Source organism: Protopterus annectens, chromosome 5.part0, assembly GCF_019279795.1.
Source record: "Protopterus annectens isolate FY-2018-M chromosome 5.part0, PAN1.0, whole genome shotgun sequence".
NCBI classification, from domain to species: Eukaryota; Metazoa; Chordata; order Ceratodontiformes; family Protopteridae; genus Protopterus; species Protopterus annectens.
This window is the reverse complement of record NC_056735.1, coordinates 533,725,222-533,797,310: the sequence shown is the minus strand read 5'-3', so window position 1 is coordinate 533,797,310 and position 72,089 is coordinate 533,725,222.

Genomic DNA, 72,089 nt, shown 5'->3' with positions numbered 1-72,089 from the left:
AATATATATATATATATATATATATATATATATATATATATATATATATATATATATATATATATATATATATAAATATATATATATATATATATATATATATATATATATATGTATATATGCCACCTAATCACATAAGAATATTGCCCCAAAGTCTAGCAGCTCTTAATTTTAAAACGGGTACCAGGGATATATTTTTATCACAGACTTTGTGCTAAAAGAATTATTAGAAGAAGGAATGATAGACCTGGATACATTCAAATATTTATGGATTGATAAACCCCTGATACTGTCCATATTAAGTATCCTGAAAGTACACAAATCCTCTTTTCAGGCCCATAGTAGCTGCAAATGGTTCCAAGACTTACCCTATAGCTAAGTTTATAGACTTCAAACTATAAAAATCTGGATGGAGTAAAATAGTATACTGAAAGACTCCTGGGGCTTTTTAAGCAGTATTGGACTGAATCTGTACAAGAAAAAGTTGATTTGTTTAATGATAAGCATTGTAGACCTCTTTACAGTGATACCTCACTCCACAGTCCTTTCATGGTTTGAAGAAGCCTTAGTGGGAAAGAAAGGGTTTTCTAATGATGATTTTAAGGTTTGTTTGGAATTAATGGAACTTGTGCTGTATAATATATTTTTATATTTTGAAGGGGAGACTTTTAAACAGGAAAGCGGAGTAGCAATGGGGGTCTGTTGTGCCCCAACCTATGCAAATATAATGTTGTCCATTTAGGAAGAGAAGTTTTTATTTAACTTAATATATGCTAAATGTTGGAATTAATACAAGAGATACCTAGATGACATTTGCATTTTCTGGATAGGATATGAAGACATGATGTACAAATGTAACCAGGCTACAAACTTCCTTAAATTTACCTATAATATTAACAGGGATAGGATGGACTATTTAGATGTAGCTATACACAAGATGGATGAAGTTCAGAGTTTTAAATCCAAGAAAAAGGGCTGTGACACTTTTTATGTTGGAAAAACTACATGTAAACTTAAAAAGAGAGTATATGAACACCTATATGATGTACAGAAGAAATATACAAAGAATGCATTATATAAACACACTTTAGAATGTAATCAGGCTGGTTTTAGTTTTTTGTCCTTGAAGAAATACTTCAAGACCCAGAAGGAGGACCATGGGAAACCAGAACAGAGTTCAAGTAGGTCTACTGGCAGTTTGTGTTAGAAGCCAACTGACCACCGAGCTTAAATGAAAATATATCCCTGGTTGTTGTTTGTCTTTAGGCTTTTTCCCAGTAAGGGGTCGCCACAGTGGAACTGTGGTCCGCTAATGATTGGCAGTAGATTTTTACAAAACGCCGAGGTGCCAGCTCGACGCCCAACCTTCAACGAAGGCAAGCCCATTTACGCACGCATGTCTTTCGAATGCTACCCAACCGCAGGGAGGTCATGCAGACTCCACACAGAAGGCACTCCCAAGCCAAGCCGAGAATCGAACAGGAGAACCTCTTGCTGTGAGGTAACAATGCTACCACTGTACCACCGCTGGTACCTGTTTTAAAATTAAGAGCTGCTAGGCTCTATGACAATATGTTTATGTGGTTAGATGGCATATATACACCCCCTTACAGTTTATGTACTTGGATATGTATTGTATCAACCCCTTGAGACACACAGATTACACATAATTCTTCAGAAAACTTGTTCAGCACTTTTGCAGACTTTACATAATTCATTTATACTTCAGACCACTAGATGGCACCATCATACATGTAAATAATAGGTTTTAGAACATATTACCGTTTAATGAGATTGATATGTATTTTTACAGGCTTTTCAAAACATTTATTTATTTATTTTATTATTTTTTGTTTTTTTAAGATTTTATGATGTTAATCAGTGATGTTTTATAATTCACTTATTTGTATTTTTTTGTATGACTACTTGCATCCTTTATGTCCACAGTGGGTACTTGAGTAGCTTCAGAATGAATTTTAAGATTAAGTAATTAATCCAAAAACAGTGATGGACCCAAGGAAGGCATGACTTTCTACGTTAAAAACTTAGCTTATTGTAGGTCATAAGCCCTTTTGCAGCTACTGCTGCTTCATCAGATAACAAACACATTAAACCAAACAGGCTTTTAAACAGAGAAACAAAACAGTGTAGAATCACATGACCACAACATTTATAGAAAAATAGCTAAAATATATGCTATTTAAACAGCACATAAAACATGTACATATAAATGTAACACAAAAACTATATAAAAACTGTATAAAACTTCATATAAGCAGAACATATATACTGATTTAGCTAACAAGAAAACAAACATATATAATATTTCAGATGCAAAGACAAATACTCTCATCTGGCTAGTGGTCTTGATTTGTGCACTTTAAATTTTCTGGTCATGTGATTCTACACTGTTTTATTTCTCTGTTTAAAAGCCAGTTTGGTTTAGTATGTTTGTTATCTCATGAAGCAGCAGTAGGCACAAAAGCACTTATGACCTACAATAAAGTACGTTTTTAACCTGGAGAGTCGTGCCTTCCTTTGGTCCATCACTGTTTTTGGATTATTTGCCTTTATTTTTGTTGGACTCTGCTGTTCTGGGAAATTGGTGGTAGTTTTTCTCTAAGATTAAGTAATTGTTTTATTGGATTAATTATTTTGGTGATGGGATTAGGGTATTTAAGAACAGAATTTGTAATGGCATTATATCTGATTAAGTCCTGTCCTGGTGTTTAGAGGATGAAAATGTAGTAGTTTTGTTAAGTGTTAATAAAGGATTGTTTTTATAACTTTATATCTTTGGAAGTGGTGTCTCCTTTCATCTGGTGCCTCCAAGTGCCTTTTGTTTACAGCTTTAGTGTTTGCTGCGTGTTGCAGTCCATTAGCACTTTTTCCTTTTATTTCTTTTTGAGTTTTGGTTGAGCTATTTAATGAATCTCTAAAAGTATAGACTGGTCCATCCTAAAAATATATCCCCTTAATGATGCAGGTGAACATTTCAACAGCACCCTCCTAAGCATTCTTAACTCCCTACCCCCTCAGCGAACAAAAATAATAAAAACAACCATGCCAACCATGCCCCAGGCTCACCAAATTATGTAAAATTCAAATGAAAAACAGGAACAAAGCATGGACTACCTGGCTAATGAATAAAAATGACATAAATCTCCAGTTATACAGACATCTCTGCAATCAAATAAAAAGACAAATATTGCATGAAAAAAATCATACTATTCCTACATTCAAGATAACCACAAAAACAACCCTAAGAAATTATGGTCCTCTGTAACATCACTACTCAACCCAGGAAATAAATATAACTCCAATCCATACCCCAAAAGACCACCTCTTCAAACATCCACCACATTCAACACATACTTTATAGAGTCCATATTCAACCTAAAAGTAAACCCAACTCATCCACCCCAACTCAGTATTTATACTAATACTCGCAATACTAACCTCTGCACACCCCACACATTACACGCTCACAGCCAACCCTTCACTCATAAATAAAAAGAAAACCATCCCCAGCTTAATTTTCAGCCCATCCCATTATCTCAAATAAAAAAAACTAAAAATGAAACCTTGCATGACCTCAGCGGACAACCTCCTACCAGAATACCCAAAGCTTGCCACAGGGGCAATAGCATTCTCTGTTAGCATCTTGATTAATAGATCCATAGCTCAATCACATGTCCCTAACCTATGGAAAAGATCACACATTATCCCTTTACATGAGGGAGGCAACTACACTGACATCACAAACTTTCATCCTACTGCAATCTTGTTCCCCCACTAAGATTCTAAAAAAATGTGTGCACCTACAACTTCTCCAACAGCTTACACACAACAAATTACTTTCCCACACTCAACAGGGCTTTAAACCTAAATACAATACTCAATAGCCTTATTATCTTTCATGGACTCTGTCAACAAAGCCAGTGACACTGGCAAACTAGTATCTGCAGCATTTCTAGATTTGTCAAAAGCATTTGACATGGTATCTCACCTCAAACTCCTTAAAACACTTTTGACAATTGCTCTGTCCTCCTCCTTACTTCAGTGGTTTTCTAGCTACCAGCTAACAGGGCTCTATCTTCCCATATCACATCACCCCCACAGGTGTACCTCAAGGATCCATCCTTGGGCAATTACTATTTAATGTCTTCAACAGTAACTTATATACATCCTCCTGTGAAGGCACTCTAATCCAATATGCAGATGACTCCACTATCATCTGCATATCAGACACATTAACTCACCTACAACACAAAACACAATAAGCTTTCTCTTCCATAGAAACATGACTCTCCAGTGCTGAACTCCTACTGAAGAAAAAAAAAGATCCTTCTCTTCATCAGCAAACCCCATAACTTCAACAAGACAAACTTCAAGATCTTTTCAGCCAACAATTCTGAAATTGAATTGGTTCACAATTGATAATCTCAAGTTTGGCCTACATATACAAAACAGTATTAAAAAAAAACAACAAAAATTAGGCCTGATATCCAGGAATCAAAACTTCCTCACAGCAGCTACAAAAAATACCCTGGCCAAAACCTATCTCTTGCCCTCAACGTTATATAGGGCCTCAATTTTAACTAACTTATAGACCTCCCTAAGGAAAAAAAAATGGAAAGCTGCTCTAACAAAATTTCTAAATTTGCCATAAATGCAACCCCTCTGACTCATCACTGTAAAGCCCTACATTCCCTAAGATAGTTTGAACTCCCCCTCCATCTCCAATACATGCAACTTACTACGGTATACAAAATTATCCATAACCCATTAGTTTGTCCTGCTCTTAGCCCATTAATCAACTTTTATATCCCAAATAAGCATCTCAGATCTGAAGGCAAACATCTACTCACAACTTATAAACCTAACAAAACCCCAGGCCAAAGTCTTTATTCCTGCTCAGATCTGAAGGCAAACATCTACTCACAACTTATAAACTTAACAAAACCCCATGCCTAAGCCTTTACTCCTGCTCTGAGGCAAAATGATGGAACTCCCTTCCTCTCACAATCAAAACTGCTACTAACCTGCACTCCTTCAAAACCTCTATAAAAGAATACTTCAACAAAGCTTGAATTTGCTGCTGTATGATCCAAGGCTGAGGTACTGTTATACCTTTTCTACCTCTACTCTCTCTTTCTGTCTCCATTACTAATGTACCCTACCCTCCCTTTGTCTACACATACTCTCCTGAGGTTACACTCATAGCTTTTTCACATCTATTCCTACTATCCCCTCTATCACACCCTAACCTTTTCTACTTGTACTATCCTACGCCTTCAGCAATATAATCTGTTACCATATTTTATGATCTCTAGAATATTAATAATCATTATGATAATCATCTATTATGTAAATAATGGTGCATCTTCCTATTATCAGGCATTCCATATAATTTATGCTTGAACACTATGACTTTATTATGTTTGTTGAATTTTTATTCTGACAAACTAATGTGTAGTTTTTCACATTGTGTGATTTAATGTTATGATATTATTATGTCTGTTAAGTTCTCATTCTGTCAAGCTAATGTGTTTTTTCATATTTGTGTTTGAACGTCATGACTTTATTATGTCTGCTAATTTTTCATTCTGTTAAATATACGTATCTTGAGCTTTTCTCCCTGGGGCCTCTGCTGAAAATGGATACCTCATGACCCAGTCTGTATGCCAAATAAATAAATAAAAAAATTTGAAAAATATGACAGAAATGAAACGCAAATGTCTATCACACAGCACATTCCCATGACGATCACAGCTGATCTTAATATGAAATTTATTAATCAACATAGCATCCACTGGTGAGTTGCTCAAATACAAATATGAGACTGGAGGTGTAGGAGCACACATCAAGCTTCTTATTTAAAACACAGTTCAGTTTTAAATTCTGCAAACATTAGCAAGTAGCAGAATTATAATCAACACAATTGCTGATAGTGAATGGCTCATTTATCTATAGTTATGGACATGAACAATAACAGAACATGTCAGGGAGAATGTATGCATCACCAATGTGAGCAGTACAAACAAGGCTATGCAATGTATGCACAACACAGCTTACCAGTGGGAATCAGGACATCATCTGAACATCTGAATACTGGCCAGCATGAAGCATAGCAAGCGTATGCAAATCAAGCACATGTGACATATCCTGACATTTGAATAGAAGCATGTCTGACACTGTCTCATGTTACATTAACATAACTGAACTTTGAAAAAGCAGATAGCTAGTAAATGTCAGCATAACAATATTACGGTGACCTGTTGTCTGCCTCAAGAAACTGTTCATCTGACTTTATGGAAGTAGGTCATTGTTTCCTTTCTTTTTCCCACGCATGTGTTTCCTGAACAGGTATGTCTGTGTGGGAATGTAAATGTGAGGTTCAGCTGGAATGTATTCCTCCACTCATCACCTGATATCCCAAAGGAAATGCTCATACCACACTCCACCCAACCATCATTGGGAACAGCTCTGCAATGCACTTCCACAGCAAAATATACTGCATCAATGGGCCCCAATAATATCCAGGAATGCTTACTACATAGCAAGAAACATGAGCTCTCTGGTCCACTTGAATCACGTTTCATCTGTAGCCTACAGTCAAGTTTTGTGTGCAAATAATGGATGATGGCTACTGTCCTTCCCCTGCACAAAGGTTTTCAAAACATCGATCAGGGAAAATACAGGCCCAATAGACTGACCAGCCTTGTATGTAACCCCAAGTAAATATGCATCATGAATATGGTAAATTATGATATAGATAACATGCAAAAGCTGGCCCTATAACAGTTCATCTTTGCTAAAGGTAAGTCATGCCAATTAAATGTGATGGACTTCATTGAGAGTGACCAAAAAGCAATGGAAATGGTCAACACTGTGGACACAGTTTACCTCGACCTGCCCAGACAATTTGATATAATACCAAACTCAGGCATTATACACAAGGTCAGTAAGTTAAGTATAAACCATTTTATCCCCTATTGGATAGCCAAATGGCTCACTTATAGGACCCAGGAGGTCAAAATAGGTAAGGCTACATCCACCAAGAGCTTAGTCACTAGCAGAGTCCCCCATGGTTCACTTCTGGGACCACTGCTTTTTGCCATCTATTTCTCTTAAGTGGAAGCAAATGGTGAAGATTTATGGCTGACTGGCTTTGCAGATGTTTACAAGCTGGAGATTATCGTAGACTCCCATACGGAATAAATATTCTTCAGGAAGGCCTATCTATGACTAACAAATGGCAAAGCCACACTCTTAAAATCAATTGCAAGAATGGCATAATTATACCCTTTGGAAAATCAACCCTCATGGATAATTAACATGTTGATAATATAACTCCAACAATCAACTCAGTGTTCAGGGGTCTGTGTACGCATGTAGACAGTAGCCTTACCTTTCATCACCATATGGTCACAATGGTGAGGAAATCCTTTTGTGTTGCACAACTTCTAAGTAAGGATATGGCAGCTAGGTCCAAAGAGGTCATTATGACACTGTAATCTGTCCTTATCACAACAATCAGAGAGTACAATGCTCCCTTCAGTATCTACCTGACCAGGCATATGCAGAAACTACAACTATCTCAGAATTTAAATAAACAAAGAATACAAAATATAACAGACCTGCCTTTCACAGATGGTCTTAAAGATATCTCCTTCCACTCAATCTGATATACATTTTTGAGGGGTGATGTTATGACTGGATTGCAAGGCATCCACAAACACTCCATTTACGAATCTCCTGCATATTCATAACTCAAACAGTACCAGAAATAAAAGGCCTAAAGACCAGAATTCTGTCTTTGAATTAAACAGAGCATGCTGGAAAGACAGGTCTGTGTTCCACAGACTGCACCTCCTATGAACAGGCTTCAAATCCATGTACAGCTGATTTTGTATACTACACAATTTAAGTACAACCTAGACCAATGCACTGTGATTTGTAAACTTACATCAAAACTGTCACACATGTTCATTATGAACAGAGGTACCTTATAAATGCCAGCCCCTTGATGTTGTAAACAGGACATCATTATTCCTTCAAGAAAACTTGTTTAGGCTTAAAAAGGGCAACTGTGGTCATCAGCCTAGTAAAAATTAATGAATGCAGACATCTATAAATTCTAGCACCTCTGTGTAGTAATTCATATGAACAGCCATCAAATGTTATTGTTAAAATGAAGAGAAGGTCAGATGGCAATATTGTAGAAACTAGCCACGCCATATGACAATCATCTGAACCAGGCATTTTAATTGGCTGAACACACATCAATATAAGGAGTACAAGAGTAACAGCTATTTTATATGTTCAATCACCACAGCCTGTAATATACGAGAATCTAATATATGTTGTAGTAACTGTATTGCATGTTACAATTGTATGTATTACCTATGAAAAATTAATACCAATCAGTAGCCTGAAAAATACAAATATCCTGATGATGCTTGCTGTTGCAAGTTGTTGCAAAGAAATGCATATCTGTACAAGTGTCAGCAAACCTAGGTTACAAGTGCATTGGAACATTCTGTAAACAGACAACCTACGCACAACATGTCAATCATTAAAAAAACACACATACAAATGCCTCAAACCATACATTATAAACAGCAATGAAAGCACTAATTCTTGAATGCAAAACATCTGCTCAAAAAATATGTGACAGATTAACACAACTGTTATTTAGGTTGTGGAGTACATTTTAAAAACTGTGTGCTGAAAAATCCCTTAATGATACACAATATTTCAACATTTTTGAATTTAAATCACAGATTTGAGTACAGCTATACTATGATTATTTCACTTACCTTACTGATGGTTATTCATGCATTCTAAGAAATATATGTGATATGTGAAAAATAAAAAAAATAAATAAATAAATAAAAAACATAATAAAATAGTGGTCTTAAAACTTCCATTGATGAGCTCAGTCACAATAATTTCCAAAAATCATGAAATCCAGGTAGTGTTCCAAAGCAACAAGCATTTATTTGTCACAGACAAGCGATCCTCAGTAACAAAAAATCAGAAATATTTTAACAATGTTAAACATATCAGCTTTTATATACTTAGACGTAGGTGTGGAAAATATACATATTGTTTAATTTAAGCCAGCCTGTTCATGGCAAACAATATAAACAGGGCCATAAAACTACATTTTAGAACAGCAAGTACCCACCCCCCACACATTACTACTGATTAGATCAAACTAAATCCTAGATAAGGAAAAACTACATATCTATTTGGACCCCACATTCCAAGATCAGGTATTAAGAAAAGCATAACATATACATAAAAAGATATACATAAAAAGACTTTTAACTAAAATTGTCTTCAACTAACTAATGCATCAAAGCATTCATCAGGTCTGCGACAAGAACTAAATCAAGAAAAACACATAACTATCTAACCATAAACATAATCACACTAGAACACTATAAATATAAAAATACATCTGTCTAATAAGCAAAAAATAATGCCCAACAGGGTGTGTGTTAAGAGCCTCTACACCCCTGGAAGGGCATTAATTATACATTAACATACACCCTGGAGGGTATTATTGTGCTTAGAGAATGGGCCCTCTATAAAATTGTTGTGTTTTATTTACTTATGTATTTTTTGAGTTCAATTTTATTTTTTTTAATATATTTTTGATGCAAAATAGTTCCTCTGCCTAATGTTTCATACTTGCTGTAGTATATGTTAATGGTGTTGGAGAAAGCATTTTACATCCAAAATATATTAAAAAAAAAAATAAAACAGTGCTTACAAAAATACATAAGTAAGTAAAACACAATGTTTACAGACAGCCCATTCTCTATCTTTCACACACACACACACACACACACACACACACACACACACACACACACACGCAAACACACTCAATCCAGCCCTCTCTCTTACTCTCATCCACGCATACAGTTTCTCACATGCACTTTATTTTATTTTTTTTTTTAGTTTTTTTATTTACACTTGCTAAACAGTAAAAGCACTGCTTAGCAAGTGTAAAATAACAGCTCGCTCACTCTCACTTTCACTGATATGCACACATACACTCCCACACACATACACACATATTTTTTTTTGTCTTCTTTTTTGACATTTTACACTTGCTAAAGAGCAGAAGTGCTGCTTAGTGAGTGTAAAATAATGGCAGCCATTTTGTTTTCTGAGTCCGAGCTCCATGGCAGCCTGATATGCTGCCTTGAAGCAGCAGACTCGTTTTTCATGGGGCATTACTTGTACATTAATACCCTGCTGGAGAGCGCTCATTCTCCAATCAGGGTACTTATGCATAGTAAGCCCATTCTCTAACATCTAGTAAATAGAGAAGTTTCATGTGATTTGGATTTCATTAAATCTTTTTTCTTTTATTTCGTGTTGCTGGTCTTCAGTTTGTGGTTCTATGATATTTTTCATGTTTATAGCCCCAAAAAACATGTTTATACAATGAAAACTAGTATAAATTTCATAGACTGCCTGAATAATTTCATTACAGCATTGATTGACTTTTTCCCATCCATTGTAAGACACATTCATGAAGCTTGCGCCAGGCGCAGGCATAGCGTAGGTGGTATAATGCCAAATATGGCTGCTGAGCGATTTAGGTACGATCCAATTCCATGTGCAATACCAGCATACGCCATATCTGTGCAGCCCTCGGCACAGGTATGCTAATTACCCCATGCGCAGTACTGCACCATGCAAATGAAGGTACATAGCGATTCATGAAGTGGTGCAGGCATAGCGTAAGCCCACAGAAATGTAAACCAAAAAAAAACGGTTTACATTTTTCCAAACAGAACATCGGAGCTATGAAAGCAGACCAGACTCATGTATTGCAAAGTTAACATATGCCAATGGCTAAATATACAGCCAATGGCATAAGAAACGATGCACAACACCTAAAAAACAACATTTAATGTCATGTTCACAGTAATGCAAAGTACAACCACAGGGCATGTGTGCGCAAACGGGAACACAAGGAAAATATACACAAATGTCATAAAATCGCAATGTAATACAAATCATGACTTCACCATAATACTCAGTGGTATGCATGGCACACCACAACCAAGCTGCAAGGGTTGCTAAGTGTCTGTGACAGTGTTCGGCATGGTAACTATGAATTAGTAGTCAATGCAATGCAAATGAGGCAAGTAACAGTGAATTGCAAATGTCCCGCCGGACTAAGGATGTACCATACGGCGCAGTGCTACAACACCAAGGAGTGGTTTGGAGGTATACATGACATCAGCAGAGGGGTGTGCCACCATAGCTGTAAGCACATTGGAGCAATGCAAATCCGGCCTGCCCATTGCTAAGCAAAGCCGCAGGATAGGGATGGGGATGTAGGTATAGCATCATTTAGTTGAGAGCACATATGGTGTCCAAAAACGCATGTGTACACGGATGAAAACATGCCCGAAACCCGGTAAGCGGACGCATGCGCCGTGCACCATAGCTCAAACAGGAAGGTTAGGGGAAGAAACTAGGGAAATACCGCAGTAGGGTAATTGGATACAACTGAGCAATTAACACCTATTAACTCACAGTGGGCAATCAACGGCAGCTAACAAGTCTGCTCGCAGCAACCTAAAGGACAGGATAGGGGAGGTGTTGGATTGCAAAGAAAAGAGAACTATCATAGCAGAGCAAAGCAAACCTGCAGTAGATCGGCCATAGAACACATGTCATAAGATAATCCAGGTTTTGGAAAGTACAAATGAAAGCAGGCTGCTGGATGCATGCCAGAAAATGGGAGGGGAAACATTAAGAAATGTTAAAGGAAGGGCAAGAGGTAATCCACAGCAGCCAAATGTAATTCAACACCAAAGGCACCACAATAGCAGTACCTGTGGTAAAACACATAAGATACCCTGTAGCTCCAATGCTACATACACACCCTATGACATCATCAGTGTTCACAGCACAATAGTATAAAGTGTGAAGGCACCTCACACACACCTGTGTATTCCCAAACACTGCACCATCGGTGTAAACAGATGGGGAACTTTTACAATGTACATGTTGGGAGCTGCCATAGCTGTGATTCATCACCATGTGTTAGAGACTGAAGGTGTTGTGGAGGATGATGCTGATGACCACCACAGGCTCCGGAGGAGGAGAAGAGTGTTCAGGCCAAGGGTAACCTACCAGGGGCTACATGATCTGGAGACAGTAGAGCGTTACAGGGTGGACAGGGATATCTTACAGCAAATAGTTGAGCTGTGCCGGCCATGCCTGAGATCCAAAAACAAGAGAGGGGAACCCATCCCAGTGGACACAAAGGTATGTGTAAGCTTGTGAATACTAGCCACATGTACCTTTCAAAGGCCAACTAGAGATATAATGGGGATCTCACAGGCATCAGCATCCAGGGTACTATGCCAGTTCCTGGATGCTATGTTACCACATGCCAGTGAGCATATATACTTCCCCTGAACTCAGGAGGAGTTGGCCAACAACATGCATCTCTTCCACCAGGTGGCACACTACCCAGAGGTACTGGGTGCTATAGACTGCACGCACATACATATCAAGTCACCACCCGGTGAGCATGGTAGGTGCTACATAAACCACAAGGGATACCACTCCATCAACTGCCAGGTCGTGTGCAATGCCCAGGGCATTATTATGGATGTGTGTGCCGGCAGCCCTGGAAGCTACCATGACTCCCACATCTGGCATGCCTCACAGCTGTATCAGGTATTTGTCAGGGAGGACATCCCACATGGCCACCTTGTGGGGGATGCCGGCTATGCACTGGAGCCATGGATGATGACTCCCATCAGAAATGCACACACACCCATGCAAGAACGCCATAATGAGGCACACACACAAACCAGAATCATAATAGAGTGTGTGTTTGGGATGCTGAAATCATGGTTCTGTTGCTTGAACATATCTGGTGGATCCTTGCAGTACTCTCCAGGCACGTGTGCCCACATCTTTATAGTATGTGCCATGCTACATAATATGATCCTGTGGAAACAGCTGCAGCAGGGACATAATGATGAAGGCCCTCATAGCCCACCGCAATTGCCAAGGCAATCACAGGCACAGAGGGATTCAGACCACGAACACCCTGTGCCAGCCCCAGTAGGCAGACGGGGGCGTGCCCAATATGCCTATGCCTTGGCAAACAGGGAGGTATAGCACATACACTGACAGTGTAGGCCCCTACGGACTGACACACCTCTCCACCTGCACACACAGTAAACTGGATGGCACACACACACAACCACCTGTAAATTGTAATGTATAGGTGGCCTACTGTGTGAATCCTACATAGGCATCCCTCAACCATTGCACACACAACAGCTATTGGAACAAGGAATGTCAACACCTGAACAGTACACGCACTTAACAGCATATGTTGATACTGTATGTATAGGTTCCTAGGTACATCGGTAGGTACATGCCCAATTGTCAGAGGCCATTCATAAACCAAGGCAAACAGTGTCTGCTGTCGCCACCACATCGATTAACCAACTGTCCCTCAGTGGAGCAGAGCCAATTGCAGGATCCATGTGTGTAATCACTGTTCCCCACACACTCTGCATGGCTTACCTGGTGTGTTAATGAGGGGCTCCATATAATGTAATCAGGGATGTAGTGGCAAAGCATGGGGAGTACCCATGACAGGTATCTGTCACCCCAGCATGCTCCACCTATGGTTGTGTGAAGATGTAGCACATTATAGTGTGTGGCTCACTGAGACATACATTACCAATGCTGGAGCACATCCATTAAACATCACTTGGACATACCATTAATAGGTCTCATCCATATGTAAACTAACTGAGTTACACATTTGATTGCAGTATGGAGTAACAGCCATAGTACAGTCCACATACAAAACACCGTAACACGTGTACAAATCCCAGATGCCCAAGTGGTAAATGCACTGACTGTCGTGCATGTTCCTGGTCCCACGTCCTGCAAGGGACGTTATGTAACCCCGAAGGCACGAATAATGGATGTTGGATGCAGGTCATCAGATCAGGTTTAGCACATGTCAGTGGGATTATGTGTTGGCAAGTGCTGGTGAGCGTCGTTTAAACATGAATATACGGATATGCGTGAAACAGGGCTAAGCTTTTCTGAATATTGTTCAGATCACGGTCAACGATGTCCAGAACAGGTGAAACTAGCATTATTCACCCCTGTACTAATAGTGCCTGCTCTGAAGGGTAAAACAACCACTGACAGGAGTAGAACATGCAATCATGTACACGATCACCTAACACTAAGCTACCCGAGATGTACCAATGGCAGGTGGGTATCGTGACAGGTTAAAACACAAATGTGCAGAGTCCAGGAAACAGTATACACCGACATGTACACAATGAAAGGTGTGCTCTCTCTCTCTCTCTCTCTTTCTATATATATATATATATATATATATATATATATATATAAAATAGAGATAGAAAGGGTGATAGAGAGATATAAGTTGATATATACGTATTCACCTATATCTGCAAATATATAGATAGGTCAATGACATGTACACAACCATAGAGGTACAAATAAATAGGATACTGCCAAGTATCGAATGTGTCACATGCTGACACGTGTAATCATGAGGCTGAAAGACTGAAAGACCACAGTACCGGAACACTAGAACCAAGACTAATATTATCACGATGTTAAGGGACATTTAGTTATCGCTGCCAGTGCTGCGGTCCAGGTAGGTACTGTGTTCAACTGCGTTTGTGATTGCTGTAGTCTGTGTATGTGTGTGTGTTGAGGGTGCCATGTGCATTTCTGTGGGACTGTAATGTGTGTGTGTGTGTTTGCATCGTGTGTCTGTTAGTGCTAACTCAGAGGTAGATCATTACAGTAGGTGTGGTCATAGCTGGCCGTAGGCATACGGTTAACACCTGTCCCACTTTAAGAGGGACAGCCCCTCCCTGGGCAGTTGTGTCCTGACAAAAAATATTAAAAAGGGCAAATGTCTGAGATTGTAGGGCATAATTATGTCCCATATATTATGTAATAGTTGCATTAAATAGTTATGCCTGTATCTAAAATACGTAAATGTTACATGAAACATGATAAGTAGCTAAAGTGCTTCAAGAATAAGTATGTATTCAGGATAAAAGTATGTTCTATCCTGTGTACTGACCGTGGGTATGTGTCGGCCTGTAAACACCGATGTGTGCCCTGCAAATGTCCCACTATGGCCATTTGAAAAGGTGGTAACCCATGCCAAAGAGGTTCAGTCACCAACACAACTGCAGTGAGTGCAAATATCTGTGACAGAAATATACGAGACAGCTGTCATTTAGTAACATTCCCTTACATATCAATGTATTTCCGGAGGTATTGAAGTATTAACCTCACCTGCGTGCTATATAGAAACCAATTAACAATGGCTCAATGTATAAGCCCGTAACAAACATAGTTTCTCAGTCTACTAAATGATAGGTCTTCAATTAGGGAAGAAGCCCACACACGTATATGGAATATGTAGAAATGCAGTCCCCACAAACCTGTATATGCTATGTACACCTACCTACATCTTCCCCACACCCGAAACAGTTGCAATACAGACTGTAATAACATCACAAACATCCACTCACTCAATTACATCTGCAGAACCGTTAACATACCTTATGAGAGACACATTTGTAATGGCGCCATGTGAAATCGTAGCTGTTGTATAATGGAACAGACGGCGATGTTACAGGTTTTGTTTGCAGTAGTCCCTTATCAGATGGTTGAGATGACAGGTACACTCACATGTAGAACCACATACTCTAGCCGTCACACACAATCCACGAGGGATATGAATTCAAAATATCCATGTCTCTCCAAATAGCAGTTGCAATTCCTCACAACAAAACACATACAGGCTGTCTCCCCGAAGGTAGGGCAAAAGGGCAACGCCCAAGTGGAGAATTCAATTATACCCCACTGTTGCCGCGTAATTGGTGAAAGGAGTAGAGGCACAGCTGATGTGCATGTAATAATTTACTCAGGAACACCAATTGGCAGCAGGATACCACATGTTACAGGTATCGACGTATATAAGGATGCCTTGCCATACATTCAAACCGTAAGCTCATACCATAGAACCGTTTAAACAGTAAAGGTGTAAGAGAGATATTTATGAAGACTCAGAAACAAGGTATGCAGAACACTCAGTATGTCAGTATATGTAGAGACTGTTTTGTAGTAGTTAAAGTGTATGCAATGCATAAAGTGGGAAAAGGTATTATGTAGTGATGTCTTGTTGAGCATAGTAACACTTGTAGAAATTATGTGTCCTGCTGTGGGCCACAAGGTAAACATCTCATACACCACAAGGGATGCTACATGAGGGCTTTAAACATAACAATTCCACACCACCCGCCATCAGTGGTAGGGTTTGTCCAACAAGTGCGTGCCATAGCAGGGGATAGTATATGTTGATATACTGTCACAGTAGGCATGTGTAAGGGCATATAATGATAATAACATGCCTAAGTTGTTCCTGCTGTGCAAGTATGCTTTGCATTATGGGATAATGTTTAAAATATGTGTAATGTACAGTATTGTAGGTAGATATGTCAGATATTTTACACAGCATAACTGTTATATCATGCAAACAAAGGGTATCATCTATTGGCATGTACAATACACAATAACAGGATACATATGGCTTGTAGTCACGGGACACTGTAACAGCATCATAGCTAACTGAAATGGAAGAGCTACTCAATTATCCATGCACAAAGGACATGTAATAGCTTCACAGGTTCATAGTGAGGTACTATGCTGTCTGGCCAAGTCCATATGTAAGCCCAACGACAGTGTTTTCACTGGCGGCACCTCCCTAGGGTAGTGTCCTGTCTGTGAACAGCAGAGCCATGTGTTACCTGCACCTGTGTACAGTACAGCCACTGCAGTGATCCCTGGCATACATGTGTGTCTCCCATCCACCCATCGAGGTATCTCATGAAGAGTGCTAGTGAGTGTCCCTGCTTGATGTACATAGGAATCATGTTCCAAAGCATGGTGAGTGTCTGGTTTAGGAATGTATCCCTCAAGCACGTCCCACTCATCGTTGCATTTGTGCACATATCCATGAGCATGTTGCTCTCAGTGGCCTTTGCTTATGTTGCTTATGTGGAGTATATCCATAAATATTGTTGTGGACATGGGCCCTGTATGTTCAGCAGAGGTGACCCCTGAGTATGCAGTATGCAAATGTGTACAGTCGTGATGTCCGTAGTTGTGCCGCATACGTCATCCTTCAGAGGTCAATAATCCTCATGGTGTGTTAATGTTGTGGTATGTAAAGCCGTTGCTGTTCCATAAGGTACATCCAAAAGGGGTGTTGTACCCTTGAACGTGTGTCATACATCAGGAGTATAGAGGTACAATGGGTGCCTTTGTTCCAGCTACAAACCCATTACAGATAAGGGTGACCACGTAGAAGGATATCCATGCCACATTGGCAATATGGTTATCAAAGGAGTGGGTGCTATATATGTGTGTACTAAGATCCCATATAATGTCACATGTATGTAGGGGACTACCACCTATGTGATAGTCAGTGGGTGATTGGTGTAATCCAAAGGGGATGTCTATGCACCTTGTGTTATGCAGCTTGAGGCCATGTTATTGACATCAGGTATCCATCACAGTGACACCCATATGGAGGGTGTCTGTATCAGCTGGTGGATCAAGCATTGCTCCTTGTTTGCAGTAGTCTGGAAACCTATTCAGGGAAAGTCCCTCTGTGCTAGCCTATACCTCAGGGAAGCATACACCAAACATGAGGGGCCCTATGACCGAGGACTGTGGTATGCCAAGTGTAACTGAATTACAGTAGGTACCATGGTATGCTACCCTCATTGTGTGGGTCCTGTCCGTGAGCCACTTTGCATAACATCCCGAGACATAGGGGTCAATGTGCAAGTGGATGTGTATGTTGTCAATACCAGAATGGAGAATGGTGCTGAAAGCCAATGAGAGGACAATGTAGGCTGTGTGGACCCCCTTACCATCATCAACTACCCTGGTAACTGTATCAAAGGAGTCCACCAGGTGTAGGAGCCATGGTCTGGCCCTAACAAATCCAATCCTGGTGGCATCAAAGGTCTGGAGGCCACCAATGTCTCTGTGAATGACTTCCATAATGATGTGCCCCATAGTCTTGCAGAACAGTCCAGTCAGGCATATAGGGCAATAGTCCCTGTGGTTCATTGTGGTGCCACCTGTGTGGAGTGTGATAACTGTTGATGTGCACCATTCAGGGGCCACAATGTCTGATACAAGGCTATTACTGAATCTGGTGGCCATGTGGGGAGCCATGTCATTCTGAGGTTTGTGTAAATCACAGCTTGGGATGTTGGATGGTCACATGGAGTCTGTGTTCCAGGCCTTAGAGAGTGAAAGTTGGAACTGCGTAGTTGTGACCGCAGGGACTCTGCATTGTTCCTGTATGGATTTTGGCCCTGTAGGGAGTGAGAGGATGTAAAGTTAGCATTGAACCTATCTGCCAGGATGTTGCCAATAGCAGTCGGTCTGTAATGTTCCTGCCTAACCATCATATGTCAGAGCAGATGTGGGTATTGCCATTGAGTACTGACATACCTCCATAATGCTTTGTGGTAGTCCTTGGAATGTGTCGCAGTAATGTTTACGTAGCTAGCTTTTGAGGATGTGATAAGGGATCCCGGATTCCTACTGAGGCTGACCAGTGAGCTACCCCACCCATGGGATTGTACTCCACTTTGCAACAGCCACCACCTTCTGTTGTACATTATGTGCATGGAACTGGACCCCCAGAGTGGTGTCCATTATCTAGTGGGTACCATCATGGCTCTGTTTGGGATAGCATGATCCATGCAGTCGTGTAAGTGCTAATGAAGTGCACTGGTGTATGTTTCAGCATTTGTAAGTGCATTGTCCATCTGCATGGGTGTCATGACGTTTACTACCGCTGTCATAAGACGTCTGAAGTAGGCATTGTAGAAATATTGTACTGTGTATTCCGTGAAGGGTGTGGTGCCGGGATGTGGATAACAAGGGTGATTAGCATATGTTCGGAAACTACCAACGAGAGGATAACCCCAGGTGTGGAACACCAGTCACATGTTGGTAATGTCCATGTCTAGGATATTGTTGGTCTTGGTGGTGGTGTGTATGGGTTGATCCAGCTGAGTGGAGGTTATGAATCCCAGAAAGCATTGGCCTAATGTGTCAGTACATGAGTAGGTATCCCAGTTAAGTGTGGGGTAGTGACACTCTCACATCAGTAGTACCTGTCTGAACCCTACTGTCCAGTACACCAAGAAATGAGGGCCGGCAACCGTGGGGTATGTTGTTGATTCCGTAGCACGTTACAATGTGTATAGCAGTTCTGGCCACAGTCAGTTGCACGTGGATCACCTCTGATGCATTGTGCTAAGGAACCAGCCTGAGGTGTATACATCCTTGTGAAATATGGACACACCTCCGCCATGGGTGTTCCGGTCCTGGTTACATGACTGAAAGGTGTGGTCTGCGTGTAACCTGTCAGTGCAGGTGTGCTCTCCGGAGCCTAGAGGCAGGTCCCAGTCACTGCAGAGATATCGAAGTGGTCCATTATAAGGAGTGCCTCGCCTGAGTGCGTTAGAGATGAAGATGTCAAGCATTGAGTAACAGTACCCCAGGTTTTGCTTGCCTGTTCCTGTTCTGGTGGTGAATGTTATTGGAAACTGTCCAAGACAGGCAGTATAGGAGCAGCAAGAGCCTTACATGTTATCTGTACTCCCAGGGCTGACAGGTGCAGGTCATCTGTGCCAAAGCATTGTGTTTTGTTGACCATGTCATTCAAAGCAGACAGATACTGGATGCCTGTGGAATGACAGCAGAAGCATAGGCAACTGTTGAAGTGAAACATTCAGTCGTTGTACAGTGGTATCAGTCTGGATGAATGCAGAATGCTTCTCAGGGCTTGGGCGATACCTTCTGGGCTACAAGAACGGAGAGCTATTGCATGTCCCTGTACATGTAGTCCAGGAAGTTACATCTCAGGGCAGTCACACTAACATGGAGAATGACAGTCAAATCGTACCTGGTGAGGTGTGGCATGGGTGCATAGGTTATGTTGCGGATCCTGTTACCCGACAGCCAGATGTAAGTGACTATCGCCTTGTGTAGCCTGCTGAGTGGGACATCAGTGTGACCGCCTACAGAGTCACCTATGACCGGCGTGTTGGGTATGTTATGACACCCTATTGGCTGTAGTTGATGTGCACACATGAGTCTGTGGGCTATAAGTAATTGGTGTTGTGTTTGGTGATGGGAGCTGCCTCTGTTGCCTACACAGAGTATGGAGAGGTTCTGCAAATGTTGTAGTCATACTATGTGTGGCCTGTGGTGGTGGAGATCTAGTGAGACTATGCGATGAGTGGGGTGTGTTGCAAATGTTAAACGTCCCCACATGAATGTCAGGTTCAGTCTGGGTTGGTGAGAGCATTACCCCCAGCATGGCTACATGTGTGCATCTCCCACAGGCTCTAGTGTCATATGTTGGGAGGTGAGCATTGACTGTGTACATGAGACAATTGCTCTACTGCCTCATGTTTGCCATATTCATCATAAAGACAGGCAATAACACTGGTAAGTGACACTTGGACATGCCTGTATATTCAACCATGTCTCACAAGATATGTGAGTTACGTGTGTACAACAGCTGTTGTACTGTAAGCAAGCTGGAAATGTAAGGACAGACAGTTTACCTGTAAGAAATTAGTTGGAATGTGTGCTATAGTAATTAGTAGCTCATGAAGTGCTTACATGTTCTGAACAAGTGCTGAGTATGAATATGCAATACAGATAGGGTGTTGGATAATATAAACCCACTGCAACCCACAAGCAGAGACGCCAGTCATAATTGGAGGCACTGCACTATTACCCTCCTGTGCATGGTCTGCAAGTCTATGAACCTTTATCAATGTAGATGTTAGCAGTAGAGATGTAGATGACAGTACGGATGATTTCACACTGCATAGCATACCTGTGACAGGTCATAGGACATCACCCATACTGTGTTCCAGCTACACTGCGTATACTAGATGTACCTTCGTATGTCACAGGAGTGGTCTATCAGTGGCCTGTTGACAGAAGCAACACTACAAAAGGTGTCTGAGTGACATGTGCATATCACACCAGTGGCAGCTACAGTAAAACAGGGTTAATGTTTTGTACTCCCCCCTCATTGTAGCCCATACCACACAGACAAATGGGAGGCATCTGCGTATGTAAGGATGTGAATGACCATGACCTAGGAGCAATAGCTGTCTCAGTGTTGTGGACAACATACAGAATGGGCTTTGTGGATGAGGTGCGTGACATATGTGCACAATCTGACAGCTGATAATAGCATTGTCACTGCTAGGTGAATAACCCTGTACCCATTAACTACCACCTAGGCAGCGTTCAACATTATGGACACTGTGTGTAAGGGATGGTGCTGTGCAGTTCACTTCCCTGAGCTGGTGATGTCTCCAGGCCTATTAGGTAGTCATACGAGGCACCCATGTCATGACAGGGTGCCATCCATGAGCATGGAGATCATTGGACAGGCATACTCAGCAGTTGGGTGACCAATATCAGATCACATATCACCTTTCAGGGGTATTGGCAATGTGTGGATGGGCGATACCAGCCTTCACAGTCCTCACCTCCAATATGCAGCATGCTGGCTACCTTGCATAAAGACATGTGCTGCACTGTGATGTTGGACATGCTACACGTACATATCCTGATCTGAAAGACATATGTCATGGACAGCCACTGTCCTACTACAATGATCGTCACATGCTGGACAGATCCCTGTGCCATACATGTTACATACTCCTGCCATACCATGCAACCCTGTCCATCAAAGCTGCACATGTCATCTCTGTCAAACATGGTGCGATGACCGCATGGTAGATGTATCATTAACTGTCTGGATCAGTAATGTGGCACTGATGGACCTGAGGGTGGCAAAATGGCTGTTGGATACAGCTAGAAAACCTTGCCCGTACATGCTATGGTTGATAACCATCCCTGTGAATAACGTCCGGCTAGCCATTGTCCCATGTGTATCACATGTGCAACACAGGCGATACGTGGCAGGATGTTGAACTGCTGTACAGTGCCCTGTAGATGTATATGGCAAAACACATGCATCTAAAGGTTTCCATGTGCATGCGTGCATTGTCACTGCTCATGTCCGTTAAGGCAGTGTATGTGTTGATATGTGACATATACACAGCATCAAGGTCAACAGCATTACTGTGGACACATCCAGGCATGTGCTGATAGGTAAGAACACCAGTACAGACAAACAGACATGCCCACATCAAGACAGCATTCACATCGAATATGAGCAATGTAATGAGGTGACACACATATATGGTGATGATATCCAATGCACAACGTGTGTTACACGTGTGTGACACAAACATGTCAGTCGTGTCAGTGTCATGATGATTTGCAAAGATAACTGTTCATATGTACTAGCTTTAATACAAATGTATGTGCAGCTGCATCTCTGTACATCTCTGTGATACTGTGACCTGTCTCCATCATTATGCCTTCCAGATAATGCCTCATTCATGCCTGCCAGTGTATAGCCGCCTGGAGGATAATGCCCTCATCCCGTACCTTTATGATAACTATGAGGTGTTGTTCAGCCATGTGCCACAGCATGCCCAGCAGCGTGACAACTTGTGGCAGGAACTACGCAGGAGGGTTAATGATGTGGGTGGCCATAACCGTACCTACCAGCAGGTGCGCAAACACTGCACGGACCTGATACGTCATGCAAAACAGCGTGCCAATGCAATCGCCAGGTAACAAGGTGGAACAGGTGGTGGGCCACCAACCCAGCCCCCACTCACTCACACACACCGAGGAGCTACTGGCCAGCCTGGGGACACCCTCAGAACAGCATCCAAAAACACTAGCTGCCAATGTGGACGTGGGTGTCTCCCAACCACTGAGCTTGGAGTTGCCTGGTAAGTCACTACTGCACATATGACTATTATATCCCATTTAGTTGCATGTGTCACTGTACAATATGTAATGTAACATCATATGCAAGGTATGTTTACACACATGCCGCATACTATAGTTTGCTACCCTGTGTATGCACACGTGCATACTATATGCTATTGTACAGGCAAATGTGTTAACATGAACAGTGCACCCTGTAGCTGTCATACAGTCATGGATAATGTTCAAACTGCTGTGTCACCCCTATACAGGTACTTCTGGCGTGCCGCACAGACATCAGTCCATTGCAGGTGAGACAGTTATCAGTATCAGGCATGTTAATGCATATATCTATTCGCCATGTAGCCAGTTAACACATGTACACATAATGTATGGCCCAGTCACGATATACAGGTCGCATCTGTCATCAAGCACACTGGCTACCCATGTGCAATATATACAGACTAAATGAAACACTGACATGAAACCACAGTATCTGTCATTGCTAGATGTGTGGACAGCTGTGCATACAACGGTGGAGGTGTTGTTCAATGTAAGCATATGTACTATACATTGGAACAACACATGTGTGGTACGCAAACAGTACCACACAGTGAGCTGGGATGTGGGCAGCCCACAGGATTCACCATTGTGTAATACGCCCCTGCAATGAGTGCACACATTGTGATGTGCCATCTGACAAATCCCAGATATGTAGTGTTCTGGCTGCAATATTGTCTCACTATCCCATAATACATACCCCACATACTAAACATACAACCCTTTGTCTGCATAACCTTATGGACAGTGACGTATCTGACATCTATGGGTGTATGTCATATGGGACAACACAGACATGTGAGATAGACAGCCATCACAAACATTTGGCCAACACATGTTCACACATGGCCAGGGAGGATGGCCAGAGATATGTAGCCACACAGTAGATGTGATGTGTATACACCCTGTTGCACATTGTCCACACATGGTCCAACTATAGCCTTTGTTGAACGGTTATATAGTTGATGTGGAACACGGGAAATCCTAAAAGCCTGTGCACAGCTTGTAGAGGTGTCACTTATTTCAACCATATAAGATGTGTTGAACATCATGACTGTGTCTTAGCATGACAGTAGTCACCTGTATAGCTTCCACAGACATAGACACCACATCAGGCCACAGATACCGTACATTTTCCTTGCTGCTGTTGGACATCACTGTCAGCCGTGCACCTCGTGTGTGTGGTACATAAATGTCATGTGGGACATGATGTATTGACAAGTCTGCCATGTGTGGACACGGTTGCCAGGCAGCTAAGACATGTTAGTAGTTGTGCAGGGGTGTCATCCGTAGGTCTTCCAGTGACTTGTCACATGACACAGCATGGTTTAGTGTGTATACAGCTCAGTGACGTGGGTCACAATCCACAGTGGTTATGTCATGTGTTTGCACTCAGTCATGGCTATGCTCTGTGTGTGTATTACACACTGTATAGCAATATAGGTGCCTCATGATGCCATGCAATGGCACAGTGTCTGTACTTCACACTGTATATCAATGTAGATGCCTCATACTACCCTTCAATGCTCATGCACATCTGCTAAAAGTGCTTTCTATCTGTAAGGCATACAGACAATATTGCAACGTGATACCCATTACACCGCTGTACATGTGTCAGGACACCATTGTGTCAGACATGTATGCATGTCAATGCACACGTCAGCAGATTAAATGTCATACTACATGTCAATGTCAAGGTCACATCAGCCATGTGTACTGTTAACCTATGCTGGTCCACATGATGTATCACAGTGATGCATGCTTACTACCATGATTGTGTGAACTGCATGGCTTTTGATATGACACCTGCTTGCTGTTGTGTGCAACCCAGGGAGGTATGCTAACTACCACTATTAATGTCTGAGCTGCATGCCGTCTGCTGTATCACATACATGCTGCATGCTGTCTGTAAAATCATATACATGGTGAGTCAGTGAGTCAGTGAGTTAGTGAGTCAGTGAGTCAGTGTGTCAGTGAGTCTGTGAGTCTGTGTGTCTGTGTGTCTGTGTGTAGTTTGTGTGTCTGCGTGCCTGTGTGTCTATTGTAATGTAGAGTCTTTCTTTGCATTCACAGGTGATGTAGGTGCGTTACCCTCCTGCAGTCCTTCTGATGTTAGTATCCCCACAGATACTAGCAGTGATGAACATATGCATGAGGTACAGGCAGGTTTGTCAGGGGGTGAATCTGTGCCAGTGGTTGCCATCCCAGCTATGTCCCCCTCTTCCCCGCACAGAGTACTCATGCCAACACATACCCCATCACCAGTGGCCATAGAGGAAGGACAGTCAGCATGTGTTAGCTTGGAACAGGAATGTGTGGTGGCTACAGAAGGTGTGTCTCCACACCATGGTGTCAGTGTAATGACTGCAGATGTGCCACACAGGCATGTGGCCAGTGCTGCTCTTAGGAGGACCTCTGGCAGACATGCACCTGCAGGACAGAGCATAGCAGCTGATGTCACCAGACGCATGTTCCAGACTGTAATGGCGGCACAGGCAAGTGCTGAATGACACAACATAGAAGGGCAGAGGCTTCAGAGGGCTGCTATCCATTCTTTAAACAACAACATCCAGGCATTGGCAAATGCTCAACAGCAGATCGCTGATGTTCTGGACAGGCAATTGGGTGGCATGGTTGGAATCCTTGACCGTGGCATGGCAATCCGCGAGCGTGAGCTATCTGTGCTGGAACATCTGGTAGGAGTAAGGTGTAGGCCACGTGGACGTAGGCTAGCTACACCACCTGGTGCAGGTCAACGTGAACGAGCCACCTCACATGCCCACTCCCACAGTGCCGGTAGCAGTAGCAGTGCAGCTGGTGCTGCGCTGTCCACATCAGGACACAGCAGGCCACATGGACATGGCCCTGGACATTCCCAGCGGGGACATGGTTCCAGTAGACATGTGTCATTGGACAGTAGCCAATCTGTACCTCTGCCTGGTAGTGCCCGTGCAACCCCTGGCAGACACAGGTCACTTGGCCGTGGCTGGACACAGTGAGCTGTACATCCTGGTCTGTACAATCTGGAGCTGTCAATAATACCATTGTGTAGGCTGGACACATGGCAGAACTGTGTGCACACATACACGCACACAGCAGAAACATCTGAAAGGCACCGCAACACCCACATGCATAACAACCACACATATCCAATCAAATCACCGGCCCTAACCCACACACATGATGTCATCCACTGGTGCAGCCTATGCACCTGGCAAACATTATCACCCTGTGCATATGATAATGCCTGTGCTGCATCCCTGTCATCCACACCATCGGTGCAGGGACATGCTCATATGGTCTGATGCACAGTGTGAACAGAATAGTGAGAAGTGTATATTACATTTGTTGTGTACTGTTGACATGCACCAGACATACCATGTAGTACAGGTTTAGAATGCATTGTTATATGTTCACAGTATGTGTCTTGGTAACAACAGTAACAGCATGTTGGTAATGATGCCCTGCTTCCCTCCTTAAGGTCTAATTGCATGTGCCATTACGTTACAGTGTTTGCAGCTAGAGTGCATTGTTGTATGTTCACAGTCTGTGTCTTGGTAACAACAGTAACAGCATGTTGGTAATGATGCCCTGCTTCCCTCCTTAAGGTCTACTTGCATGTGCCAATAAGTAGCAGTGTTTGCAGTTTTCCATGTGTAAATGTGGAGTAAGACGAAAACAGCCAAACAAACTACTGAAAATGAATACGACGGAAGACGATGATATAATGATAATTGCGCGTGTTGCGGTGTGCCGGCGACGTTCATCGCTTTTAGCCTATCGCTTACGGATTATTTATCATATCCAAATTTATTAGCTTCCTTCGTGTTCGCGGTTTTGGTTTTCATTGTACATGTGGAGTACTCACAGGCATGTATGGCAATACCAGCATGCTACACGTAGCCTCAATTTCACTGTTAGAAAGGCTACCATTCACAGATGTCCACACATCTACTGATCCAGAAGCATGTGAGCTGTTTAATAGGCTACAGTGGCTAGAGACATGACATCCATACCGGGTCACATCACAGGTATGGTGACATAGTGCGGGGGGTTTACACAGCGGTCTGGCTGATGTCAACATTAGAGGCCAGTTGATAGCATGAGGCCTCACTGTGTAGCAGTAATACATTGTCACATTACAGGATGAGAACATGCACAGACATACACAGAAACACACAGTAACATGACCACACTCACAAGGTCAACAACACTATAATGCACACTTGATAGTGTTGAGATGAGGACCCCTGCCTATGTGATAATCACCTTCACAGTACTGTGCACCCACATGACGTGACAGAGAGAATGAACATGTGCAGGTAGCCAGTAAGGCTGAGACCGATGGCATCAACTGGGTAGTAGACTGCATCACCATGAGGGGTTAGGGATGCTGTCTGTTCTGTATGGTAGCATACACCCTCACTCCATGCACCAGACAGCCATACATACACACACACACACACACACACACACACACACACACACACACACACACACACACACACACACACACACACACACACACTGTGGAGTCCACAAATGTCATTCACATACAGATAGCTGACATGTGTGTGATACACACACCACCCCTGCCTACGTCTTTCTTTCTACACTGCAGTATGTACAGATCTCTACAAAAGTGTACAGGGGTGTGTAACAATTGGGATGTATTCCCCACCATACATGGCATATATGGTCACACAAGCAAACACACATGGCAGTACTGTGAATCATACACCTGCTATATGATGATACGTCTGACAGACATGCAGCTGCATTGGCCACATTATGTGTACCAATGCTACCTTCGGCAATTGTGCTGCTATATGCACACAGGAGGACGTACGTGTTACAGGTGTCAAGTAATGTACAGTCAGTAACACCCTGACCGCTGTGTAGGTTGTATACTTCACCTTCAAGTAACAGTAACATAGCTTACTGTTTGCACATGTAATGTTAGGATGGCTTGTGACACACCTGTTTGCTGTCTTCAGCAAACATCCATCTGCAAAGGTGGACCACCACTTTATGTACACACATCCATCCATACCTGATGTACATCCTACCGTACTGTCAGTATTTCACCATATACAGGTGTCAATGATGGGGCTGCATTGCAACTGCATGTTGTAGTTAGACACAGATGAACTACATACATCAGCTACTGCACATGCATGGTAGCTGCATGCACACCACTACATGTACTTGTGTGTTGGTCCTACATTCCTGTCATGTAGCCATGTTTGTATGCATTGCAATTGGTGGACATGTGTGATGACATACATGACACATGGACTGTTGTATGATATGTTGGTTGTCATGGGTAACTAGTACAGAGGGAATGTTACCTCAGTCAACATTGCTACCTTATGTACTGTTAGCATTCAACAGCCATGGACCTACCTTCCATGTGAATGTGTGTGATTGCTGTAGCCACTTGTCTGCACAGAGGACAGCAAAAGCTATGCTATGTACTTATGCGTTTTGTGTGTGTGGGCCATGTACATATCCACTGTGATTACATGTATGTCATATCCAAACATGAGTGTTTTCTGGTGTACAGTGACAGTCATCTGTTACTGCTGTGTAAGACCCAGGGCCCCTGTTATGTGTAGAGCCGACCTGGTTATGAACTGTGGTATCATTGCGTTGCATACCACATGGTGGAATCCTGTCAGTACATGTGTAGTCTGCACAGTTGCTGTAGACTCATGTACAGTCCACTGGTCATGAGTAACATGGTGGTGTAGTAATGTATGGATGTGTGTTGCTGGTCCAAGGACATGGTGATGTCTGAGGGCTACATAGTAGACTGCGGCATTTACTACTGTGATCTGCACCTGAGACATCTGTGATGGCTCTTGAGTGTGTACTGGTCAGTACATGTGAGTGGCCTTCATGTACGTGGGGACAGTAACACCTGGAGCAGTTCATCACGGTCTTATGGCCCACATGTCTGTATCTGAGGTATACGGTGGTAGTGCTATTGTGTACAACTGTGCCATATGCCAGGTGTTCCTCATTGCAGAGATGTCTGTATTCCCCATTGTTGGATCTGGATTGTCAGCTGTGATCACGAACGCTACACAGCTAGCACTGACGACTGGTGTCAGATGTGTGGAGTGCAGCGTACGTGCTAGCAATGTTCACTATCAACACACTGTGCCCTTCTGTGTTTAGAATCTGTGTGCATACAACACAGCCCTTCGCTACTACTAAGTGTGTGAGCATGCCCAGTACGCCGTTGTGTAGATAGACACACAGTACATTCCAAACTGTGAAAAGCAAGCAAACTGTGCCTTTCCATGTTTAGAATCTGTGTGCATACAAGACAGCCCTTCACTACTACTGTGTGAGCATGCCCAGTACACCGTTGTGTAGATGGACACATAGTACATTCCAAACGGACGTATGCTACTAAGTGTGTGAGCATGCCAAGTGACACCTTGTGTCGGTCACGTGCCTCTGTGTATGGGCATGACCATTGAAATCCTGTATAGTGATAGTGGTCATCCAGGCAACAGATGTCCATACCCCAAGTCAGGATGTATTTCTACATTGAACACACTGGGACTGTCTTGAAGGGTGTAATGTCTGTGGTGCATCTCGTATCCATGTAGTGTTGTAATAGTGCTCCGTAGATAGGCAATTGTCCCACTCACACCACTGTCATGTGTTTGTCTATGTCTACCTTGGGACAGTAATATGCTTTTAGACTGCTCACTCTCCATACATTCCCTATTGGCATCTTTGCCTTTGCTGATGATGTCATCTACCTAGAAGTATGCCTCTGGGAGTCCTGTGTTCCAGTAATCTCGGTAGCGAGTTCTGTAACTGCGTAATGCTGTCGTGTGAAAAGGTAGTTAGGTGTATGTTCGACTCCTGGCCCTGCCAAATGTGTGTGCGTGTGTGTGTTTCCAGCTGCCTGGGGACAGAGTAATGCTTTTAGATGGCTCACTCTCCATACATTCCCTATCGGCGTCTTTGTCTTTGCTGATGATGTCATCCACCTAGAGGTATGCCTCTGGGAGTACTGTGCTCCAGTAGTCTCGGTAGCACGTTCTATAACTGCGTAATGCTGTAGTGTGATAAGGTAGTTAGGTGTATGTTCGACTCCTGGCCCTGCCAAATGTGTGTGTGTGTTTCCAGCTGTCTGGGGACGGAGTGATGCTTTTAGATGGTTCACTCTCCATACATTCCCTATCGGCATCTTTGCCTTTGCTGATGATGTCATCCACCTAGAAATATGCCTCAGGGAGTGCTGTGTTCCAGTAATCTGGTAGCGATTCTGTAATGAGGCCTCACTGTGTAGCAGTAATACATTGTCACATTACAGGATGAGAACACGCACAGACATACACAGAAACACACAGTAACATGACCACACTCACGGGGTCAACAACACTATAACGCACACTTGATAGTGTTGAGATGAGGACCCCTGCCTATGTGATAATCACCTTCACAGTACTGTGCACCCACATGACGTGACACAGAGAATGAACATGTGCAGGTAGCCAGTAAGGCTGAGACCGATGGCATCAACTGGGTAGTAGACTGCATCACCATGAGGGGTTAGGGATCCTGTCTGTTCTGTATGGTAGCATACACCCTCACTCCATGCACCAGACAGCCATACATACACACACACACACACACACACACACACACACACACACACACACACACACACACACACACACACACACACACACTGTGGAGTCCACAAATGTCATTCACATACAGATAGCTGGCATGTGTGTGATACACACACCACCCCTGCCTACGTCTTTCTTTCTACACTGCAGTATGTACAGATCTCTACAAAAGTGTACAGGGGTGTGTAACAATTGGGATGTATTCCCCACCATACATGGCATATATGGTCACACAAGCAAACACACATGGCAGTACTGTGAATCATACACCTGCTATATGATGATACGTCTGACAGACATGCAGCTGCATTGGCCACATTATGTGTACCAATGCTACCTTCGGCAATTGTGCTGCTATATGCACACAGGAGGACGTACGTGTTACAGGTGTCAAGTAATGTACAGTCAGTAACACCCTGACCGCTGTGTAGGTTGTATGTCTTCACCTTCAAGTAACAGTAACATAGCTTACTGTTTGCACATGTAATGTTAGGATGGCTTGTGACACACCTGTTTGCTGTCTTCAGCAAACATCCATCTGCAAAGGTGGACCACCACTTTATGTACACACATCCATCCATACCTGATGTACATCCTACCGTACTGTCAGTATTTCACCATATACAGGTGTCAATGATGGGGCTGCATTGCAACTGCATGTTGTAGTTAGACACAGATGAACTACATACATCAGCTACTGCACATGCATGGTAGCTGCATGCACACCACTACATGTACATGTGTGTTGGTCCTACATTCCTGTCATGTAGCCATGTTTGTATGCATTGCAATTGGTGGACATGTGTGATGACATACATGACACATGGACTGTTGTATGATATGTTGGTTGTCATGGGTAACTAGTACAGAGGGAATGTTACCTCAGTCAACATTGCTACCTTATGTACTGCTAGCATTCAACAGCCATGGACCTACCTTCCATGTGCATGCGTGTGATTGCTGTAGCCACTTGTCTTCACAGAGGACAGCAAAAGCTATGCTATGTACTTATGCGTTTTGTGTGTGTGGGCCATGTACATATCCACTGCGATTACATGTATGTCATATCCAAACAAGAGTGTTTTCTGGTGTACAGTGACAGTCATCTGTTACTGCTGTGTAAGGCCCAGGGCCCCTGTTATGTGTAGAGCCAACCTGGTTATGAACTGTGGTATCATTGCATTGCATACCACATGATGGAACTCTGTCAGTACATGTGTAGTCTGCACAGTTGCTGTAGACCTATGTACAGTCCACTGGTCATGAGTAACATGGTGGTGTAGTAATGTATGGATGTGTGTTGCTGGTCCAAGGACATGGTGATGTCTGAGGGCTACATAGTAGACTGCGGCATTTACTACTGTGATCTGCACCTGAGACATCTGTGATGGCTCTTGAGTATGTACTGGTCAGTGGCCTTCATGTACGTGGGGACAGTAACACCTGGAGCAGTTCATCACGGTCTTATGGCCCACATGTCTGTATCTGAGGTATACGGTGGTAGTGCTATTGTGTACAACTGTGCCATATGCCAGGTGTTCCTCATTGCAGAGATGTCTGTATTCCCCATTGTTGGATCTGGATTGTCAGCTGTGATCACGAACGCTACACAGTTAGCACTGACGACCGGTGTCAGATGTGTGGAGTGCAGCGTATGTGCTAGCAATGTTCACTATCAACACACTGTGCCCTTCTGTGTTTAGAATCTGTGTGCATACAAGACAGCCCTTCGCTACTACTAAGTGTGTGAGCATGCCCAGTATGCCGTTGTGTAGATGGACACACAGTACATCCCAAACTGTGCCCTTCCATGTTTAGAATCTGTGTGCATACAAGACAGCCCTTCACTACTACTGTGTGAGCATGCCCAGTACACCGTTGTGTAGATGGACACATAGTACATTCCAAACGGACGTATGCTACTAAGTGTGTGAGCATGCCCAGTGACACCTTGTGTCGGTCATGTGCCTCTGTGTATGGGCATGACCATTGAAATCCTGTATAGTGATAGTGGTCATCCAGGCAACAGATGTCCATACCCCAAGTCAGGATGTATTTCTACATTGAACACACTGGGACTGTCTTGAAGGGTGTAATGTCTGTGGCGCATCTCATATCCATGTAGTGTTGTAATAGTGCTCCGTAGATAGGCAATTGTCCCACTCACACCACTGTCATGTGTTTGTCTATGTCTACCTTGGGACAGTAATATGCTTTTAGACTGCTCACTCTCCATACATTCCCTATTGGCATCTTTGCCTTTGCTGATGATGTCATCCACCTAGAAGTATGCCTCTGGGAGTGCTGTGTTCCAGTAATCTTGGTAGCGCATTCTGTAATTGCGTAATGCTGTGGTGTGATAAGGTAGCTAGATGTATGTTCGACTCCCGGTCCTGCCAAGTTTGTTTCCAGCTACCTGGGGACAGAGTAATGCTTTTAGATGGCTCCCTCTCCATACATTCCCTATCAGCATCTTTGCCTTGGCTGATGATGTCATCCACCTAGAAGTATACCTCTGGAAGGGCTGTGTACTAGTAATCTTGGTAGTGCGTTCTGTAACTGCGTAATGCTAGAGTGTGATAAGGTAGTTAGATGTATGTTCAACTCCTGGCCCTGCCAAGTGTGTATGTGTTTCCAGCTGCCTGTGGACAGAGTAATGCTTTTAGACGGCTCCCTCTCCATACATTCCCTATCGACGTCTTTGCCTTTGCTGATGATGTCATCCACCTAGAACTATGCCTCTGGGACTACGGTGATGCTGAAACACGGTAGCGCGTTCTGTTACTGTGTAATGCTGTAGTGTGGTAGACTAGACAGGTAGGTGCTCGATTCCAAGGCATGGTAGGTGTGTGTGTTTGGCAGTTATACCTTATGTGTTGGTATCTGTGGGTGGCTAGCTGCAGGATGTGTTCAGTGTGTTTTGCTGCTGACCTATATAGTGTCCACAGCTCACATATTCTGCCAAGACACTGGGTTGTCAACACATACATTCGCCAATAGGTCTGGTGAGTAAATGTCAGCAGCCCTACTCTTACCCTTAATACAGTCTGACCCGTGTGACGCAACAGAACACACATGCCTTGATAGTAACAACACTACATGATGCAGGTGGCACATGTAGTTTCCTTTTCATGCCTGTCTAATGTTTTGCTGTCATGTGGTCTGCTGTTGTGATATAAATGCAGTATCTACATATGTGTGTACATGTATATGTGTGTATGTATATCTATGTATATATGTATACAAATAATATATATGATATATGTAGATATAGAGAGATAGACATAGATATAAACATATATGTCTGGGGACATCAGCACTATTCAATGTTTGTGCCGGATGATCTGTACATGATAACCTGGGATGTATGTATATCTGCCATGGCATAGTGGTAATGCACATCGTCTGTTGTGTGCAGGGTCCTGGGTTGTAGTCATGTAGACACCGGTTATTTTGTTGCTGGGAAACCATGGGACATTGAATATGGTGATAGTAAGGCACCTGTTACCAGTTGTGTATGGATCTGAGTGACACTAAGCAGTGGCTATTAATTTGGAGGTTCGGTATGGGTCATATAACTATTCATTAGAAGACTATACTATGTAGATGAGGTTGACAATAGTGTATCCCATTTATCCCCAGGGTGTGATGCAGATACCTGGAGAGTATGTGTGTAGTTAGCCAGGTGCAGGGCTTGAATATAGTTGATAGCATGGGAGGGGGGTCAGGCATACTGTACGTACATTGCAGGACTGTGCCTCGGGAGTACTCCTGCCTTAGCACGCCTAAGCTAGGGGTGTGTCTATACCTGCCTGGTGATATTAGGAGGGACAACAGCAGTGGTGGGGTTGTCAGGGTGTACAGGCTGCACAAACAGGTGATGATCAGCACAACCAGCAGATGACATGGCCAGCCCGCACCTGAACAGTACGATAATGTGAGCAAGCATCATACACACAGGTTTCTTCTGCACTCTACACCACCGGTGTATACCTGCGGGGACATTTCATGACACAGTCCAACCAAATGAGAAGGGCTGCAACAGGCAACATAGACCAACATGTGCAGGAGGCTGAGGGCAGTGAGGATGTGTATGCTGCTGAACATCCCTTACTGGGGTGACATAAGACTTTATAGACCAAGAGTGACTTACCAGGGGCTACATCAGCTGGGGATGGTGGAGCACTATGGGGTGGACAGTGACCTCCTACAGCAGCTTGTTGACTTGTGCCTGCCACACCTGACACATAAAACAGGCCGAGGGAAACCCATCACATTGGATACCACGGTATGTGTTGGCCTGGGTAAACTAGCCACAGGTACCTCACACAGCACAACTGGGGATATCATGGGGATCTCACAGGCATCTGCATCCAGAGTATTGCGCCAGTTCACAGACGCCATGTCAACACATGCTAGTGAGCATATACATGTCCTCAACACACGTTATTAGTAGACCAGCAATATGCATCTCTTCAACCACATGGATGACTACCCTGGGGTACTGGGTGCTATAGCCTGCACACACATACACATCAAAGCACCACCTGGTGAGCGGGGTAGGGCCTACAGTCACTGCATGGGCATACCCTCCAACAGCTAGGCCATATGCGATGGCCAGGGCATTAGACTGAATGCATGTGCTGTCTGCCCTGGAAGCTATGATGATTCTGATATATGGCTTCACACCACACCTTTACCAATATGGACATCCCCTACAGTGTCCTAGTGGGGGATGCTGGGTAACCACTGGTGTCGTGGCTGATGACACCCAGCAGCAATGCACACACACCTGAACACTCACACCATAATGAGGCGGATGCACAGGCAAGACATGTAATTGAGCATGTGTTTGGGATGCTCAGTTCACGGTTCTGGTATCTGGACACATCCGGTGGAGCCCTGCAGTATTCACTAGCTACATGCACACAATTTGTTATGGTATTTGCTATGCTACACATTCTGATCCTGCAGTAATAGTTGCTGCAGGAACAGCATGGGGCAGGGCCACACGGCCCAACACCACTGCCAAGGCCTGTACAGGCACAGTGTGACTTGGCGAAGGAACTACCTGAGCAGGGCCCAGTCGGTGAAAGGCCGTGCACAGTATGACCTGCCCTTGGCAAAGAGACAACACAAGGCATATGCACTGACACAGTAGGTACCCACGGATGTCCCCCTCTCTGACCCGCACACAGTTCAATGGATGCCAAACATGACACTACCTGTGCTCGGCCATGTATAGGAGGTGCACTGTGTGCATCTGGCATAGGCAACCCTCCAGCACCATCCTCAGGTCCAGAACACCCCCAGGGTACGTCTATCAACCTAAAAATTGGTAGTTGTATTAGAATGTGTATTTACCCATTGCTATGGTATATATGTGAGCATACAAGAGACTTTGGTGGCCGACTGTTAGGGCAGCAGTCAGTACACGTCCATAGTGGCACCATGACATCTGTAGCACATATGGGGGTCACAATGGTAGCCAGTAGTACACAGGGTGTCCTAACCCACTCCAGATTATGGGATGAACATCATGTGTGTCCGTACAGCCCACACACATTCCATGCAGCTGGACAGGTGTGGACCAATACAGACAAATGATATACTATGGCTTATGGATATGCCCAATGAATGACCCCATCCCCCAAAGACACACACAGACTACAGCAGGCCAGGCAGTTTGATGTAGGTTGTGAAAGCTAGGATGTCCAGCACCACTGTGCTGGTATTTAACGCTGGGATCTGACGTACACTGGTATCCCTCCAACCGGCAATTTAGGTAGGTCCACACACTGGCATGGAGTACCTGGCATACCAGTACAGTAGCAGCAGATGTGTACAACTGTCAGCTGTGCCCCCCCGTCCAACCTACACATGTGAGAGTCATGTGTGCCACCCATGGTGCTGTGTAGGACTGTGGATGCGGTTGGATGTCCCCCATGCTATGCAGATATGTAGCAACTGTCAATGCCACATGACCATTAGCTACCCTGCAGACACAGCATGACACCGGTCTGTGTAGAACAGAGGGGTCGGCAACACAGTACTGACTATCTGGACATGTGACACATGTGATACAGTTGTCCATATTTGGCATGGTCACACACATAACGGTTTGATGGTAATTTCGGTCGACAACATGCGTAACAGTCATACTGGGCATGCTCACACACTGACACACAGGACGGCCAGGCATGCATACACCAGTGGTCCAGACATATCTGCCAGTACATTGCTATACTGTTGGATGACTGCGCTGCATGGTGTGTGTGTGGTCTATTGTCTGTACATATGCCGTGGTCTATTGTTAATTCACATGAGCTATGTGCGCAGGGTACTGCTACCAACACATGAATAGGGAGGTTCTTTGCGGACAGAACAACACCTTTGGATACAGACTGGGTAAGGCACATTCCAGCAGGTGGGAGCAGTTGTGCGTGGGTTTGCACAGTGTTAAGCACTGCTGATCTCTGGTTACAGCACCTTTTACCCATTTAGACTCCACGTTTTTTTGACAGTGCACTACTGGCATACTGGTAGACAAACACGCTTACAGCCGCTCGCTCACCAAAATTTCTGCTTATATTTGTCACTCACGCTGGGTGTGTGCAATCCCTTGTGATGCGTATTACATCGGACTACATGACTACAGTATCAGGTATGTCTAACCATTTGGCAACAGCAGGCGTTCGACTGTACGGACTCGGAGGCCTGTCCAGTGACGTAATCATATTATATGCGTGTTCCTCCTATGATCTGCTCCCATCTGCCTGATACATAGGAACCGATACTCTGCAATGTTGACATGTGAATATGATTTTGTTAACGCAGCTGTCTGGCAACTCATGCTACAGCATACCTACTGTACATTTTCCACCTTTCAGATTGCACGACGGGAGACTGTAGGAATAACACCTTTCCCACTTTGCATGGGACAGTCCCTCATTAGGCATATGTCATGTGACGATACTCTAGCCATTGCAACTGTCCTGATTAGGGGACATTCTCATATTCTACGTGTCTGTAGTGGTTGCTTGTTACAGGTCTTGTATACCTGACACGTCGATATGTTATATGTAGTAGCATAAGCAACTTTACAGCTGCTAGACTACGCTTTGATTTGTGCTGATATGTATATTGCTGTACTATGCATGGCTGTAGGTATGTTCTGCCCTGGTACGTCTGACATTTCTACGGGGCAGGTCCCACTTTGGCCATTCAGAATGATGGCGGCCCTATAGATCCTATAGTTAGAGCTATCACATGTGTCAAGGCAACACATGCCTACAGCCAGTTGTAAACTGACTACTTCCATGGTTTGCATACGTTAAGGTTATTCTTGTAGCATTGTAATTGCTAATACTGTTTCCTATTACATGTAGCTGTTTCTGATACAACAAACACGCTTACAGCTGCTCGCTCACCAAAATTTCTGCTTATATTTGTCACTCACGCTGGGTGTAGTAATCAGCAGTGTAGTAATCTTTATTGCCTGTCTGTATGTCTGACCGGCCTAGCTGGGCAGTGTGGGGGGCACAACGTTTATTTATTGGACCTCCCAGTCCCAGTCAACCTATTGTAACCTATTTAGTTTTGGAGCTTTTCTCCCCAGGACTCCATTGAAAATGGGTTAATTTGGCCCAATGGATTATCCTGGTAAACCAACTGCAAATAAATAAATAAATAAAATAAATTTCTGACACCACTACACACAATATATGGCCTCCTTTCCCAAACTCACAGGCCATGTGCCATAACATTCATTTTGCAGGACACAACTGCCCAGACGGGTGTGTCACTCAAAGGCATACGGTTGTGGAACCTCACCTATTATGCTATCATCTACCTGAGGTGGTCATCAAATTATGCACTTTCCGTCACTAGCAGACCTCACATACCAATGGGGGAGAATGAACACTGTATCAGGAACACTGCATAACACCCTGTGGGACACATTTAGATGATTGGTTCTAATAACCAGACACATTTACAGTCACAGAGCATATGTATTCATTCACGTTTGTCGAGGTATATGCTGTTTATGACTCATACATGTTGTCATCTGTCATTACCTGTATTCCGCCACCTGTCCACCTAATATCACTAGTTCTGGAAGTGTTTAGTTGGACTTTGTTACATTCTGATTCATAACTATGGACGTCCATGCTAATTGGGTACACGGCGCTGATTTGGTCTCTATGTATTCCCCCGATGGTTTACAGACTATCCGGTAGATGTGCTCTTCAGGTTTGGGAGGTGTAGGCATATGCTATGCCCACATAGGAATATTAATGACTTCCACTGGGCGGGCCTACTACATCTCTGCCAACCAACACCTGCACACCTAAGCCCATTATTGCATACCCATGGTCCACCTACCTGGCACCCCTCTACAGCAGTCATGACAAATACTTACTGCGAGCGCAGCTGGGGTATGAGCACACCGCTACACATTGCCCACTCTCCCCATCTTGGGACACATGTCGTATGTTTTGTCAACCCATGTATTATCACACTTGCACAACCTACTGTTCCATGTACACCTACATCCTGCTCGCATCGATGACAACAGGTTCACACGTACCCTGAATTTTTGGGGTCCCGCAAGGGACTCCGTTATCCATGTTTAAAGTGTAGACCTTGCAAATCTCTCCCACTGCTACTTTCCTGCTGGTGTTTTGGACAGCAGCAGTGTAGTAATATTTATTGCCTGTCTGTATGTCTGACCAGCCTAGCTGGGCAGTGTGGGGGTACAACGTTTATTTATTGGACCTCCCAGTCACATATGCCTGGGCTGTATATATGTTACCCCTAATTGCTGTAAAGTAACCTTGTTATGTACATGTGTATATCTACAATGACATATTTGTTTTGTGTGTATATATGTATATATCAATACCTGTTGTTTGTGTATATATATCTATCTATATATATCTGTAGTATATCTTTGTGTATATATACATATATATCTGTATAAATGTATATGTGTATATAAATATATATAGATATTATATATATATATATATATATATATATATATATATATATATATATACGTTTTTATCTATATATACATCTTTGTGTCCGTTAACCTATACATTTCCTGGACATTGACACTTACACATGCTTATTGGGTTTTATCTCTGCTTCAACAGCATACTATTGCCTTAGTCATTATGACACCGACACTTCACTCCGGTGAACTTATGATCAGTATACTGCACGTTATACAGCGGACAGATGTCGCACATTTTTCATGTCCAGGGTGCCGCTGATAAGTGTGATGTGATAGTGTCATTCGACCTCTTACTCATATGCGCAGCCTGTTATTCCTGCTACTGTGTTTGTTTCTGTGCACATTCATATTATTAATGTTAATAGAATGAGTGTTTGTGTTACTGAGACTGTACGTCAACATATTGATGTCTGCATGTAGTTGTGTCTTTCTGCTTTTCCCAGTTTGGGGTTGTCACAGCAGAACTCCGTTCCGCTCATGGGTGGCATTTAGATTTTATGTGCCGGGCTGCCAGCCCTGACGCACAACGTCTGACAACGATACGCCCATTCACGCATGTCTCCACACAGACGACGCTCTATCTGGGAATCGCACCTACGTACTAGCTGACCTCCACGGGCCGCACCATTGCAACCGGCACAACATACCCTAGCACTCCTGTGTCCATAATCACATATCCATAGTTTCTCCAGCACACCCTTGTTGAGTTTCCACGCATACCAGCGATTATACACCTGTTATCGCAGCCATGACACACCTTTACACATTGCCCTCTCCAGAGCGTTGGGGCCCTACACAAATGTTGTACTGCCTCGTGTATTCACAGGCTCACCATCCATTCATATTTGCACATACGTGCCTTTCCTGGTGTTATGGATTGTGAACGATTTGTGGGTTACAAGTGTAGGTAGTCGCAACATGTACTACATTCCGTCTGTGTATAATGTTGATGTAGCACTTTAACGATGTTATGGCCACTGGTATAACCCTGCTTCAGGTGTGAATAGTGGTGCTCTACTCAAACTTGTGCAGCTTTATCTGACATATGCTGCGAGCACTCTATAATTCCTTACTTGCTCTAGATTCCCTTCACAATACTTATGTTTGCTTTCGTCTTTCGGCATTCCTTACATATATATATATATATATATATATATATATATATATATATATATATATATATACACATGTTTCCCTTCACATTTGACTATTTCATTCATTTATAGATACAATGAATATTATTCTGGACACCAGTTATAAATTCACTACAGGTATGCAATAGTCCTGTCAACAGATGTGACAGTTGGTTGGTGTACATATGTGTACCGACCTCTGTGATATTCGGGGACTAGTATCTACAGTGACTGCTAATTTTCTGCAGTTAAATGCATCTATTACTCTTCATTGTTGTAAGTAGTCATTCTCATTCAACACGTTTCCTCCAAAGGTCATTGGCTTTGTGAGTGATTAAGAGGCTGGCCAGTTATTGTGCGAATGCTCTGACCATTGGTAGGGTTGACACATTGTCATATGTACAGGTTGGGATATATTCTGGGGACACCAGATTATTTAGGCCAACACATACCCATGGTCAGTGCAGGTTTAGAACATTCATTAGTTTCCTAGCTGTGAGTCTATACCTTTAGCACTTTAGTTGTTAGCCTGTTTCTTGTATGAATTATGTATTTTCTATCCTGATGTGAACGCTTTAGGCAACTTTTACATGCAGTATGGTACATAGTTATTTCCTACAATCACAGGACATTTGGCATTGTATCATTGTTGGTCAGGACACACCTACCCACACAGTAACTGTCCCTCACACAGTGGATCAGGCAGTATCCTGTTTACGTCAGTGCTTTCATCACCCTTTTTCCATGTGCCACTATGCGAATGTGTCCAATATATTCTCTCGATAATTTGTGTCAGGACACGCGCGTCACGGGCAGGTGTTTGATCCTGGGTAGTAGGGTCTGCATGACCATCTAGGGCTGGACAGTCTCGGGCACCTCTACTTCACATTCCAACTTGTGTCCAGATGTCTACAGGACTGGACATCGTGTCTTGATACCCATTCTAATGTTTACACAGGTTACTTATCCCATGAGGGATATCCAAAAATTTAACAAGACCGATACCGACCATTCTTCTGGCGTTACAAAAATGTGCTGGGGGTTTTACATGCAAGGGATACATAGTTTGCAATCCTGAAACTGCCCAGGGTGACACTACCTACTACATATGAGTAGTGGTCACTATGTGTAGGTGTGGCTGAGCCAAACTAGTAGGCCAAGTATGGCTGGATTTGGTGGACTTTCAGGTATGGGGTCGGGTTGTGTGCTGTGGAGGGGATGCTGGGTAGTCCATTATGCATCCAGGTGTGTTGCATTTGATTTGGCCAGTTCCATCAGGACCAATTTGTGGGTATGTGCTGGTGACATTTCTGTACATTTGTATCGCACATTTTAATATTCATATGTTTGTGGGATTGTGTTTTACGGTATGGCCTGTCTCATTGTATTGCAGATGTGCATACATGTTCTTTGTGTTTCTTTCTGCTTCACCCGCTGCTCCCTCATACACCTCCAGTTCACCTATTCTGCATACGACACAGTCTCGCCTTTGAGGATTATACCATTACCCACCCCCCCCATGCACATATTCCTGACACTCCATCCATCACTGCTTTGGTTGATGGCCCATGACACAGTTAAGGTAACACATTGCATACACTACATATGTCAGGTACCTGTATGGTTGTGTGGACTACCCTGGCATATTTCACCTTCCACATGCTATACATCACGCACATAGGTACACACCCATACTTAACTTTCATGACATGGTTGGTACACCCGGGTAATACCCGTTCAACTGTGACACATCCTGACAAGTACGGCTTGGACTGCAGATGTGCAGATTTTGGCCGACTGTTCTGATCATTGGTAGGAAGCCACCTTTTCCTATGTCCAGGATGGGATATATTCTGGACACATATCCGATTGTACTGGACAACACGTACCCACAGTCAACGCTATGGATAATACTGTTCCTTTAAGCCTACATGTTGCCTTATTGTTGTAGCAGTTTATATGCTCCTTTAGTTTCGTTTACATGCTTATTCTATTTCCTGTCACATATGGTATGTTAAATACGGACATACCTATTGTATGTGACTATTACATGTGTTGTGGGATATAATTCTGTCATACAGTCGCTAGATATTTACATTTATCGTGGTTTTTGTTATGGACACATCTGCCCAGCTGTGTGCTTTCCCTCACAATATGGGAAAGCTGGTGACCCTGACCATTCGGCTGGACGTACCTATTGGCGGCGTGCTAACATGATGTGTTTCACTTCCACTTGGTATAACTATCTACACTGCGTTGGACTACGGGCACACGGATTTCAATGTCATTTGTTCAAGGGATAGGGACCCATTATTCCCTACTATGCATTTGTGCTTGCTTCTTCATTTTGTGTTTGCAGGAACTGTCTTACATGCTTTGTATATGTTTCAGTATCCACGGACACTGACAGATGTGATTACTATTGCTTGCAAATTGTTATATGCAAGCATTTTAGGTTGCACGTCGATAGCTGATATTTCCACGCCTTCGTGCGGCACTTCGACACACCCTATGCACTCATGCTCCTTTCCTATGCACGTGGCTGCGGTGACAGCGCACCTTCATTAATATGCATTTGGCACTACTGCGCCATCTTCACGCCACACGGTCGGCGCAAGCCTAACACCAGCCTTGTGCCGAGCTTCATGAATCCCGTGGATTGTCTCTTGCTCTCTTGCTTCTGACAACATAATATTTGTTAAATTAGACATGGCCGCTACCATTCTGACATGCTTGTTAGCTACTTGAAGCAATGTTTTATTCAAGCTCTAAAGGGCCCAAGTGAGCTTTGCGTTAATAGGTTTGTGTTTAATTAGAACCTGTAGCATTTTATTCCGTATTTTCCCTGTGTGATAGCAATATCAAAGTATATGTTTGATGTGTACTGGCTCTATTTATATTGCGATGCATGCATATAGACAAGATAAGAATAACATGTAGTACTCATATGGTCAGTGATTGTAACAGTTATGTTTTATCTTGAAGTGAATTTATTTGAAATTGGAAAAGAGTACATATTAGTATTGCGATATAGAATTCACAGAGTAAACTTAAATTCTTTTCCAGAGAGCTGCTGGTCCCAAAATGTAGGAATATGCACTGTAAAGCTAACTCTCAAGTTAATCATATCTTGATATATGTGAGATAGTATTCTTTTGGCTGGGCTATTTCCTTGGTCAGCTTATTGGGTTTCTGTTGGGGATAAAACCAGCATATGTTTGGCAGTTGTTAGTCTGCTTTATTTTATGGTGCACTGGTTTCTTAAAGATTTATCCTGTACTTTCAAGGACAGGTGGATAGTTATTTACTTCTCAGTGTGATTTAGTCACCTCTGTTAGCATAGAGGGTAAGTTGCTAACTACAATCCATGTTATCCAAGTTAGATTAGTGCCTCAGCTGCCTACTGGAGCTACAAGGGGATAGGGAAAGATTGGCACAAGACTGTTGGATGATTTATTTTCATGGGCACATAGCCAAGGCACACAGTTCCATTGCAAGATCCCTGATAGGGATTGGAGACCATAAGGGAATTCTGGTCCTGGGCAGAGTGAGAGTCATAAGAGGCTACATTACTTATTGAAGTGAGTGAAGAGCCCTTGTTGACTTTGACTACCTGTTGATTCCTGGAGCATCTTACTGGGCAAGTGCCGTGGTGTTAAAATTAAAGCTAGAAATCCTTACTGTCTGTCTAAATGATGTCCCTCTTCAGGAGGAGTCACTTCCAGTGAAGGGGAAGCAAAGGAGGCAATTATAGATGAAGGGGACTGCTGGTCAACAGACAGTAATAGAGAAAATACATTGTTTAAGGTGAGTTGGAGTTTGTTTAATATGGGATGGCAGAGTATGAATTTGTATTTTAGGTTCATAGGTTCATAGGTAGATACTAAGCTATCGGCCCAAGGGCCTACGTAAGCCTAGCCAACAAGGTTCCCTGGCTTACACCACCCAAGAACATTATTTTCCTGTGCTACTGTCGAGCAGAGACACAGAAGTGATCCCTGAGGTGTATTTCCTATTTCCTATCCACTCATCAAGATTTTTCTTGAAGAGTGCTAATGAAGAACTTTGCTTAACATAGATGGGTAGCCTGTTCCAGAGTATGGGAAGTCTCTGGGACAGGAATCTATCCCTCCAGCATGTACTGCTTATTGTGGTAACAAGGTTTAGGTCCCTAGAATGAGTAGCTTGGTGGGATTGGGATTTCTTTAGGTGTAGCATGTCCAACAGCTCTGGGTTTGACATAGCTTTATATGTTAGGGAGAGATCACCTCGGAGTAGGCAATATGCTACAGAGTAAAGCTGGAGTTTTTTGAGATGGTCAGTGTAGGGCATTTATTTGAGGCCAATAATCCTCTTTGTGAGGTACTTCTGTGGCCTTTCCAGCTGCTGCAGATGTCTTGTGAAGTACATTCCAAAAGGGGCGTTGTACTCTATAATGGGTCTAATGAGTGTCGAGTAGAGGGGAGCAATGACCTCTTTTTTCCTGGATGAGGACCCTTTTATGCTGAGGTGTGCCACATAGAAGGACTTCCTGACTAATGTGGTGATGTGACTATCAAAGGAGAGACTACTGTCCACCTGGGTCCCAAGGTGTCTTATTACACATTCGGTGTTAAGTAGATTGCTGCCTATGTGATAGTTCATGGGTACAGAGCTTTTACCAAAGGGGATGACACTGCACTTTTTGGCATTGAGCTTGAGGCCATGGCTCTGACACCAGGCATCTGTCTCAGCGATGCCCTTCTGTAGGATGTCCACATCATTTGGAGACTTGACTATGGCTCCAAGTTTGCAGTCATCTGTGAACTTCATTAGCCAGAGGCCTTCTGTGTTAGCCTGTACTTCAGAGAAGTAGATATCAAACAGTTTGAACTCTGCCATTAATTTATGTACATTTTCAGTTAAGTTAGTGGTTATATGGAGATAGTCTTAAAGTGTCAGAGGGATAGGTGTTTGATAAAGAGAAAAGCTTTGGGTGTTACTCTGAAATTCTTATCCTTGTTTTCGAGCTGGGTGATCTATACTGAGGGAAATATTTGGTGTACTAAAATGCAGTCTGAGCCCTTTAAAGGTTTAGTTAAGTTGCTTGCCTTATTATGCAGCTTTTTGTGTGGAAGTCTTAAGCCTTCTTCACTGAGCAGGCATACTAATCTGTTTAGGCTTAGTGTAGGTCCCTACACGTTGCATACAATATTCATAATTAACATTTAGCAAGCAATGCATTCCAAAAATGGACACACAGAAATACATACATTTTCTAGGTATATAAGAACAAATGCTGATATTTTAATTTTAATTCCTTTTTAGGGGATTTTTTTATTAAGGATCTTTAAAGATCAAGTAAAATGGATTCTAGTCAGAGGTTAAATAGGTAAAGCCGTAAATAATAGCGTTGTCTGGTTCCACTGACTATTTGCATTAGATCTGAGGTAATGTCATTCAGTTGCTGACATCTTGAAGCCAGATTGTACATAAATACTGTTTTGTTTAGAATGGTGGCAGAAAACTGTCTTTACCTAGAAATGTAAGAATTAAGGGTGCATGTACATAATCAAACTTACTTGCAGTACATAAGGCAAATGCAGCTTATTTTTAGTATTACCACTCATCAAAATAGGTGAACAGTTCCAGACTATTATTGTTATTAAGACAGGTTTGTCTACTGAGATTAAACTGGAGTATGTCTTTTAAAATGGCTAGCTAATACGTCTGTAAGGGTTTGGGGTACAAAGTGCTGGCCTATATTGGCCTATAATTTTAATAAGTTTTTAGTAAGTCTTATGTCAGAGCCTCATCTTAGAACAAAACTAGTAAATGACAGGGATTATGTCAAGAACAATCCAGTCGATGTTATGAAATATAGTTGAATACATTAAATAAAATGGGACCAAGTATGAGTTTTAGTTTCTTATGAAATGTTCATTAAATCCGTCAGGTCTTTGTGCTATGGTTTACTTCATTTTTAATTGCTTTGAGAACTGTGTACTATCTCTGTTTATTTATTTATTTTTCTGCTGACTCTGGAGTTAGTGTTGGGGCAATAAACTCATCAAAGTTTTGTGTATGCAGTTTGGCATCATATCTGGGTTGAGGTTTATGTATACGTCATTTTAGATCTCAAATAACTCAAGTGTAGAGCATAATGTTGTATTACTCACTGACATCTTTGATTTCTCTGTTTTGAGGATTTTTGCAAGTAGTTTGAAGGGACTTCATCCCTGCAAGAGCAATCATTTTCAATTCAAGTTAAGAGTATTGAGATGAATTTAAGTTCACTAATTCTGCCTTGTTTTTCTTAAACAAATCTTTGTATTTCTCTGTCTAGTGGAGTATTCTATAGTTCAGTGTCCCTGTTTTTTTTGCCTACTTTTTTGACTGATAACTTTACAGGAAGACCCTTTTGCTTGATTTGATTATGGCCCATATTATGTCTATACACAGGAAGCATGGCACTGAATGATGTGTGTTATTGTTTAAGCTAACCTTTGTCATTACTGCAGTTGACTGTATTTATTAGGGATCAACCTTAAAACCCTCCTTTTTCTTTTTAATTTTAACACCTTCCCACCATTTCATTCAAAATGTTTGACACTTGTTTGGAGCCCACAGATTTCAAGGTTTCACTCTTCAACAAGTGTAGTCAATGTTTGGACACTTCATCTTGAATGGTATCAGTGGTGGCTGGTGAGTTCTAATCGAAGGGAGCTGCAGGAGACAGCTGAATGGGTGTGGCCAATGGGAAGGGGTGTGGCCATCTAGAAAGGGGAGGGGCTATGTTCAAAACCACAAAACCTGGAACTTTAATTAAATACGCTACCCTGGGTGCCAAACCATCATTATGAGAGTACAATCAAGACAATGTGAAGTGTAGAAGAATATTTCAATGCATTAGCTGCATGACAGCTTACTTAATATCTAGAGGGAAACAAAATGACCGTGAGGCATGAAAAAATAAATTGCTTTTAAAATGCATTAGTCAAGTGCTGCGGTGGTGGTACTGCGGTAGCGTTGTCGCCTCAAGTAAGACACTGTCTGGTTCGATTCTCAGCTAGAGCATCTTCTGCATGGAGACATGCATGAATGGGCGTACCTTCATTGAAGGTTGTGCGTCAGGGCTGGCAACTCAGCACGTAAAAATCTATCTGCCAATCATTAGCAGACCGGAGTTCTGCTGTGGCGACCCCTAACCAGGAAAAGCCAAAAGACACAACAACTGGAATGCCAGTCAAAATCAAGTACAAGAAAAACAAGCAGCACTCAACTCAAACCACTTCTCCTTGTACTCCAGTTCCAATTATAATTTATATTCAGCTTTATTAAAGTACCAGGTAACATGCTAAAAGTAGCAATCTCTGTGATACCCCCACTTGTAAAAATGTTTCTTATCCAAAAAAGACCTGCTGCCTGACAACAACTATCTACTTGTTTCATGGGGAAAACATGATCAAAGTAAAAGATGAAAAGCAAACAAGAAACAAGCTCAAGATACATTGCTTAAAGGATTACTGTACAGGTTATGGACCACAGACGATAGACTGCCATTCTGTTTGGCTTACAGGTAAAGCCTGCAAAGATGACTGCAAGTCTCCAACAAATGTAACGAGCTTCTTAAAATAATAATGTAATCCTGAACTTTATTATAAATACTGTCATATGCATTTCAATACCCAAGGCTTATACATTATCTAGTTATGCAAGTATTATCTGCAAGGCAACAGAAAGGCTTTCACTGTTGGCAATTCTTTAACAGTATGCTTCTTAAAGCTTACTTGCATCTTACAATCTCAGACAAGCTTACCTGATGGTCATTAAAGCACTGCTACTTAAACACAGAGCAACAGGCACTTTCTGAGTTATAATAAACATAAATCAACAGTATAAAAATATGACAAACCCAAACATTCTGCAAAATCAAGGACATAATAAAAGTAGTACTTGTGTCTACCTTGGATTGGGGGGATACTCTCCACATTTACACTGCATAACTGCTCCTTGCCTTGCTTGGACACATCCAGAGTCACACTACATGAGGCAGTGGGGTGCAACAAGTATGTCACAATTTGAAATGTCTCTGGCTGACTGTGATGGCCCTGACACATTTGTCATACCTCTCAGCCTCAGAGCAAGAAATCTGGACAAAGTCATACATAGAAGTGGGACTAGGCCCAAAAATAAGGACAATTTTAAATATTTCTCTTATAAACTTAAAAAGGTAATAGAGTAAGTAGTAGGTCTTGCATTAGTATGAATTTCTGAAGGGTATGAAATCTGAAACACAAATATCTGTCATTATTTTCTAACTTCAGTCTTTAATGATTTGCTACTAATTTGCCAAAGAAACACAATTTTATGAAAAATGGACCAAAATGTGATGGAAAAATATAAAATAGCCACACAATACAGCTGGGAATCTGTCAAAGAAGGGACACATTTTTAATATTAGTACTGCTAACATGAGCAGCTGACAAAATAAAATAATCTGCATTAATATTAGTACTGATAATATGAGCAGCTCACAAAATAAAAGAATCTGCATGCATTTCTGAAATAAAAGTAATCTATAACTCTGATTATTACAGTTATTCTTTAATTGAAAACCCTCCACGTTTTCTTCCAAAATTGCCATTTTGCGGTGGGATTATTAGGGGAAGAGCAACATTTTGAGCCAAAATCGGGGACAGTTCAGAGGTTTGGATATGCCTAATTCTTTAAGTGCAATTTATTTGCACGTACCTCTCAACCTGTTAATGCAGGAAATCTGGACAAGGCCAAATATACTTATAAACTGTACAAAAAAATTGTTGTATAAACTGAGACAGTTGATAGAATAACAGGTCTTGCTTTAGCGTGCATTTTTCTGAAGGTTATGAAGTCTGAAACTCAGTGTCTGTCATTATTTAGTGACTTACTTCCTAAATTATTTGCCAGAAAACCACACATTTAATGAGGAACAAACCAAAAATAAGAAGCAAAAATCAATTAATTCTGTGAAAATCTGGACAGTTGAGAGGTATAGTTCAGCCGGGGCTGTCTTTGAGTTTGCCGCCTTTCCCCCTCACAAAATTGTGGTCGAATGGAGCCTCCCCCTTCAGCTATTCCAATGAACCATAACTTGGCTATTTCATCCCATTTACCATAAACACTAATGTGAATACTGCTTTACTTCTACGATGATTTGGACTTCATTTGAAAGTTTTATTTTGCATTTTACAGCACAAACACTAAGACATCTGCTAAACAAAGCAATGCAATATCACAATGAAAACAGACTTAGCATTAAAACTTCTCTGCCCTTGAAACTCACATTCATTGAAACCCACATTCAAAGAAAATACATTTTGCCAGTGACAGATAAAGATTAACTTTGGGCTGTTTTCAAATCATAGGACTCTTGCACATGAAACCTACACATGTTCTTTGATACACCTTTCCGATTTTATTAAATTATATTCCTTGTACAATATAGTATAGCTGTAGAGGGCATTTTAAATTTGTTTTGAACATTTTTCCAGTAAACAATGAAACACAATGCATGCACCAATAATGACAAAACTGCCCAATTCAGAAAATTTCTATCATCAAAGTCTACTTAAACTTCTACAGTCCACCAGTATCAGTAAATATGCACAATCTCTGAAGAAGTAAAAGTCATCTAAATAATTCCACATTAAAGAAATCTGTAACTAATGAGGAGATTGCTGCTAGCAAACAACTTTATATGTCATTGTTTTGTCTACAAATAAAGTGTCTATTACCCTTGAGGAATAAATTGCCTGTGTTTCATTAAAAAATGATAAGCCTGACAACAACTATCTACTTGTTTCATGGGGATAACATGATCAAAGTATCAGTAAATATGCACAATCTCTGAAGAAGTAAATGTCATCTAATAATTGCAATAGGGAATGGATGGCAAACTGATAGGTTCAGAGTTACTAGGTATCTTCACCAAAAAGGACTGCAGCATCCACCCCCTTTACAATACAGTACAGTATCAGCAATGCATCTACCTACTGCGGGAGTAGAATCCACAGCCTTCTGCATCAAAAGCAAGTACACTACCGGTTGTGCTATTAACAATGCAAGCAACCTCAGCATAAGCATCACTAAACTTTTGTTCCCCTTAAGCTCTCAGCTTTTTGTAAAATCTACTTGACACTCAGTTGTATCTCTGAACTTTGCAGCACAAGAAATCTGGAAAAAGCCAAAATTTAGGGGGTCAGGCAAAAGACCAAAAAAACAGGGACACATTTTAAACATTGCTTGTATAATGTTGGAAAGTTGCGAGAATAAAATGCTGTGTTACCACCATACATTTCATTGCCAAGCATTGAACCCAGGACCCTGTGCAAAACAGTCACAGCAACATACCACTATGCCAAATCAATCACCTAGTTTATGAAAGAGGAAGACTGAAACTTAAATGGCTACATTCAGTGAATTCAGTTCTCACCATAGCTGTCAACATCTTAGCACAAAACACCTGAACAAAGCCAATAATGGGGGAATACAGCCCCCAAACATATTCAGTGAGTTCAGTTATCACCATAGCCCTCAGCCTTGGCACAAAAAAACTGGACAAAGCCAACGATGGGGAAATACAGTCCCAAAAATAGGGACAGATTTCAAATATCCATCTTATAAACTTGCTATAATAATAGGTTTTGTGTTACCATGTACTTTCTGAAGAATATGAAGTCTGAAATTCCATTGCTTGTAATTTCTATTTATTTAACATTTGTTAACCAGGGAAGTCTGACTTGGAACAAAAGGCAATTTTTGGCAGAGGAAGAAACACTCCAGACATGTCTTTGTAAGATGAGAGGACACCAGAGCAAACCCACACAAACACAGGAAGGACATGCAGACTCCACATAGAAGGCACCCCAGCCAAGAATCAAACCAGACAACCTGCAGCTGTTAGGCAACAATGGTACCACTGCACAACTGCACAACTCTGTGTTGAGAAACAAACATATAGAAACCACAGATTTTATGAGGAACAGAACAAATATGAGGCAAAAATCTGCATTTTTTTTTTACAAATGATGGTGGGTAGGGAATTCAGGCTCTTGCCATTTGGGTCCAAGGTACAGGGTTTAAGGCTTATTCTCTACCCACTAGTGACTGGCACATTTTACACACACATACACACACACACACACACACACACACACACACACACACACACACACACACACACACACACACACACTTTCATTGTACCTCTTACCTGCTCTGCAAGTCGGAAGCTTGTTTGTTGTATCCTACACCATCATTGCCACGCCTGAGGAGCTGCTGTTATCCAGTGAGAGAACCTGCCTGCTGTGCCCGAGGAGCTGCTGTTATCCCCACAAGACCACCCTGCCTGCGGACGTTGCAGTCTGATCCCCTTCCAGTCTATGCAGTTAGAATTACTGCATAGACTGCTGGGTAAAAGTAGATGCACATGTTGTAGTCTGGACTGCTGGTGGAGTCAGTCTGGATTCTGTGCGCATGCTTCAGACTGGTTCACCAGCAGTCTGAGTATCGGAAAATGCCGCGAGTGCGCATGTGCAATGTTCCAGGACTCGCAGTTCATTTTATTATTTTCTTTTAGTTATTTTTATTTTATATTTTGTTTAATTGTTTAATTGTCTTTATTTTACAGCTGGGAGGGCTGCAGTCCTGCAGTCCAATAGCACGGGCCGCCCCTGAATGGTATCCCTTCCTGGATAAGTTGCCAAAAAAGTGTGGCTATCATTTGCATTTACTTAGCATCTACTTACATGCCTCTAGTATCAAGTGTACTTTAATAGATACACTAGTCTGATTCCAGGAGAATATATTATTGGCTTTGTTGCTTTAATTATGGGTATTGTCTCTTCTTTCCATAATAGCATCACCTGTATTTACTTTCACTGATGTGCTGGCATTGAAAGTTTTTTAATGAATTATGCACTCTTTCTATGGTATATATTCCTTGGTGTGGATTATGACCAACCACTGCTGTAAATGAATCCTGTTGAGCAAGGATCTACTTGTATGCTGCATTGTCTTCTGGGACCCCATCTCACCAGGATGATCATGTAGTATGACTTAGCTTCTATATCAGTTTTTTTTTTTTTTTTTGCTTTATCAGAAACCATGGTGATTTCTTCTAGTTGCTATACGATTTTTTTCTGATCCATTGCATTGTCGTCAAGGACAAGCTCTCTGTTTTTTGGCTTGATGAGTCTCTCCTACTTTCTTGTTGATTTGTTTCAAAGAAACTGATATTGCTCCAAGTTTATTTTACGATTAGTGACAGCCTTTACTGTAATAACTCTCTTAGGGTATTGTTTAGAAATCATTTTACTTCTTAGAATTTCAAAGGATTATAAATTTGAAAAAGTGTGTGTTGTCCCTCTTAGTAAAAACAATACACCCAGCTCTTCAGCACTGTATACAGACATTTTTTTTTCCAGTAGCAGTCTGAGGTTTTCTCTAAAGTACTTAGTTGCACTTCTGTGTCTTAATCTTTGTTTTTCATTTCCAGTCAAAGCAATGCAATGCAAAGCAGGACAGAGTTTTGTCTAGAGATGCAAGCACCTCCTTATAATTAAGCAATGCCTTTGCTTTGATTATTAGTCCTTTGTTTACTTTGCAAAAGACCTGGGCAGTTTGGTTGTGTTTTTGTTGTGATTTCTTTTGCTTCTGAACTGTTTTCTGACTGCCAAAAGCCTGGTTTTATTTATTATTTGTTTAAGGAGCTTGAAACAGGGCTGCACAGCAACTAATTACTCTGAGGCTGTCTCTGTTGTCCTGCCTCTCTTTGCAGCTGTTGACAGCCCTCAAAGCTGTTATCTTGTTGCAAAGGTTCTGTTTGCATCACTTTTTGTTCCTCATTTCCTTTAACTTTGATGCTTCTGTTTTATGCAGATGTTTGAAATTTCAGTTATACAGCCTTCCATCCTCCAAAAAACAAGACAGGAACTTGGGCCAGCTTCAGGCTGTGAACTTTCTTGTGGCATTTGTACTTTGATCTTTCTTCAGCCTGTACATTTAGAAGTTTTGTACCTTTTCTGTTATAATAGTATTTTTTTCTGTGCTGGCATCTTTCCAGCATTTCCTGTAGTTTGTGTTAGATTTTTATTTATCTCCAATGTGGATGAAGTAGGCAACTTACTTTTCAGTATTCTGCCTGGGTGAGTTATTTCACCTGGGCAGTACTGGCAAATGGCTAGTTGTGATCAGTGTACCACCTCAGAAATCAAATGTAAAATAAAATAAAATTAAATTAAATTTAATAACTGAGTGAATGAAAAATGAGTTCCTGCAATGTGCTATTCCTGCATTCCAGTATTATGAAGTGTTACTCCTCAGAGACATTACTGAATCTACTGACAATAAGATTTTTCACAGTTTATATAATTTCTCCATTTGCCATTTTGCTGCAGACTTGTGATTGGATGCTATATGACTCAATTATCATACACACAAACCTCCTGAAGCTCTAATTTTTGTAGAATAGCATCTCTTTCTTTGGGTGCTTTTTGTGTTAACTACTGCACTGCAGATGGCAGTTAGTGAAGATGATTATGGCTGAAAGCTGCTAATAACCTTCATCTTGTACTGTAGGGTTTATTTCCCTCAGCCTCCTTTTGACTCTGTGTGACTGTGATAACCCAGCAAAAATAAAGGAAACTGGCAGAAAATCTGGCCTCTCCATTAATGTAGTAATGACAACAAAAAACAGAATAAAGGCATGAAGTAACAAAATAATAGGCATAAAGTAACAGAATAAAAAACCCTCAAATATATTTATGTTTCTAATGTGTGTATAGGGCACTGTTTGTTTGTTTGTATGTGTACATGTAGTATCTGATTGTATATAGATTTGTATAGACTGGTTTTCTAAGTATATTTTAAAATACATGGGAATTTAAATGTTTTAATTGTACAGTGGTTAAATTCATCATATAATTTCTGCTATCTGCTTTTGGATGCATTATATAAGGATGAGCTTTTTACTTGTTTTTTATTCTGTTTCTTCATGCCTTAAGAAGCAGTTCTACTGCAAAAGTTTTTACTAGTGGAATAAACATTTTTATTACTACTCATGGCTCTGGTGCACTGTGTTATGCTGACTGCGATGACACCACAGTTGGGGCGTGATGGTTCTGATGATGAGGAAATAATTGCATTCAGATAGCAGTTGCAGATCCTACCAGATAAAGTGGATCAAGGAGTTGTTGCAGTTGATGCAATAACTGAATGCACATACTTGAACAGAAAAATGTAGAGTTAACTGGAAGGAAAAGGCATCTATCAAGAAAATGGCTTGATGTTGTCCAACACATGACTTGCAGACATTTAAGAGACAGTCGCCAGATCAAATACATGTCTGGTCAAAATGCAACTAAGGTATATCCCCTTAAGTAAGGGAAGGCCACTGTGGTTTTGCCACAGATTTTAAAGTCATCCCCATCAAAACTGCTGCCCCCACATTAACCAGTGGTGGCAGCAGTTAGCTGCAAGCAGTTGTAAGAAAAGTATCTAAGGTCAACACAGACTTGGCTGAAAACTAAGAAGTTGACCAGAGTGAAAGCACAGGAATTCAAGGAAATACTCAAGGCTCTAACACCTCAGAAAAAAGAGGAAATAGGAGTATTTGAAGAAAAATAACAGCATCTCAAAACAGCATGTATGAAGACTATAGGAAGATTTGTGGGTTTCCTGTCAGAAGAAAGAAGATGCATTATGTCGAATGCATCTTCGTCAAACTTTAAATGTCAAAAACACAAAATGACGAAGCGGCTTTTAAGCAAATTCTTTCCCTGGGAAAGAAGTCGCTTGGCCGCTTCCATCACTTTGCCATTTTCTGCACTGTAGTGTGATCTCGGTGTTGATATATTTAAGTAGGGGCGGGTAGTGTTTAGTTTTTTTTTTTTTTTTTTTTCTGGGAACAGCAAATTTTTTACCTGGGAAAAAAATTATCTGTTCTGGCTGTTCGCTCTTTTTTGTTTTCATTCTTTTTTGGTCGATATAACAGTGTTACATCTTTTGATTGTTCACTGCTATAACATAGACCCAGATTTGTGATAGAGTCGGGTATGAAAATAAGGCATATATGGAAAGTTGTTTTTTAGAATATAGAAGTGCAAGAAGTTTTCAAAAAGTGCAGGAAGAAGTGGAAGATAGAGAAGATGGATGAAGTTGGGAAGGAATAGTGGATGATAACAAAGTGGCTAAGAGACTATTTGCATTGACAAAGAACAAGGGACCAAAGAAATTCTACCAGCTCTTGGAATGTGACTCAGTAGATAGTACCAATTAACTGTATCAAAGTGCAGGACAAAGGCAGAAACATAAATAAAGCATTCAGATATTGCCATACAGGATGGCAGCAATAATCATTTCACCTGTCCAATGTACATTAAAGACAGATGGAAAGAGTACTTCCATTAGCTAGAGTACTTCCATTAGCTTCTGAAAAAAAAAAAAAAACACAGAAGCTGTATAGCCCCATCTACAGCTTATGATGAAAGTGGAAGAAAAATCCACAATAGAAAAAGCAAAATCAGTAGTAAGAAAAATTAATTCAGGGAAAGCAGCAAGTTTAGATAAAGTCACATCATATATGATCAAGCTGTTTGGTAAGCTGAGGAAGAAATGGCTCCTTAGAGTACTCATTACAGTATGAAGATATTGATGTACATCACATGATTGGAGAATAAGCATTCTAGTGCCGGTTTACAAGAATAGATGAGACTTTCACAATTGTGGGTTGTACAAAGGTATCAAACGCATGTCACACTGCAGGAAAGTGCTGGAGATGATAGCAGATAAATAAATACACAGAGCAGCATGAACAAAAAATAGGAGATGACCAGTTTGGATTCATATCAGGATACAATACAAGCAGCTGTTTGTTTGCAGTAAGACAATTAATGGAAAGAAGCTGGTGATAAGTATAGAGTCCATCTGGATTTTCCTAGACTTGGAGAAACCACATGATAAGGCCTCATGAAAGCTGATTTTGACATTTCTGTGCTGGTTGAAGTCCCTGAAACATTGGTAGAATTAGTGCAGGCTATATACAAGGATCCAATAACACAAGTACAAACAGTATTGGGGTTCAGATAGTTATTCCTAGGGGGAGTGGGTGAGCATCAAGCAGAAGCATGGTTGGCTCATCCAGTACCTGGAGCCATTCCATGATCTGGCACCACATAACATCAGTGAGGAGCAATATAGTGGCTGTCTGGTAGTTCTGAAATGTAGAAGCCAAGCAGGTGCCATTTCTTCATCCCACCCTGTCTCTCTTTCCTCAGCTTTGAGCCAAAACATGTAAGCTCTTCTCTTTACTTAAACTATAGCAGCATTACAGTTTATACCACGCTTGTAGCACTACAATGCTCAGATATGCTTAAGAATAATGCAGTTTAAACTTTAGCAGAATATACTATGCACAGAACACTACTTTTTTTAAACTGTAGCAAATTGCTTGTTTATTTGTAGCAAGCAGTTGCTATAGTTGGACCACACAGAGAGTGTTGCCGCACTCAGCTTTGACAATTTCTTTAGTATGACTATTACAAGTATTGTCCAAGATACTACAAATCTTTTCAAGAACTGTTTTACTAAAAGGGTACAAGAAATAAACAATACATACTACATGGATCATCTCAAATTTAGTCTAAACTTGGTATCCTACAGAGTGCTAAGAGATGATCCATGTCTGCCTTACAAGCAGTCCTCCAAGCCAATACATCTTAGCCTACTGAACATAAGCAAATCAAATGGCATCAGAATGGTTCAATCCAGGGATCTGAACCTCTTCTGCAAGATCAAAAAGTACACAATGAGGAACCTTGTTTGCAGACAGAAACGCCTCCGAGTCAAAAAGCTTCTTAACGCTTTTATTTTGAACAAACCAAAAGAGCGTTTTAGCCACAGACCACTGCAGCTTCTTCAGAGAAACAAGTTAGACAAAAAACACTCACTTTAAAAATACTACATCAGGAAATGACATATTCCTGTTTCCTGTTACCAAACAGTTGTATTTAAAAACACATGCAAAGTGCTAAAAAGTTAAAGACATCCCACATTTAGAATCATTTTTAAAAGTAGCACACAACAATAAGAAATGGATTCAATTATATGAAAAAAGATCTCAGCGACTTAACAATAATATGGATGACAAAAAACAGACGTTAAACAAACGTTAAGAAGCTTTTTGACTCGGAGGCGTTTCTGTCTGCAAACAAGGTTCCTCATTGTGTACTTTTTGGTCTGACTTGTTTGAAAGCAGTTTTTGTGGTTTTTCGTAGGAGGATTCCTGTTGGTTTACAGCTTTGCAGCCTTCCGTGTTTTACCTTGTTTACCGGTAGTTGTTAGCAGTTGTCTAACAGTTGAGTTAATGGCAACTGGCAGCACTGCTATGGACACTGACTTAACTTCGCTGATAGCAGGTCTATCAGCTAGACTGGATGACATGAACTCGAGGATGGATACGATGCAAGCTTCCTTCCATGCACTGAGAAATGGTCCGAGCCGGAATGGTTTGACAATAGAGCACAGCCAGGGCCCAAATGAAGATTGGATCCCAGCAGCGCAACCTAACCCTCGGACTATGTCACCTGCCGATGTTCTTGGCACAGGAATGAGCCAAGGACCTGGATTACAGCTTTCCGGTTTAAGTCCGAGTGGCCTGGCAGCAATAAGACGGACTGGTTCGTACGCTGCAGTGGCCTCTAACGAACGTACCACCGTCCAAACAACTGCTCGGAATGGAGCAGTTGCTGGTTCCAGTAATGACAATATACCTACAGGGTCTAATAATAGAATTCCAGACCTCGGTGGCTGGCTATTGGACACTACTAACTTGCTGTTCACCGAGCAAGGAATAAATACAGGTACTGTCGCAAATAATGATGGCTTATGCTTATCAGAAAAGCTTAAGATTTTTGACTCTAAATTATTAAAATTAAAAAAACTGCAGCTTGAGTCTGCTTACTTTAAGCAATGCATCAATGAAAATATTGTACCAAAAGGCTTGCGGAATAATTTTACGCCTTCTGGTTTAATTTCAGACCATGACTTTTTGATTGATCTGGAGGCTCTTTTTCAAAAACATGGTGCTGAGTTAATGAATGTTATTATTAAGCACTATGGTGCAAATGTTGATGTTGTATTAAAAGAAATTAATGATTTAGACAATGAAATTAAGCAACATTTAGATTTTAATAGATACCAGTTCGATTACGGACGGATCTTGTCCAGTATTGATACTCTGCTACTTAAATTAAAGGGAAACAAGAGTAAAAAATTGAGTAGGGACAGAGAGGCTTATGGTAAAAATGTTGCTTACCCTAACCTTAAAGGGACCAGACATGTTCGTATAAGTAGTAATAATGAATATCCTGTCCAAACACTAGGTGAGGATGAGGACGGGGTAGAAGACCTTGATGAAGAAGACTCTGGGAATGTCCATGCCACCCCAACACCTAGAAGGAGTAACAGAATTAAGGGCTTTGCTAAAGATAAGGGAAGTCACGAGAGAAGTGACAAAGGTTACAATGATAATAGGGGGCACAACACTTATAATGCAGGGAATAGTAACAACAAAAATTTTTAGGGCAACGCAGCAAGAAGTCTTACAGGAACAGAACGAAGTAACAAACTTGCCCCTGCTTGACCCCAAACCTAACTTCTTGGTGGCAGATAGTTCTAGTATAGTCGACGCTGATGTCTCTAGCTCACCTTCTTACGGTGGGCCCCCTGTCATTCTCACTAACACAAATGGCGACTTCACCATTTACAATTTTTCTGACATCATTTTGGACCAACAATTGATAGAATTGTTAGCTTTTGGAAACACTTTTGTTCCAACTTCCTATGGGAATGTTGCTAAAGAAATTATTGAACTAAAGTGTTTTGTAAGAAAAATGAATCTTAAGTTACTGTTCAATCATGAAACAGAGGCTGTGAATGATGGTGAAGTAAACGCCATCCCCAATGTAGGACTTCCAAAACTGTCCAGTGTTTTTAATCCTCCATTACATTCTACGTTGGAATTGTTTGAGAACATGTGTGAATTTGATTTCAGATTTTTGGGTAACAAATATAATGAATATAATAGGACTACAACTCCCAATATTTCTAAAGAACAACGCCTATTACTGGATGAACTTAGTCAGTTACCTATACGGGTGTTAAAACCGGATAAGGGAGGAGGCTTGGTGATTTTTCATAATGTCACCTACAATGAGAAAATGACTTCCCTCCTTGACAGTGATGCCTACACAAAAGCCTCAAGAAATGAAGTTAACGGTACCACACAAAGGATCAGGGGATATTTTAGGACCTTTTCTTAACGGGAAAATTGATATCAAGACATATAATTATATTGACATCATGTCTTCTAAGATCCCCATTATGTTTGGGATCCCTAAAATCCATAAAAGTGTTACTGACCCCCCTATGAGAGCTTTAATTGACAGTAGATCCTCTATTACTTACCCATGTTCCAAACTAATCACACACATCTTGGACAAATACGTTAAGTACATTCCAAGTGTGTGTAAGGACTCATGGACATTTTTGGACAACATAAACAAACTGCCATTCAATGAAGATGACAACTTGTTAACTATTGATGTCATTGACCTCTATACGTGCATACCGCACTTAGAGGCGGTTGAATGGACAGGGTCAATGTTACAAAAGTTTGGGCCCAGATTGGAGGTCGAACTGGTTATGGAATTACTTGAAATAGTACTAACCAGTAACTACTTCCTATTTGACGGTGACTTCTATTTACAGAAACGGGGTGTGGCGATGGGCTCCCCATGTGGAGCAGGTGTGGCAAACTATGTAATGGGGTACTGGGAAGCAAACATCTTGGCTGATCTCCCTGGTATTATGGCCCCTGTTACCTTCTACACCTGCTACCTTGACGACATGTTCCTCCTGTTCAGGGGGTCAGAATTGGAAGCGAAAAACTTGGTGGATAATATCAGTAATTCCACTGAGTTCCTGAAGTTCACTTTTAAATTTTCTACCACTGAGCTTGATTATTTAGATGTCAAACTTACGAAGGATATTTGTCATCAGTGCTTCAGGTCCACCGTCTTTAGGAAAGCCACATACTGCAATTCTTTCCTGCACTTCACCAGCTTTCACCCTCACAAACAGAAAAGATCTATAGTGAAGGGACAGCTGGTGAGGGCAGGAAGAATGTGCAGCACCCTTGTGGATTTTGTTAAGGAATGTTCATTTCTGAAGGAAATGTTCACTAACCGTGGCTATCCTGAGAAAATGGTTTGTGAACTTATTGAGGAAGTTACTCTTAAAAGAACTAGAGGCTTCTACACCCCTTTATTGACTAAACAAAAGGTCTCCTCCAGTGTAGTTAGTAGTTTCACAGATGAGGTGCCTATAAGTGGTCTAATAGGTAGCAATGTTGACCGCAGAGAATCAAACACAGATTTATCTTTGAGCTTCGTCACTATTTTTAGTACTAATTCAGAAGCAATCCTGGACATCATCCGTAAGAATTGGAGGTTGATATCCTCAAACCCATCACTAGCAGGAAAACTAGGAGACGAACCTAGATTTATTTTTAAACGATCTAAAAATTTGAAGGAACTATTACAAAGGGATATCCAACAGCATAGTTTTTATAAAAGGAAAGGAATGTCCAGATGTGGATTCTGTAATTTCTGTAACAATGTCAGAACAGGGAGACATTCCTTGTTAGGGACAGGAAGTTTGTCATCAAGCATGCACTTAATTGTGAGAGCAAATCAGTTATATACATTGCTATGTGCAACTGCTGCTCTGGGTTCTACATCGAAAAACCGACAGGAGACTGCGAGATAGGATGTATGAGCACTTGTATGCAATCAGGACATGTAAAGATGACAACGCACTGGCCAAACATATTGCATTGTTCCCAGGACATAGTTTTAGCTTTATGGCTATAGACCATGTACCCTTAAAAATCAGAGGGGGCCCTGTATCTTTAATACTAGAAAATTGTGAGCTGGATTGGCAGTTGCGCTTGGACGCTTTCTGTCTTCCTGGCCTTAACACTAACTGCAACATTGCCCCAGTTCTTAAATTAAAAAGTTATTTTAGGTAAAACCTACTGTTACTATATAGTTTTCTCTGACTTTAGGTCTGACCCGTATATCAGGCAACACATATTGGATGATTTGGCAGTGTTGTGTGTTATTAGCACCTTGCACTAACACATTAGGTCTAGCTAGTTGACTTGACCGTCTACTATTCAGGGCTTACTTAACCTAACAGTCAGGTTTATAACCTAGTCTTAGTGGTCTTAGTAGGAAGACACAATGGATTCTCACGTGCTGAATCTTTTAGGTCGCGTGTTTTCCATGAGGGCAAAGCATACTTCTTCCTTTCCATCACCCCCACCTTTCTTCTTTCTTTCTTTCTTCCTTAGTCCTGCATGGTTACAGCACAAATAGAATGTTTAATAAACTAAGCCTGAGCAAATATGAGTAGTATTTACCCTTATACACACCTCATATAAGGCAAATTTGTTTTAATGTTTTAAGTGAGTATTAGAGTATATTTTTCGATAGATCTACTTACATATCTTGTATAGTAGTTTATTGTAAATAGTAATGACATCTGTTTTTTGTCATCCATATTATTGTTAAGTCGCTGAGATCTTTTTTCATATAATTGAATCCATTTCTTATTGTTGTGTGCTACTTTTAAAATGATTCTAAATGTGGGATGTCTTTAACTTTTTAGCACTTTGCATGTGTTTTTAAATACAACTGTTTGGTAACAGGAAACAGGAATATGTCATTTCCTGATGTAGTATTTTTAAAGTGAGTGTTTTTTGTCTAACTTGTTTCTCTGAAGAAGCTGCAGTGGTCTGTGGCGAAAACGCTCTTTTGGTTTGTTCAAAATAAAAGCGTTAAGAAGCTTTTTGACTCGGAGGCGTTTCTGTCTGCAAACAAGGTTCCTCATTGTGTACTTTTTGGTCTGACTTGTTTGAAAGCAGTTTTTGTGCCTCTTCTGCAAGATCAACAGAATGGTTTGGAGGGACAAATCTATCTCACAGAAGATATTGGAACAGGCTCTGTACCAATGTAAAATAAAACTCAAAGTCTGTCCATTTTCAAGCACAACTTGGACCTATGTATGGGTAATAAACAATTTACACCAGGTCTACTCCCTCGTGCTACTAATGGGCATAGGTAGCTCTTAAATACTTTATCTCTTGCATGGGTTACTCTCAAATTATTTATGATCTGATTACTGTTAATTCTCACTAGGGTTAACATATAATTATCAACCATAGGAATGAGTAAGACCAATCTAACATCAAACAAGATAGATTACTTCAATCTCCAAATGGGAAATTGGAGAAGCCTAAATGGTCTGCAAGAACAGCTGGCTTACTACTTACCTATGAACCAATTATGATGACAAAGCTAGAATCATAGGTGAAGCAGCCAATCATCAAAGAGTGTCAGGGATACTGCTTCACAGACGAATGTCAAAGAAGCTAAAAGGTAAGGTGCAACCAGTCATTCTGTATGGATAAGAAACTTGGGTAGTGAATGCAGACCAGTTGAAAAATCTTGAGTTGAAAATGCCTGATATGGGTGGTAGAATGCATACTGTAGCTCAGATAAAGAAATTATGGCATCACAGCAGAAGTCAAAGTAGTTCTAAATGCAGAGAATGTCAAGGAAATCAGAATACAGTAGTTTGATCACATGTGCAGGAAAACAAAAGATGACTTGTTGGTGATTTGGGAGAGACATGAAGATGACAAGAGGACATAATGAGGACATTCAGACAAATGACAGATGAATTGTATTAGAGAACACCTGTGACAATTCCGGCATGACTGTTAAAGTAGGAGAATGGCAATGAATTAAGAGAAGTAGCGACAGCTGATGCAACATCCTGACCCCATGTACAAAAGGAGAAAGGGGATTGATAATGATGATGATGAATGAAATACCTGCAGTACGATATATATTGCAAATATGCATTATGGTTAATAAAACATATGAGGATGTTCCAGGTAGATATACAAATCATAACTGGAGGACTTATGTTCTCCATAGTAGTGTCTGTTAGCTCAGAGAAAATAATTTTCATGAAATAAAAATGTGTGAAGTTTTAAACAGTGTTGTGAAGCATTGATACAAATTTTGAAAGTTTTAAGCAGTGCCTACTTAAAACAAACTGGTACAATTGTTTAACTATATTTATCAGAATAATGAGCGGCTGACATTTCAAGCAGCACTGGTTCTGGTGGAATGTTTCCTATAATAATGAATTAATATGCATAACTAATATCATTGTACCATCACCATTGTTAATGTCTCTGATGCATTTAAAACATTATTTTTTTCAATAAGGAACATGCTTTCAATATATACAATGTGCACATGTGTTTTCTTTTCATGATCTTCTTATCAGTTAACCTAGAAACAGCTTTCTTAGTCTGATGCTACTTAAATCATAGGTAGCTGAATTTATTTCAAGAATTTATGGGTTTCAAGTTTAATTGGCAGTAATACCATGCAAAGCTCATACTGTCACTGAGACAGATATCAAACAACCTAAACGTAATGTAATAGTATAATGGTGTATACATTTTACTCTCAGAAGGGATTACATGTTAATTTAATAGCAAACTGCACAACACTTTGCATGCCTTTATAGATATCCAGTAAACTGTCTATATCCAGAATTGCAATCTCTTCGCCCTTTTCCACAGGATGAATAATGATAACAATATGTTTAAGGGAAAGCAATGCCAGTGGTCCTCATTTGTCAAAGTTTAATGAAGTTATGCCTTCTTATTTGTACAACATCTCTTTGCAAAGTGGCCAAACTATGAACTGCAGGAGTGGATGAGATAGAGTACTTTCAATGTCAGTATAATAGAACCAATTCACTACTTAATCTGTACATAAGATTTAAGTCTACATTCAGGTAAACAGCATCACATCGAGTGTGACAATTAAAACATCCAAAATAAATTTTGAATTAAAGGCAGACTTGAAATGCAGCTTTCAGTATAATTCAAGTATCATATTAAAATGTTAGTAAATTGGTAGAACCACTTTATTTCAGGCAAACCATGCTAATTAGTGCTTAATGAAGTTGACACTACTACCTGGTGCAGTAACATTGTTGGATGCATTTTCATCACGTTTTTTTCATCCTTTTATGACTCAAAATATCATCACTTATTTTAGTTCTGCACTCCCCAATAACCAAATCACCAACAGCAGAAGCTTAACTCGTTACACACTTATGTGGATTATCCACTGAGATGGCTAATAGTAAAATCGCTAATCTGCAATGCCAGTGAACCCTTGAAAAGATCAATCAGCCACAAACTACTTTAATTACCTCATTAACTCCAATCTCCAATGGGAGATCTGGAAGTTAGCACTGCAACTTCCAATGGGTGGGGGCCAAAGCTTTCTAATAGAATTATATCATGCCCTGTCATTTCAAACAAATGTTCATATCTCTGGAACCATAGGGGTTACTAAAGAAATATAAATGGAAACTCTTCAGAGGAATTATTTTTATAGTGATACTATTCTCTAGGTTCTAGGTCTAAAGCTGGATGTTATAAATTGCAGTAAACAATAACTTTTAGTTCGTAATATTTTGTAAACAATCTACAATATCTTTGTAATATTTTGTAAACAACCTACAATATCTCAGCAAAGATTCAAGTTATACACTACAGGATCTTGTTGAACTGGTTGAGAGCTCTCATTTCAGGCTAAGCAGTTGTACCTGTGCTACTTGGTCATTGAGATATTAAAAAGACATGAAATTTAAGACAATTTTAATAAATTGTAAACACCACAGAAAACATGCAAAAACTAATAATCCACCAAGAAGAGACAGCACAGGAGTCACACCAATAATGGATTTAGCGCTTTCATCTTTTAATAAAAAACTTCTTCAGAATCACAGTTAACACAAGAATTGACCCATTAAGTACCCTCACAACCCTACATATTAACATAATTAATTATACCCTTGTCAAGAGTTAAAGGACAAATTTAAAATTCAATAAATCACAAAACTATATATACATGTATATATAGTTTTGTGATTTATTGAATTTTAAATCACAAAACTATATATATATGTATATATATATTTGTGATTTATTGAATTTAATAAATCACAAAACTATATATACATGTATAAACAATATAACATATCAGTGTAAAAAACATGAAATATATGTAATTATAATTTTTTTTTACAAATATCCCTCTGTCTTTAATCTGAGAATAGAACTCATAGAAACATTAGTGTTCAACCCATGATATGTTATATTGTTTATACATATATATAGTTTTGTGATTTATTTACTTTTGCATTTGTCCTTTAACTCTTGACAAGGGTATAATTAATTATGATGTCAGCAATAAATTATGTTAATATGTAGGGTTGTGAGGGTATTTAATGTGTCAGTTCTTGTGTTAACTGTGATTCTGAAGAAGTTTTTTATTAAAAGACGAAAGCGCTAAATCCATTATTGGTGTGACTCCTGTGCTGTCTCTTCTTGGTTGATTACAATTTTAATAAATATAATATGATCAACAATTAATATCTGTTTACCTGCACAACATAGAGGTCACATATAAATAGTTTTTTTTTGCCATTGTGTAAGCTTTAAGATTGAATCTTCTAATGACTTGTGTGTAGCAAGGTTTTGAAATTATTAATGTAAATATGAACAGACAATATTTGACACCTAGAGGTATCAGTAGGATATAACTGCCGAAACACTTGCAGGTGTCATTTGGCTGTAAGGAAAGAGCCAATGGGAGGAAGACACTTTTTCAACAATGGTCATTATCTTCCTAGAGGAACTATAATTAAAATGTTTCTCATAATGGGCACTTACACAGGGAAGTTGCAATGATAATATTATATAGGGAACTGGCTATTCCCTTAATTTTAATTGTATTTACCACATGTTGAAGTACCATCTCTATTATTTTAGAGGAATGTCAACATTACTTTCTCCAGAGTTACTCATTAAATACTAAAACTATTGCACAACAAAGTGATTATATCTTTCTTTATGATTCTAGAAGCCTGTTAAGCTGGACATTCACTAACTCATTCATCTTCCAGTGAAGATGATATTACTGTAGTCACAGTGACTTAGAATTTCAGACAACTGCATGATAAAACTGTTATTTCCCAGGAGCCTCTGTGAGTTATTTTCCACAATCAAACATGAAGCCATTGTAACAAGTACCTTTTCTGGCTTAAGGTTCCTTTTCAGCAATAATAACATTTTACACAGCAGTGCACAGCAAAACCACATGTTTAAATGCAGTTCACTAGAACAATGGTCACTTTACTGTCATAAATGACATGGCACACATGTTCATTCATCTACAGTTTTTCATAGAAAATGTGCTTGAATTGCAACTGACATTCAAATTTTGTTGGATAACATTTGCATTGAGTCATAGGCTATTATGAATCTAATATATACTATATCACTTACTAAAGTCATGCAAGATCACCGAATGATTCTATAAATGAAACTCGGAAACAAGTAACAGTAGATAAACTAAGGGAACAGCTTTAATACATGTTTTGTACTTCAAGCATGATGTCTACAATACTATATCAGTATAAAAAACATAGTTGTATCATATAAAGGGTATCTTAATAAAGGGCCACTTAGTCTTGTTGGCATTAGGACATAAATCAGTTTAGTTTCTTAGCTGTGAAGTTAAATACAAAGAGATAATTTTTCTTCCTTTTAATGCATATCAATCCCCAAAGATAAAGTAAATGCGTATGGTGCTAACATTTCATTATTGTGGTTTACTTCTGTAGCTTTAACCCAGATACACTTTTAAACTGTACCAGTTCAGTGCTTGATGTGTGGATTTGATAAAACAATCTTCATCCCCAAGAAAACTTTGAGGTACAAGATTAAGAAAAATAACTTAGCTGTGTTGTGTAAGGATGATGTCATCAATTAACTCCATAGAATCTTGTGGTTTAATGAGCATGGAGTTGGTGAGTTGGCGTTTGCTCTTTAATAAACATTATCAGTATCCTGTTTTTTTAAACAAGTTAGTTAGTTAGTTAGTTAGTTAGTTAGTTAGTTAGTTAGTTAGTTAGTTAGTTAGTATAGTTAATCAGGAATGCCCATCTCAAAGATCCCATTATCAGCAGCATCCCAAGTTGGCAACTTCAGTGCAAGAAACAGCAAAATGAAAACAACAAATTATAGTAAGCATTATACAGAAAGACATGAACTAATCTACATAGAGCAATCCTAAGTAAAGTAATATATGCAATTAAAACATGCACTTGCATATGTCATATGAAGTACATTTTCCAGTGCAAACACTGGTAGAAATTAGTGGCAAGAGTAATAAGAGAAAATGACTTATAAATTATGTTGATCAATATGAAACTGAATTTCAGCATTCCAAGGATCAGATATGAACCCATGCAATGGACATGTCTGTTTCTAGGTTTCCTACACATTACATTACTGTACTCTTTCCTAATACTGTACAGGCCATTGCTGTGGGGTTTTGCAATATTCAGTCTCATATCTGCTATTGATATTTGTTTTCATGTGCTTAAGTTACTAACTCAGCATGCCTCTTCCTTTACTCTACTGCTCACTTCTGATATCTATTATCTATCTATCTTATGCGCTTCATACTAGTTGTAAGTGGTTTCGGGTGGCCGTGGTGGTGCAGCGGTTAGCGTTGGCACCTCACAGCAAGAGGTTCTCCAGTTCGATCCTTGGCTGGGGTGCCTTCTGTGCGGAGTCTGCATGTCCCCCCTGTGGTCGCGTGGATTTCCTCCGGTGCTCCAGTTTCCTCCCACATCCCAAAGTAATGCTGTAGGTGGATTAGATACTCTAAATTGGCCCCAGGAATGAGTGCATGCATGCGTGTGCCTTCTGTGGAAGGTTGGGCACTGGGTTGGCAACTCAGCATCGTAAAACTCCACTGCCAATCATGAGCAGACAGTTGATCCACTGTGTCGACCCCTAACCAGAAAAAAGCTGAAAGAAGAAGAGGAAGAAGACTAGTTGTGAGTGGTTTCACTGTATACAGGTTAGCAGCTGATTCCCTCCTATGTCTTCTTTGAAACACTTTAAATGCATGCTTCTGAATACCAGTTAGGCTAGTATAGAAAGACATTATGTCTCATCAATTTTGCTCCTTGCAGTGGCTAGATTTTTTCACACTTTCTATAGAAAACAATTGGCGTTTTCTATTTGACTGTGTCATAAACATAGCAGAGTATTCCCTACAGAAAATGACAATTTTGTTTTCTTTAAATATTATGTCTGGTCAACTCTTTTATTCATTTTCTTGAGGGTTCTCTTCTGTTTCCTTTTTTCCAACTTACTCCATTGCACCCATCTATTGTCAGGTCTACCAGCATTTCCTACACCCTGCAGACTACCTCTGTTCTAGGACATGGACAGAATGGAACCTAGGGGTGTCATGTGGGAGGCATGCTGTTAACTGCTTCCAATGGGGGATTTCTTTTTTTTTTTCTTTTACAACCTACCCCTTGATTCCTTCCTCCATCCCCTGCATCCATCTGTTATGTACAAGAGTTACCCCCTATCCGGACAATATTTGTGAAAGGGAATGACTAGACAAATGTCCCAGAGGATGGGCCTATTCCTCCTTGACAGTGCACCAGACTCCCAAATGGCTAATCACAGTTGGGACTTTATCCCTCTGTACCATTGCACTGGCTACCAATTCTTTTATTCATAGCAATGTTTTGCTGTCCCTGTTTTACTTGCTTGGAGTGTGCACCAATATTTCTATAACAGATTTTACATCAGTATTAAAATAATACAAACAAAGTGCAGTTGTATTATAAAAAAGAGTTGCCTCATTGTATGGTGACTTAAAACATTGTTCAAGTGATTGAAAAGAGCTTTACCAATGGATGTGACTGCAAGATAAAAAAGTCCCTATTCTCTGAGGTACACTGACCTTAGGGATAGTACATTAAGTGGAAATGTGGGGATAATATTTGCATCATGAGTTACTGTGGGGGTTTTACATGCAAAATCAATAAATAATAAAATAAGGTTAGATGCTGTCTCCAGCAATCTGTATCTGTGTGGAATTACATTCACTCAAAAAAGTAGTGATGCCATGTCCCAGACTCATTATAACTGTGACAGCCCCTCTTTAACCTGGGCCAGTAATCAAGGAGCCTCAATCCTCACCACTGACACTAGTGTGAGACCGTCACCAAGGACAGCACAGTAATGGATTTACACAAAATTTCAAATGCAGCTCTCTGCATCCAACACAATTATCCCCAAGATCACACAGGGAACATGCTTCACTGGGTCTGGACTCTCTGTCTCTCCAGATCCCAAACAAGACCCACCTTGGTGCATTGTGTCCCAGTTCCAAGCACCTGACACACACACCTGAATATCTGATTTTTCACATGCACACACACATACACACCTCGGAAAGGCTGACACAGATTCACTAGCTGTGTTCTCTCTCTCCAGATTACAGGGCAGTTTGCTGCCACTAAACAAATACTGTAAGGCTGTTACAAAGGGGTAACCAATTATACTATGTCAAATCAATACTGATAAAAATGGTAGAGTGTGACCGAAGCAGTAAGGCTTTTCAGAGTGGGCACAGTGACACTGAAATAAGCACAGGTGCTCTCCAAATATTAAAAATACTCACTGAAAGACCAGCCACAATGAAAATCTATAAAATTATGGATAATAAAAATAGAAAACAGCAAAATACTTAATATTTAGTTACAACAAACATCACAGTTTTCAGACAAAGGAAATATAAAATAACACAGTTTGATAGAATCTCACATGCAGAAAAAAGAAATAATACTAAACTAATCTCACCTAACTTTTCCTAAATGAACTAAAGAGAAACTGACCATAGTTAATTCACTTAATGTCGCAAGGTAAGATGTACTGCTGAGATGCTCACTTCCACAAGACAAAATGAGATACTCCACAGAACACTGAACATGTACAACCAATTATTGAACTACTATTACCGAACTGTGATAACTGACATAGATTTTTTTATATCAGATTGTAAAGAAAAACAAATGCAAACAAACTGCTGCTGCTATAGTTCCATCCTTCAGCTAATTATAGAATTACATCACATCTAGTCACCTGACTCTGGCACAGTTCACATTTAGAACTCTGTTAAGATTCTGTTGCATCATTTTTAACATAAGCAACTTTTACAAATACATTTTTAATACAAGCATCTGTACAAATTAATGTGACAGTCAAATGACATAAGATTATTTATAAAAATTCACCCAGCCATGCTGGCATATGCCACACATGCAATGTCTTACTTCTCCTGGTACAGTTGGCAGTACCTCACAGAGTCACAATAACAAATACACATTTTATATTCTTTAGGTGAAACATCGTCCAAAGCATGTGTATACGCTGAAAAATATGCTGATCCTGATTGTACCAATGAAGTTGTTACATGTCATTACATACAATTTCACAATATTTAAATCTTAAGTTATGCTGCTGGTAATGTACTCAAATTTGCCATTTCCATATACTGTGTTGTATGTTTCACATCTTACAGAAGTACTGTTATAAAATACAAAGATTTAAAAGTAAAACTACTTCTACTAATTTCTTGGAGAACTTAGAAACTCATCTAGGTAATAAGTAATTATTTTTCAAGTTTCTGGTGAAATGGCACATGATAAGAGTCAATAATTATGATATACTATAACATTTGGACAACAACAAAGATCTTCTGTTAAAATGGATACATTAAACCAGTGTATATATTAATTTCCATTTAAATTTCTATCTTGTCTGCCTTCATTTTGTAGCTTCTAACATCAGCTCAAAAATAACTAATTCATATTACTGATGCTAGACAATGTTGAGGGTTAAAATATATAACTATCCATGCTTATCTCTAAAACAGATACATTCTAGATTCTATAATTAACTGCAGTTTTCTAACAAACAGTCTAAAACAGATGATTGCAGATGTTAGCAAAATATGGCAAGCTGTGTGATACATTTGAAGAAATGTACATAGCACAGCAATATTTTAATTTCTAACAGTACAAATAATGCACACGAATGAAAAATGTAACTTTCTTTGTGCATACAGATTTCTACATAATACTGAGCATAGGAGTTTGCAAGAAGAA